Genomic DNA, 72,089 nt, shown 5'->3' with positions numbered 1-72,089 from the left:
AACGGCAGTCACTACCTCCATAATAGATAATACTCCAATGTTTGAAGATTTACCGAAGTATGTACATGTTAGTACGTTTATTTAATGAATATTTTATAAAATTGGTAGAATTGGCTTATTTTTCTATAAAAATGTTAGAATTTTTTTGTAAATATGATTTAACTAAAAAGAACGCACGCATTTATTTAAGCGTATATCCTCAGCTGTGTTTATAAGTAAATATTTTTGACAGTCCTTGCAACACAGTTACCTGTTGAATTTAGATTGGGCAAATGTTGGAATTACCGTACTTTGAAATGCTGTGGGTTTGAAGCCTGCGACACAGTCTTCATTATGATTCTTCAAACTAGATTAAACTTGTAAGTCGACATGTAAATATTGAAATTTTGTACTAAATGCATGCCACTATTTTCCTAATAGTTTCCATTCCCATTGATATATCAAGTCTGAAAGACTTTTCGGCTGTATTTGATAAAAACACGTGAATAATAAAAAAAACTATTAATATTCAACATAGCCACACTAATAATTTACATTCAATAAATTGCATAGTTTCAGTTGATCTTAAATTTAATGTGAAAGTTAGAAGATGATTATTAAACATCGAACTTCTAAAGTTTGCTTTCGAAATTATGTACGTCTTTGAAGTCAAAACCAGTTTTAAGAGAACATTGCTCTTCTGTTTCTGAACCTAAATGTATTTACCTTTTTGAATTTGATTTCGATAAAAACAATAAACCTTATGAAATTCTTGCACCAGATATGATCACAAGTTAAAATCTCCAATTGTTATTCATGTTTTTCCTTTTCAATAAAAGTTACTGAATATCAATAATTACGTCCATTTTTGCAGTAAGCTCTATCGTTAGCGTTATGTGCAACTACAAAATTGTTATTCTATTTTGTTTACATTATTAACAACATAAAAATATAACTTGTCTCTAATCGTTTTCTTAAATTTGCAACTGATAATTTATTTCCAATACAAAAGGAACATCTCGATTTGAATATTTTTCATTTATTTCCTTTGCATGGAAATATTTCTTGTGATATCCAAACCAAAGAAAGCTTTCTTCCCTTATTTTTAAATACAGTTCACTAATGGACAAAGGACACAGGAAAACACAGTTTAATGAACAACTAAACTCAAAACTTATTTAGCCAGCTCAAAACCGCTTCCAACAGCTACAAGAATTAGTCGGAGGGGCTTAGTTAGATCAATTCTTTTGACATCTTGCGTTCTGAGAAGTCAGGCCTTTTATCCACTACCTTACTGTTTGCTTTGTGTTCAGGATATCCCTTTGGCGCTTGGATGTCTATTTTCATTCTAATTACCTTATTTATTTCTCATTCGTTCCCGCCCTTGGTATCGGAGCTCCTTCGTGGCTAAGTGGTTAGCGTACGCGGCTTTGGCGTGGGAGACCCGGGTTCGATTCCCGGCGGGATCTCATGTGGTTTGGATCCCATGTTTATCGGTAGGTCCACTTCTCATAAAGCCTCGCTGCTGAACGGGACGTAAAACTCAAAGTCGAAGTTATAATGACTTACTAAGGGTAGTCGTTAACCTGGTTCGTTTGATGATATACAAATCTTGAGCGGTAGTAATTATTCTGCTTGTAAAATACCTTTAATAATTACATGCTATTATTCTCACCTTTTCTATCAGAATGATAACGTCTATGAACGGTGCTAAAAATGGTTTATTAGTTGATATACTTTATAATATCTTTTCCTTAAAACTGTCAAGCACACAAACTTGCTGACTAGGTATCCATAAACATTCCATAGCAACTACTATCCCATAATATATATCTTGCATATCTAAAAAAAACATTCTTCTTCTGTTATTATTAAATTAACATTCTATGAAGTATAGTGCACATGTATGAGCACTTTCTGCCCAAGGTACAGGTAATTATTACTCTATCCAAAGTATTTCGTTATATAAAAATGTCGCCCGACAAATGGACTGAATATAAAAGTCATAAGTGAGTTTGGCTTTTATCTTCAAGAACCACTGGTCCGTTTACAATAATGGTCTTAAATTACATATGTTCTTTATATTTTGATCACACCTCGTATATATCTTCATTACATTTCATATATATATATACATTTATAACAAATCTTACACTTCATCAATACTTATCTTTTATTACATTAATTATATTTATTTCATTATTATTCATTACATTATTATTATATTTTCTTATTAAAAATGTCGTCGCTCATTTATTTAATCGTTGAAGGGTGCGAATTCAAAAATCGTAAAGGACAAACATGAGTTACAAATAGCCAGGGCGCATTATATGATAATCATTTTAGGTGATATTTTAAAATAAACATTGGATTCCTAAGGTATCAAAACATAGAAGAATCTCATTCAAGATAGTCGTCGAATAATTAGTTTTATAGAATGGATCTTAATCTTAACATAATCTTTGACAATTAAGTTTTCAACACAAATCAATCTAATATAAATAATCTTTGCTTTTAATCATTTATGAATTAAATTATAATTCTTCATATTAACAAGAAAGAATAAAAATCATTTGAAAATTAACTTTCCAGTCTACCCAGTGTTGCCACAGTCCTATCTCTGGAGTGGGCTGAAAAATAGTACCAAATTGAAAGAAAAAGGGCTGAATTCATTATTTTATACCAGTGTAATACATGTCTCTATAACACGAAACTAAAAGAAGTGAAGTTCTAAAACACTTCCCCCCCCCGCTCTTCCAAGAGTCCAAATCAAGAAAGTGCTCTTTTTAAAACATCCAAATAGGAGGACCCCGAACAACCGTGGAAGTAGATGAAACTTTTATTGCACGTAGGAAGTTTAACAGAGGACGCAAATTAAAAGCGAAAACAGTTATAATTTTCGGTATGTATTGTAAGGAAATCAAACGCGCCTTTATTTCAAAGTGACCAATACATAGGGTGACCAACCGTCCCGTAAAAACGGGATTGTCCCGTTTTTTCACTACCATTCCCGGTGTCCCGAAAAATTCTCCCGGGACGCCAAAATGTCCCATATTTACATACATTGGGCACGAAAAATCTTTCGAGTCGCTAAAATTTCACAATTTATATTATTATTTTCTAAGCTATGTGATTATATTGGAATACATGTATGTCTAATTACTAAGCAACTTCACTACAATGTTTTCGATATTGGATGTGGTGGCTGCACTGTTTCCCCTCCTAGGCCTCCACCTCTAAGACTCCCACTTCGCAGACGACAGTGCAAGGAGCTGAAAGTCTCATAAAAACTAACTGTTTTTACTCTCTGTTTCGGGCGGTGGAAGGTTGAGGCGCTGTCATCAGTACAGTACAGTGTTTTCGTGATTTGACTAAGATGTAACACCACTGGCGCAAAACCCGGGGGATAAGGGGGACATGTCCCCTCCAATGTTGGAACTGGAGGGGACTGTCACCCCAATAATTAGATTAGATTTTTTTTTAGAGAAATGTGACGACTTGTCCGATTGCAACAAAGGAAAGTGAGGTGAAATTGATGTCCCCCAGAATAAGCCTCAAATTTGCCCGCCTCCCAATGTTGAAGACAACTGCTCTCCTGATTCTCCACAGCATTGTTGAACATCACTTAAAAAAAAAAGATTGTGGGAACGATCTTACCCGCCCCTCATGTTGAAGACAGATTTGCGCCGCTGTGTAACACATTACGAAAGGGGAACAAAGGTACAGAACTATAAACGTGAAAGTAAAAAGAAAACTAGTTGTAAGTGAAATAATGTTTAAAAGTAAGAAAATGCAAATATAAGGAGTTGGAATCAGATGCTGACAGTAATTAAAAATCCTGTGGGTGACAGATTTGAGCGCTCATATATTTTTAGTAATGTTTTCAAATATTTCATTTTTTGTTAGCTGCTGATAGTTACTTGTTATCTAATTAATTCCACAACCTTTTCAATAGGTTTAAAAAGAAAAAGTGTAAATTTGCTATTTTGTGAGAGATACAAAGAGAGAGAGAGAGAGAGAGAGAATGGAGAGGCTAAAAATATATATTTAGGAGAGCAACCTATACAGAAATAAAAGGTGTCCCGTTTTTTCTAGTTGACGATTTGGTCATCCTACCAATACATCAAAAAAGCATTATGGCTATATACACCGAGAAAGATCCATTCTCCGGACAGCGTTATATTCTACAAATATACGGAATCCTCTTGCTTACTACAGAAATCAGTATGGAGCATACGTTATCCATATGCTACATACGCACTGCCCTTAGATGTTACACCATGCCGTTGCAGGATGCCTGACATCTAACAATTATCCGTATATCACATGCATATACTTACTTTACATTCCTCAGCTATATGTTATATACGTCCACTTGTATGTGAGATCCTGACCGCCTATATTGTTTCATATGGAAAGTACGTATAGATGGAACACTTATACGGAAAGTATTATAAAACATACGTTTTCAGTTCCACGTTAAGTCCAGAAACTACAGGAACTACACATGTACCCTAGCTTTATAAGTACGCCACCTACAATTTTAAGTACGCCACCTCAGTGTATGAAAAATATAAAACTAGAAACAAATCAATCATCGAGTTTGTGTGTAAATAGTACGTTATAATAAAATATTAAAATATAAATTATTGCTCCTTATTCTTGCTCATTTTACGACCGAAAGAAGAATATAAGGTAAGTAAACTGACATTTCTAAAAAAAAAAAAAAAAAAACGGTCCAGGTACGACGGATGGGAATTCAAAGCTGGTTACCCACCGTCACCAACGGGTGGTGTCCGCGGTCCGTTGTAGAGGGTCCTAGAACCTTTCCTGAAAGACATAAAAAAGAAAGAGATGTAGGGAAAGTCTTACTCACACTTTTGAAAATGTGACAAGTATTTGTTAAATAGTGCTAAATTAGGTAGAATAGTACCAACTTTTTCACAAAAGGGGCTGAAAATGCCAGCGTGGTACCAACGGGCCGATCAATGACAAAAAGGGCTGAATTTGGTACAATTGTACCAAGTGTGGCAACAGTGAGTCTACCTAAAACTCTATTTAAGCACTTCAAGTATTTATAAGAATCGTTTTCATTATCAACATTGACTCATAAAATTAAAAATAAAAATTCACAAGAATCTATAACTGATATGAATTTAACCTAATTTCATTAACGGTAATCAGGTTACATTCGTACTTGCATACGATTCTAATAAAGTACATTGTACTGCGCAATCATGGTTAGGTTCCACAATATGTTGTACATGTATTTCATCGTGATTCTGATTTTGATATGATATGCCATCTCTTGACCTCCAATTACGTCTATCCATGTAGCTTGTTGTATTCCTGTAATTTCGCCATACATTCCGTCTATTTTTAAACCTATTTTGATTATATGGTCTAACATATGGATTGCCACGATTAATTAGGTTAGGCGGATTCCCTACATAACTTTGTCTATTTTGCTCATTTTGATTGCTAGAATTTACTCGGCTTAGGTTATGTTCCATATTATTCACACTCCGGATATTCAAATTCCGAACAGGCACAAAATGATCTGAATTATTCTTATTTTTACCCATTCCTGCTTGTTGATTCATAGCATGGTATTGAGTTTCATAGCATTGGACAAGCATTAATAAATGGTTGAAACTCATACACTGGGTGGAAAATAAGATCTGTTGTAACTTAAATGGAAGCAAATTTCGAATCGATGCTATTATTCTCGATTCCGATTGCAATGGATTAACAACCTTTAATTCGTTGTATGTATTTACAACAAACTCTACAACAGATTTATGCAATCGAGGATTGAAGTGTTGATTTCTAATGGTGGCATCTCTGTTCGCCAGCAAAAAGTCATTTTCATAATTTGCGATCAGTGCCGCTTTGAATTTCTCATATGTACTGATGTGATCACGTACTGCTTTAAACCATAATGAACAAGGTGGGAGTAATACATGAGGGATTAATTTCATATATTGTGATCTATCTATACACATTATATTGCATTCGTCCTGAAATTTCTCTAAGAAAGAAGTAGCATTCTCGTTACACTTACCACTGAATTTGCTCATAGCTCGTATTTCACTCATCTTAACACTTAACTTTACCTTCCTTTTATCATTCCGTGTACTTGTTGGGTGATAGTTCCTATCCATGACGTGATGTGTCGTTACGCCATCTATGTTTCGCCCATCTGTACCCTTCGGATAACTTTCTTCCAATATAATATCCTCATCAGACACCGGCGAAGGCGATTTCATCTCTGGTGAGTGGGGAAACTCTAAGCGATCACTACCCATGTTATTACGGTATGTGTTGTCCTTAACCTGTAGCGTTCTAATCTCTTCCTGTATAGTAGCTATCAATTGCGTATTTACACGTATGTTGTTAGAATTATTGATGATCTGGATCTTTTGCTGATGAACTGAAGATTCTACTACTTCTAGACTCTTTTTTACATCACTGATTTCTTGGATTTGGTGATTGTGCTTCTCCTGACAATCCTCGGATATTCTTTCTAACTTTTCCTCGAACTGTGAGGAGATGTCATTCACCGCCTGGACAATTGACTGTTTCGTTTCCTCTGACTTCTGTTCTATCCGTCTACTTAATTCTTCATATTGCTTGTTAGATTCGTCGAACTTCTGTTCTATCTTCTGTTCTATCGTCTGCTTCAATTCTTCGTATTGCTTGTTGGATTCTTCAGAGTTATGCTTCATTGTCTGCTTTAACTCGGTAGACATCTGAATCAATTGCTGTTGTAAGACTAGCAAGATTCGGTCTTCTGATGTCAATCCTAATGTGTTACACTAGGTCCACCGTTGTCACTATTATGGGATTCCTTCTCCATTGTTTCAGTGTCCATTTTTCTTATAATTATTCTACCACTTCTCAATATGGTGAAATTTGTATTCATTAACTATATGACAAAAGTAAATTCAACCTTACTCTGCTTCGGGATATGAATTTACAGCAAATCCCGGGTGAGGTAAACCAAAATTTTTATAACGACTTACCAAGGGTAGTCGTTAACCTGGTTCGTTTGATGATATACAAATCTTGAGCGGTAGTAATTATTCTGCTTGTAAAATACCTTTAATAATTACATACTATTATTCTCACCTTTTCTATCAGAATGATAACGTCTATGAACGGTGCTAAAAATGGTTTATTAGTTGATATACTTTATAATATCTTTTCCTTAAAACTGTCAAGCACACAAACTTGCTGACTAGGTATCCATAAACATTCCATAGCAACTACTATCCCATAATATATATCTTGCATATCTAAAAAAAACATTCTTCTTCTGTTATTATTAAATTAACATTCTATGAAGTATAGTGCACATGTATGAGCACTTTCTGCCCAAGGTACAGGTAATTATTACTCTATCCAAAGTATTTCGTTATAAAGTCCGCCCTTGGTATTGTGTCAGAAGTGGGAAATCACTACAAAAGTCTTGAGACATGCTTGAGTGTCGCAGACACCGACTAAACTGGAAAATACCCTTCTTACTAATAAGCAGGGGCGTCATTTCACACTTCGCTTGAGGGGGGCAAGAGCACCACCGACATAAGTCTTTTACGTTTTGTAGTAGTATATTAGTAGATAATCGATTAAAGCATATGCATTCCTCAAACTCTTGGGGGCCCCAACTCGAATTGCCCCTTCCTGCCCTTCAAGATTAAGGGTATCAGAAATTTAAAAATAACAATAGAATATTTATGATACATTTAGAGCTACGGCAATAAACCTTTAAACATTAGTACGCATGACTTTAGATAAAATTTGTTCTAGCCTAGAAAATCTAGAACTTGGTAAGTACAATTAATAATTATTTGTTGTAAAGAGTGAGGTCTGTTCAAAGAAATCCAAATTTACGTTCTTTATTCTGTATTTTGCTTTGTATCTACGAAACGGTTGTGTTAATTTTATATATAAACTAGCCTTTGGCTAGCTAGGGATCCGCCCCCATACCCCCGCGTTTGCTTGGCCTACGGCCTCGCATCTGTTAACCTTTGCATCAAAAGTGAATTTCAAGCATTTGATCTTCATATTTACTGAATTTACCCAGCTGGGGGCGTCGCCCCCACACCCCAACTTTTGCTCGGCCTATGGCCTTGCACCTCTTAAGCTCAAAATTCTACCGAATTTCAAGTTTGTTCTCCTATTTCAACTATCTAAAAGATAAGATCTTATATCGCAAGAAGACGCCTATTTAAATAACATGGATATTTTTCATCCTCCTTTAGACCCCTTAAAAATTGAAAATATTCACTTTTGGCAATTGTCCTTTGGGCTAGTTCCAGAAGGCTACAATCATGAAAAATTTCATCATTCTTATTCTGCTGGAAGTGCCTAAGCATTTTGGGGTGTAGAAGACGTCCAATATAAATAAAATGGGAGTTTTCAGTTCCCCATAAAACCAGTCCAAAGTTGGAAATTTTTATTTTTACTGACTTTTTTAGATACCGCTAATGAAAACGTACAAGCATACCGAATTTCAAGTTTGTATTCCAATTCCAAGTACCTAAAATATGAGATTATAGTTTAAAAAAGACCCATTTAAATAACATGTGGAATTTTTGTCATCTTCCCTTTAAACCCTCTAAAACTTTAAAATATTCAATTTTTGGCATTTTGTCGGTTAGTCTCACAACGCTACAATCATGTAAAATTTAATCATTGTAGATCTATAAGAAGTGCCTAATAATTAGGGAGTGTAAATGGTATCCCATATAAATAACATGGGGAAGATTTTTCAGATTCCATAAAACCACTCTAAAGTTGCAAATGTTCATTTTACTGATTTACTTGGGTAACACTAACGAAAATGTACAAGCATACCGGAGTTCAAGTTTATATTCCAATTCAAAGTACCTTAAACATGAAATTATTGATCATAAAAAAGATCCATTTAAATAACACGAGAAAATTTTTCATACCTCGTCCTTTAGACCCCTTAAAAATTAAAAAAAATATTTACTTTTGACAATTTTCCTGTTGGATAATCTCGGGAAGCTACAATCATGCTAAATTTTAACTTTGCACGTCAACTGGAAGTACTCATTTAATTTGTCAGCTCATGTAGTTTTATATATAGCTAAGATTTTTATGTATTTTCTAATTATTTAATTAAAAATATAGTTCATAGTAATGGTCTAATTAAAATGAATGTAATCATTTCAATGAATATTTTAACAAAATTTTAAAAAAGAATTTTACTTATAAAGAAAAATTATGAATAATTGTGTTAAGAATAATCATCATATTTGGTCTAAACTTTCATTCTTCAAAGGTCATTAAGAAATTATAATTCAGCAATAAAAATATCTTGAGTGAAAATAAAAGAAACCTTGAAAATTAAAAGTTTACTCCTTTCGAATAATTCTACAATATAAGTGTGACAATATACAGTAATATAAACAAAAAAATACATTTCTTGTTACAAAGTCACATAGTTTTCTAAAATTTATTGCAAAAAAAAAAAAAAAAACGAATATCAGAATGTAAATAAACGAATGAATTTAAAAATATTATACATATGTTTTAAAATATAATACGTAAGTAAAAACACATCTCAGAAGATTTCACAACAACTTTACAGTAATTTCATTTTATCTTCTGCCATCAAACGTAAAGTTCTAATTTTCCATTTCTTACTTCTTTACTGACTTATCAGTGTATTTTGATTTTGAAAGAGGACATTTTGCTGTGCACTTCAATAACAAAACAAAAGTCCAATATATTTTTTTGAGATACATTCTCATAGAAACACGATTGATAAAAACAATTTCATGATTATAATAATTACTTGAATGAAAATGTGTACTAGGATTTTAAAACGTACATTCAATATGATTCAAATTTAGCTCTAAAGTCATTCATTTACACTTTGGAGTTACAGAATATAATTATTTAACCTTCATTTTCACAGTTTTATTTCTTTGAATACAGATGCACCAGTACCTATTCTTTTGTTTACCATCATATTCTTTGTCATTTACATTTAGGGAACATTTCACAACAAACAAAATAGTTTCCACATTGAACAAACGTCACCTGAATAATTTAAAACAAACAACTTGTACTGCACGCTGCTCTACAACAAAATCAATTGAATACATTTCGTCTGATAGATTTGCATAATTAAACAATACTGTAATCTGCTGTGAATGTGTTGTGAAAAATATGATTTGAACAAAAGCATGGAGCCAAATATAAACAGAAAAAACACGTAAGTTCAAACAGATATTCTAAAACTAATTAAAGTTATTTTTTCTTATTAGAGCATACACTATTTTAACCATGTTAAATCTTAGAATACTGATTTTGAACATATACTTTAACTTTTAACCATTACTTGTTTTTGAAAATTTCTGAATATTTCATCATTACCTTTTCACATTCTGCTTTTCTTGGAGCCTTTTTTAAAGAAATATCATGTTTGAAGAACCTATTTACAACACTTTTCTGTTCTTCTGTCCATGAAACGAGATTTCTCTTCCTTTTCTTTATGTGCCCATTGATAATGTTATGAGGCTTCTCAGGGGTTGTTTGATATTCCTCATCACTGGAGAGAAAAGTAACCTCTTCTAGTACGTCTTCGTGATATTCAGACGCTAATAAATCTTCCTGCATATCAACTTCTACTTCATTCAAGCTCTTTCCTTTCCACTGAGCTGCACTGCCATTCTCCATAGCCAAAAGCAGTTTAGATATTTTAGCAATTTGATAAATATCATCAGCAAGTCTGTACTCTGCCCTATGCATTTTATCTGTATGCCCCATAAAAGTTGCTAATTGTTCTATGTCACCTTCAGACATGCTAAAAATTTGAGTAATGGTGGCCAGGTGCTTTCTTCGCCGAGTTGCCGTCAATGCTGTGGGATTTTTCACTCCATTTAATTGTGCGTTTCTCTGCAAAATCTTACATCCAGATATAGGTGTGGAATGTTGAGGCCGACCAAAGAGGAAAGGATTTCCCATTCCAATAAAGAAATTCGAACGAACTGATAGTAACAGATTTATTTGCTCTTGGACATCATTAGTAAATAGAACTGGAACAACACGACCTCTTTTCCCACGAATTACTACTCTCTTGAAAGTTTTCATGAGAATTTCTTCCGTTGGTGTGATAACTTCTTTGAATTCTTCATAACTCTGGTAAACTTCCGAATTAGTGTACGTTGACACATGCATTCTTTCTAATTCCCCCGGTCTCTTCCTATTGAGTAAAAGGACTGCAGAATACTGTTTCCAGAAGTTGCTTATAGGCATTCTCGTCTTTGGGGTTCTCTTTTATTTTAGCAGCTGCGGCTGATCCTTTTGAAATTAAATACTGCTTGAAACTACGCAAATCACTCGCAAGTGGTATGATGGTAACTTTGTTCCACTTTTTCGAATTAAGATTGTCTCAAGCTTGGCTTGACACGTCATATTGCCAGTTAGATTCAAGCAAATGAATCATAGTTTTCAGCTCTGCCTCTGCTTCAGCAACAGAAATTGTAGAACTTATCCCTTCGCCTTTCATAAGAATTGTAATGGCAATTGTGCAGCATTCCTTTAAACTTGTACATATGTTCAGGGCATAGGTTGGAGAAGAGAACGAATCGTCAATTTCGTTATATCCTGATAACTCTTTGTTGCGTTTACTAAAGTATCATAATATTGTGGCCTAAATGCGTGTTCGAATTTTGATACCTACGATTGCAGTTTTCTAATTTCAATTAATAATCTTGACAGTTCACGCATCTTTCTCGAAGTTACTGGTATATTATATTGCTCTCTATGTGTTTTAAGGTATCTTGCTCCAAATGCACAAATTAGAGTATCCTTCTTAGCCACTAGAGATATTTCGTCTGCTCGCATATGTGGGAATACTCTGTTCTTTAGTTGTTCATCAATCTGCAAATTATTTATTAATAAGCTTTGAGCCTATCCTTGAGAGAAACGGCTATTTCCTGGATTATGACGGCATCTTTGTCTGTGCATCCACAAGCTCCTTCTAGAATAAAATCCGTAACAATATATGCAAGGTAAAAATTTGTTTGCCCATTCAGGTGTACTAGATTTTCTAACAGGTTTTACACAGGTTTCACTCTTTTGTAAGAAGTTTCCTTTTTTCCTTATGAGACAAATAATATATTTTCTCTCCTTAGTGTTTGGAAGCTTGTTCAAAAAAGCTTGCACTTCTATTTCTGATGAATGGTTGCGTTCTAGATGTCTTGCGAAGTTTAATACAGGAGTTAGACAATACAAGCAGAAGTCTTTCTCACGTATTCTCTTCTTTGGACATTTACGTGGTGGGTCAGTTTCCTTAATGTTTCGATTAGAAAAATTACTTGATATTGACCTTTCTGTTTCTTGTTTTTGTATGGATTCTTGTTCTGAAAGGACATTATCAACATTTGATTGGCGTGAAGAAGAATGAAGAAAAGAATCAAAAGAAATATCTTTAGGTGCTACATTATTGGGAACATAATCAGGATCTTCATCTGTGTCATCTATGCTTGAAACTGAGGAAGAAAAAATCTCTTCAAATTCGTAGCAATTCATAGAGAATGGTTACTTGTTTTCAAATAGTCATCATTGTAGAGCAGGGTTTCAGTTTCTTCGTAATTTTCAGTGGGTACGCCCGAAGATGCTTTACAATTTACTTCTTTTTGTGACTCTTGTTGGGATTTATTTTGATAGTCTGTAAGAAAAAAAAGTACTGAAAGTTAAGTAAGACATTAAAAATATTGTATAACTTTAAAAAATTTCAATATCAATATTTTAAAATACTGTACGTTTTAAAAGCCATAACATTCATAAACGTTTTAAATAATTTTGTTTGAGAACCATGAACTCCATCAGTACCTTTTTTGAAATTAGTTTCTTTCAAATATTTATGATTAAAAAATCCAGTCTTTTTTACACATGTTTTCGATGGATCCTTCCCTTTCATGGCGTCTGTAATTGTGTATTTAATGACTTCTTTGTCAATACACTTATAATAACGATAGATAAAAAATGTTTGAAGCAACGAGCTGTAGTTCTGTATGTTACAGTCTATCGTTACGGTGTATGGCAGGATTTATTTAAATCGTTATAAAAACACTTTTAGAAATTTACAACTATTACTAAAGTCACAAGTTTAGTTAGCGAGTTCTCAAAACAGAGGTAGACCTATCATGCTTTGTTTGCTTTACTCTTTAAAAACAACAGCAGATCTGATCTCAAGCTTAATTCAAAATTGTTGTGACAATTTCTTAGAAACAAGTGAAAAACCATTATTTGCTATCAAATAAATAATAGATGAAATAGTTACAGGGTGCAGCCGTGAATCAGGTCAATTTAAAAACGTTTCTAACAGGAAACAATTAACAAAAGATATTTACTAATTTATAACTATCTTCTGTTTGATGACACACATTCATAGTTAACACATAAGGAAAATGCTTTGTATTCTAACTTGTTAAGCAAAAAAATATTTCATCATTTCCTCTTAAGAGGATTTTTAAAATGACCTAAGTCACTGACGCACCCTGTAAGTTTCTGATAGCAAATATGCTCACATTGAATTGCAAATATCAAATCTGGTCATGTACACAAGAAATGAAATGAAATCCTTGAGTTTTACGTCCCACGGTTATGCCGGTTAGGCTAAAGGAGACGGTGATGATGAGAGATGAGTGAAATGGTGGAATGAAGAAAGTGGGAGGAAACGGGAGAACCCCGAGAAAACCCACGAGCACGGTGTTTGTCCACCACAAAGTGCACTTGGCGGGGGCTGGGATCGAACCCGGGACCCCAAGCACCAGAGGTGAACGCTCTACCACTGAGCCACCGCGCCCCCCTTCATGTACACAAGAGTAACTCAAATATATTATTGAATCATAACAACCGAACAAAAATATCTTTAAAATATAAAATATTTTATTATAATAGGAAGACAAGTCTGCTTATTTAATTGATATAAGAACTACTACTAAAGTTTTAAAAAACTTTGTGAAATAAAGTTCTTTTAAAAATACTCATATTAACATGATATCTAAAATATTCGCGTCGAAATAAAACCAAAAACACATTATGTTACTTTCATTATTTTCATAATATTCCAGTATATTAATCAACTGTAGAGGATTTTAACATGGCTGTAACGAGTTTCCATCCAGGGTTTCTTGGAACCAGAGGTGAATGAGCTACTCATTGCCACTAATTACTCACTTTAATATATTACTATACATCTTTCAAACTGGTGTGTAGTGAACAACAATAATAGTAATTTAGAATAAAATCTTACTAAAATATTCAAACTTTTCTTACAGCTGAAAATAATAATATTAAAGCAAGAACTATTAATTTGGAAATAAGTAATAGTGAAATATTTCAACACGATTTCTCAGTAGCAATATTTTTCACTATCCCCAAATAAGACAAAAACGTAACAATGATTATTTTTTCTTTCCTTTTTGTCCGGAATATTTTAAGTTTAGTATATCGGTGTGTTTAGTCGATTTAAAAACTTCTCTGTTGAATTCTGTTAAAGTTAGAAAACAATTTGTTTAAAGCAAATTAATATGGACAAATCAGATTATTGCATAAATTCGTAGCATTTTTCCTCTTAGCGCTCCGTTTCCTACTAGATTATTTATTTATTGTTTATAATAATAATAATAATAATAATAATAATAATAATTATTATTATTATTATTATTTAAAGTGCTTAGTTACGTATTGAGTTTGGCATATTTGAAGATGGTGAATCTTGTTGTAGAGGATAGAAAATGGAGTGTCAATTGGGAAATGCCAGAACATATCCAACATATTATTCTCTTTGGGTTTAATGTAATACTCTATATACATTGGGGTTTAATATTTAAACGAAGGAAGCAGAGGCAGCTCGAAATATTTGCCGTGTATATAAAAATCCCAACGGAGAAAGCACGGTAAGAAAATTATTTTAGTGTTTTAAATTAGATCGTTTCAACATGAGTGATTCTCTACGTTCAAGAAGACCGAAGAATGCTTTAATCCGTTTAAATCCACGTCAGTGTATCAATATCAATTGGCAATTGTGGTAAACTATGGCACTTTAAGCATCGTACGGCATTTGTATCTCTTATGTTTAATGAACTTACGGAGAAATGCCATGAACTTTTGCAACCACCTCATAGTCACTTATTATTTTAATTCAAAATAGCTCTTAATAAGAAAATTTCGTTTAGACAAGATGAAGGATCTGGAAACAGGAATGAATATTTCAAAACATGAAAGTAACGTACTATTCTAATTACTTAGTAGAACTGAGAATAGAACTGAGAGTAGAACTTAGTAGAACTTACTTAGTAGAATATCTATCCGGTTAGGCCATCTGGATTCCGAGCTGATTCGAACTAACCTCAGTTTCGAAGGAGTAACCAGTAGTGGGACTTCAAAATCAGGCTCCTTTCCCCCTCCCATACCCCATCGAAAATTTTCTCTCTTTCTGTAGGTCTGAAGATGATGCGGAGTGCGAAACGCAAATAATTTTGTGTATTATCCCTGATATTACGCTAGTTTTCTTGAAAAGTAAAAGTTCTTGGGGGGGACCCGTGAAACACTCATATCTGTGCACTCCTGAACAAAAGTAATTAATAATCAAAACAATACTTAGCATTAGGGCTATGACTTTTTTTAAAAAAATATTGCTCCATCTGAATTTAATACATGCGAATGGACACGAGCATGTCTATACTGCTGTGATTCACTGTAAGAATTCTGGAAAAAATAAAAAAATAAAACTATTTTGTGTTACTTACTTTCATAATGACCTTTCGATTACAGACATCATTACGAGTTAAAAACTAACTCACTGACGTAACATGTTTTACGTTCCTAAGCCGACGCCAATGTCATCTGTTAATGACAGGTGAAATTACATCTACTTGAGTGACAAATAGATCGCCAGCCCATTGTTTCTCCCTTCCACCAACATGCTAATCAGGATTTTCTAGACCGAGTAGCGTCATGTCTTTTATTCACATGACTCCCCAATTTGCCTCACGACATTAGGTTGATAATGAAAATCTGGGGTAATTTAGCCAGGGATTGAACCTAGGACTACATGAACATGAGTCCAATGCTGGAACCACTAGACTATGCAGCCCTCGCCATGTTTACGAGTTATATTATGTACATACTGCGAGAAAACTAATTGTATTAAACAAATATTTAAATCATCAAATTTAACTCAGACTTGTAACTGAGGAGGCCATACCCATTTCAAAATTAGTTTCAAACTTAATCAGAAAAACAAACTTATATCTGTTCCCCCAGAAATTATAATACCAGGTGTTGTAACCGCTCAGAACTGACAAACTTATGGAAGAAGTAGTGCCTATTCTTCAACGGAAGTAACAAAAGAATATTTTGTTTGATTACAATTTCGTGCCTCATTAAAAGAAAACTTATAAAACACATCTGATGTGGACCCTCTTCAGATCCCCTTGTCCCCCACCCCCTCAACTCAGTGGGCTGCTAATTATACAGCGTGTTTCTTGAAGAGTTCAAGTCGGAACATTCTTTATATCTAGCAGCGAAATATAAACAGTGCATTTGGTCCGAGACAGGTGAATGAACGTCCCATACATCATTGGTTTGTAAACTTTCGTGCATATGAAAACATTGGAAAATAAACCCCTCGTCCACCGACCAACAGCATGTTCTAATGAGCTCCTTAGGATAACTTTGAAAGCAGACCTTCGGGAAAGTGTTCCTAAAATTATAGACGAAGTTTATGCAGATCATCACACTATTGTTTATGACTTCAGCAATCAACAAGCAGAAAAGGTTGGATTTATGGCTACGTGAGTTGACATTGGCTAATAAATATTGGGGATCTTATACCTTTTACCACTGGTTTCTCAGTCCTCATAAGATAACATGTAAATTTTACTTCATGAATAGCTGGTGAAGTATCGTACTCAACAATATAAAATGCTCCATATATACACAGGAAAGCAATAGAAGTTGGATGATTGTTTCAATTTCACGCTTAATTTTAGATCAAGAGTAACAAACATTTTTTGGTAACATTGTAATGGACTATATATTAAGGTTTTATGCCCCAATTTGATCTTCGCGAACAGATGTACTGCTCACAGGCAGTGATTTCCCTCCCGTCCTCTCAAGACCTTTTCCAATGGTTCATTCTCGTTCTGCTTAAAGACCCTCCAGCACTTGTAGAAAATATTTTCAGTGATCTTATCTGGACCCACTATGCCATTTCTAAAAGAATTGAAAATAATTTAAAATACTGCTGCTGCCACAACATTAGATTTAAAAAAAAAAAAAACAACTTAGATGAAACATAAAATAAATGTAATTCCGCCCTACTTTCACTAAACACCAACTAGTGCTTCTAGAAGTAATACAAATCTATATTGAGACTTTAAATTCTGGGGACCCAAATATTATTGCTTGCCCTTCCAGGAAAACTTTCCAGTTCCGGGGATGTCATCTTTATAGCTATATACTGTTGATAGCCATACACTCAGCACTTATATACAGCCTGCGGAAGAAAAATACACAAGAATGGAATGTACCTCATTAAAGCGAAGGAGACGAACTTTCTAATAAACACGAGTCGTAAAACACATTTCTTCAAAGCAAAGATGGCAACTGTACTGAGACAGAGAATACTGTCTCGAGATGCGACTGAGACAGAGATACATTTATAATTCGAGACGAGACCAACCCAGTCTGTTTAGTGTCGAATCGAATATTGGACCAAGTATTCTAAGTCTTTCTTACCACACATTTAACATGATCACTAGTCCAGGCCAGGAATACTATCGTAAGGAGTGAGTGTTCTGTATAAATCGATGGGTTTAGCAACCTTAGCAACTAATATAGAATTTCATTTTTCTAAAAACAACGGGCATAAAGTAAAATCTCGGAGATACCCAAGTATAATAATAGTGACCAGCGGCGGCCCGTGCGGGAAGGCTGCAGGACTGCAGCCCCCCCAACGTAGTTCCAAATTTCCGATTCGAGACAATAATTGATCTTTGTATTTATGCTCTTTTTACACCCATTTTTTGTTCAATTTTTCACCTCCTTGAAGCAAATTTGTCGTACCACTTCACCCCCTGGGACTGTCAGTACAATCTCGCCTGGCCTTTCTTACGATGCTGTGATTCCACTTCCTCCTCTTTTTAGCATGTCTTTACTGGTAACGTGTGGACTGCTTTACATGCAGTCGTTTCGGATGCTTGACAATTTGCGCAAGCGCGCTTGTCCCGTTTTGTGTTCGTCTGGTTTGATCAGCGATGAGTACGTATATTCAGGCTTGCCAACTCCAGAGAAATATCGCCTGGCCAATCCTATACAAAACTTTAGTTTCTTATTTTAGCTTCGAGTTGCATAATCCTTCTTTCTTTGATTAGCAACGCTGAGTATACTGATGCTGTTTGGGGTTTGTTTGTTTGTCTGCTGGCGGGGTGTTTCTAGTAGGTAACTGATTCATTCTGTGCAATATTCGATTATATTTAATTCTTTCAAAATGCGATTATATTTAAATCTTTAATTCTTTCAGTATTTGCGTAGTGTAGTGCGAGTGGTCTGGTGCTACTTGTGATTTTTATCTTCTGTATCAGTGCTCCCAGAAGACAAGTGAAAAAAATCTTTGAAATATGAAACTATACAATTAGATTTTTTTTACTGTTCTTTTAGAGTGGTCTGTTTCGTTCTTATGAGTGGCCTTCTTATTGGCCAAAGGATAATGGCGCACCTGTAGTGAGTGGGGCTATAAATGGAGTCGAGGACAAAGTGAGAGAGGTTTATCCTAATGATTATTTTGTGCACCGTTTTGCTCATCAATTAAATTTTGTAATGGAAAGAGCCATCAAACAAAACACTAAAGCCAGAATATTATTTTCTAATCTTTCTGCTATGCCGGTATTTTTCTCGCTCTCATAACAGAATAGCAGTTTTAGATTCCTGTTTTGCAAAGCGGATACCCAGTGGTGGTGGACCAACCAGATGAATTTTTAAATCTAGGACTTTTAATGTGGTGTACGAAAAGCAGGACGAACTAAGAGAATGCTTCCAAATTTTGTCAGAATCCGAGGCCTCAAGCACTACAACAATAAATGAAGCGTCTGCCTTGTGGTGAGAGAGATATACCCTAATGCTTATTGAATGAAGAATTTTGTTTCTGGCTAATTTGTTTGACTTAGTTACGCAACACCTAGATATTCTATATAACCAACTACATAGTCATCATGCAGATGCAGCAAAAGTTCAGTCATATTTATCTGCCTTCACTACTGAAATTAATAAAATCAGGGAATCAGTAGGACTAATTGAACCCGAAATGTAAAATCAAAACAAAAGGAGAATTGTTTCAAATACACAGTCAAATGCAGACGCAGCCAAAGAAGTGTGACGTTATTTTAAACCAAGTAAACCTGCGCTTCCATTTTACAGACCACTTATCTATATCTTCATTTCTGCAGAAATCTAATTTTGATTAATTTAGTGCTTCCTTTCCCGAAAAAATTTTCAATAAATGTACAGAGCTCTTTCCTGTTTTTGATATAGATTAACTTCATACTGAACTTAGTGTAGTTTGTGCAAGAGAAGAGATCAGGAAACTTGGTGGTCCTGTGCATTTCCTCTAGTATATTATAAGCAATAGTCTTGCTTCCACTTTTTCTGAAGTGCTAAAACTTTTGAAAATATTCATAATGCTGTCTTTAACTACAAGTGAACCTGAATGATGCTCTTCCAGCCTTGAAAGAATGCAAACTTTTCTAAGACATACAATGGAAGAAGTATGGTTAATGGTACATGCCATGGTATCAATAGAAAAGGAAATGGTTGAAAAGATCCTAACCAATGATAGTTATCGAAAAGTTTACAAGGTAGGACCGTCGTATGGAATTAATTTTTAAATAAGGTGTTTTATTTTATGCAGCCCTCCTAAGTAAAAGTAGCACGAGCCGCCACAGATAGTAACTACAAATTTTCTCTCTATTTGTTAAGATTCTACTATACTGTAAATAGAGGAACACAGAAATTTTACTTTTGACATTTTTGCTTCATTCCATGTAAAATACATAAAACTAAAACCTAGATAATATAAAATTGTTACATGATATTCCCAGGGGAATTCTGAACAACTGGGGTATTTTCCATCAGGCTAACCTCTGGATTCATTCCTGTTCAGCTGTTGTACGAAGTTACAAATTAATATAGAAGTACACATTGATATTACGAATTCGACAATCTCTGATAAATAATTCCAAGGGGATTTTACCACTTACGGAGTTAGCTACAAAATGTTTAGAGATGTGTTGTCCCTTTCCCGGGTTTCCGAAGAAAAGAGAAAAGCGTTCATATTTTATCGTTTATGTACGCATATACAAGTTCAAGTGAAATTGACGCGTTCTACCGTTTCTCGCACTGACGTTACAATATTTCGGAAGGGACGAAAGTATTTCCCTTAAACGGGCTTTTCTAATAAAAGATAAATATCATATTACCTTTTTTTATCGTTGTAATATACGCATAACCGAAGCTATAAGTGAATCAGTCATATTGTTCTATTTTCGGAGTTAACTGCAAAATGTTTCGGGAGGGGCCATTAACTCTTTATATGAGATTTCACAGAAAAGGAGAATAAACATTATCCTTTATTTATTGTTGCTAAGTTTAAAGTAAATTGGATGAGGTTTTTAATATTATTTAAAGCTAGCTCTAAAAACTTCCGGAAGGGCGTTTGCCCCCTTAATCTGATTTTTCAGAGAAAGGAGAAAAGCGCATTCCCTTATTTTGTGCATATTGTTTGCATGATACACATTTTCATTGGAATCATGCATGTATGTGTACAAGGATGAGTCAAAAAGTAAGGTGAATTGTTGATTTACAGAAAAGCGTACAGAGATACGTCGATGAAGCTTTACTATGTTTGAAGTATAGTATCACACTATTATTCGAAGGAACCGTAGTTGTCTAAACATTTATTCCAACGTGGCACCAAATCATCCATGGCCTGTTCAAAGAAATATGGTTCCAGATTTTCTAACCAGGTTCGTATAGCCTGTTGTGCTTCTGTCAGTGTCTGGAAACGCTGCCCACGGAGATGTTGCTTCAGGGGGTCGAACAAATGGTAATCCGACGGGGCTAAATCAGGGCTATACGGAGGGTGATCGAGAATTTCCCACTTGAACCCGCGGAGGTGTGTACGAATCCGTTCGGCTGTATGTGGGCGTGCGTTATCATGCAGTAACAACACGCCCTCTCGGAGTTCCCTCCGCCGTTTCTGCCGTATGGCTGCTTTCAGCCTATCCAGGATTTGGAAGTAGGTGTCTGCATTAATGGTCGTACCCTTTTCCAGAAATTCAACATTAATAACACCGAGACGGTCCCAAAAGACAGTAGCCATTGTTTTCTGGGCAGATGCCATTGTCTTGCATTTCTTGGCCTGTGGTGACGATGGATGTTTCCATGTCATGCTCAGACGTTTGGATTCAGGTGTCCAGAGGTATCGGAGTTTCATCGCCCGTTATGTTGCGATAAAGGAATGAATTTCCTTCGTCGGCATAACGTGTGAGGTGGCTCAGGGAAATGCTCATTCGCTGGTTTTAGTGTTCGTTACTCAGAAGCTTGGGTACCCAGCGCGCACACACTTTTGTGAAGCCCAGTTGGTCATGGACGATACCGCTTACGGAACCATAAGAGATATTCAATTCATTGGCAATGTCCTACAACCGCACTTTTCTGTCTTCACGAATCATGGCATCGACAACAGCCACATTCGTGTCGGTGATGGACGTTGATGGTCTGCCACTTCTGCCATCATCTGTGACAGTACTCCTACCACTTGCAAATGCGTTACACCACACGTACACTTGTTTCAACGACATAACACTATCTCCGTAGACCTGCACCAATTCTCGATGAATATCACATGGTTTTGTTCCCTTGGCCCAGAAAAAACGAATGACACCGCGCACTTCCTCCTTGGTGTAATGTTCCAGTCGTTGCGCCATCTTTGAGTTGCTCTAAGCACCAGACGGGTGGACATAGAATGTTGTACAAGCCGTCACACTTCTATTACCAGATTACCTGTAACATGGAAAATAATTAACTACATACAATACTATGGGTTTGAAGGCAATTTCACCTTACTTTTTGATTTATCCTTGTATATTTCTAATGTTCTCTTGTGCTCATGCGTTGCATTAATTAATGTTTTCTTTTGGCCCAATAACAAAATGATTGGAGGGGCTTTTCTCCTCTTAGACGAGAGTTACCACAGAACACACACACAATATGTGTGTGTGTCGGTGTGCGGCCTGGGGACCAGGGCGATTGGAAAGAGAGTTACCAAATTTTAGTCATGAGTACTTTGGTCCAGGTCCCAGACAAAACCGAAGAGTATTTTTTTTAAAAATCGAAACAGTAAGTCTCAGGGGGAAGGGGCAGGAGTCTACCGAGACATGTAAAAGTACCAATATTAGTGTGGAATGCATAGTTTTCGCGGTCGCTGATAACAATGGTGAAACTCCAATAGCATTAACTTCCAAATTCACTCCATTCGGCTGCGAAGCTGGGGGGATACCGAGAAACGTAAAAATAATCCAAAGTGATCGATATTAGTGTCAAATCCATAGTTTTCGCGGTTTCTGAGATGAATGGTGATACTTCCACAGGCAGACTTCCAAATACATCCCCATTGGCTGGAGGGCAGAGGCGTTCTTTTATATTCGAACCACGGGTCTCAGGGGGCATTTATCGGGATATGTAAAAGTAGTAGAAAGTGGCCGATATTTTTTCTTTCGTTGTTCAGTTTGTTTACATAGATATTTTATCTGACCCATGTGAAGAATGGGTATTTCAGCTCGTATTACATATATTTACCTGGTGGGAGGGAGATAAGTTCACTCAGTTTAAATCGAAGTGGTGGAAATGATTGTTAAGCCTTAAGGAAAATATACGACATATACATTAAAATAGAACAGTTGCAACGGAAATTATCGTAAAAAAATTTTTAAAGGAGGGGGAAGAAGGTAATCCACACATGAGACGGTTAAATTCACCGCTCGTTCTTGAGGATCTTAATCCCAAGCCATGGGGATAACGGAAAAGAGTCAAAGGAAATGTACATCATATTGTATCGAACCCGAATGAATTGTAGTAAAAATTTATCGTTGAGCATGTTATAAAGAAAATATACACCAACTTTTGTCATATAAATGTTTTACATAATGTATATTGAAATATTGTCTTCCGTGTACACTCATGTCCAAAATTATTGTCGCATGCCTATAAATATGTTGTTGTAGGAATATAATTTGATAACGAATTCGCCCGGTATTTCTTATAATGTTAGTATGTATATAATCAGCAAACACATGTATGTGGCAAATTTCATGTCAAAAGAGCAGTAAATAAGAACAATGAAACGAAAATAAACTTTCTTGCCCATTTACCAACCTTTTGTTTTCCTCATTCTAATTTTCGTATTTATAATTATTTTCCTGTGTAATTTACCACAAATATACATTTTCCGATTATACACATAGTATCAGTATTAAAAGTACCCTGCAAAATCATTATCAAATTATATTCTTACAAGAAGTTATAGATATGCGACAATGATTTTGGACATGAGTGTACATGTGTAAACTTTCAACATGAGATTGATTTTACCAACTCCCTTTCCCCCTTTTATACTTGACGAATTGCAACCTCAAACAACAGCATTATAACCTGTAAGTAAAAGGAAGGCACATAGCACATAACCGGACTCCGCTAACTCGCTTTTCCATTGTCTTAAGATACTGAGTCAACACCGGAAAAGTACTTTAGCTCCCACTGGGAATTGAAACCAGGACCTACGTTGGGATCCATAGGATTCAGATTCCTCCTCACAAAACTTCGTAACTCGACGAACGTTTGTGAACTTTTTTAACATATGTATACTTGTTTAACATCGAAATGATTGATATAGCCTAAAAATTTTATTTAATATCTCTAGGTCTATCATTTTTAATAGAAGGCACTAATAAACAATGACTTGTAGTCTTTTCCGGTGTTGAATAACACAGGTTCAATACTACATATACGTATATGGACCGCAAAAATCTTCGGATCCCTTCAAACAAAAAATTCTGGGCGCGTGCTGGAGTGCTCCAAACATTCATTTATTTATGTAACAATATTTCAAATGAAGCCTCTAAGCCCAATACATAACAGAATATTTTAACGTCAATAACGGAAAAAGGAAAGGAGAAAATCAGGCAGGATTTATTCTTAAAGATAACATCCCAACATTCACCTCGTAGAACAGCGAAAAAAGCTGGTAAAACCGGCCAGGGTAGCAGGCCAGAAGCTTTGCACCCAGGATATCCCTTTTGCGAAGAAAGAACGCTAACCACTAGGCTACGCTCGTTAGAAATAATAATAATAATAATATAGTTTCACTCAATATAGTGAACCAATTGGAGGTCTGCCTGGATTAAGAATCAGCAAACTCCTGTGAAATACCCGAAAAATAATGCATATTGATAGCCAATGACGTGGCCATGCATTACGCAATTTTCTAGCTATTTTGTAGGCTATATAATCGTAAAGTTTTGTTTTAATAATAATAATAATATGATTTTCACAGGCTTGCGCCTACCATTCATGGAACAGTTCTTACATCAATTAATCCTACTCTTGTTGTGGACAACGAAAAGCGCTATGAAAACAAAGCAAGATGAAGAATGAAAGACATTGTCTATCCTTCCGTTTGCTGGTTTTGTCTATGTGCTTTTCCCTGATCCTGCTGCCCCTTTTCCTTGTATGTGGCTGATATTCTCCTATGATATTCACAGAAATAGATAGTTTTTTCTCCGTCTCTACTTTAGATGTGCAATAACAACATATGAAAGTGAAATTTTGTTCTGCTTCACCACCTGAAGAATGAAATTCAATGTCACCCTTTGAAGAACAATACAAATTGATACCATGCCGGAGGAGCTCTCCAAAGATCTGATAAGAACTGTAACTAATGAACACAGTACCTTTACCAAATCGCAGTATCTGTCTGTTCATCAGTGTTACTGGTGTTGCAAATAGTATTTGTAACAAAATAGCTTCTGCTTTGCTCATATTCGTTCCATTAGATACCCGCAGAGGAAGGAATCTCATTGTGCTGGTACCAGTTCTCGATTTTCTTGCCGCAAGCGCGACAAGGAATATCCGAAACATATTTTTTCCTTCAATTAGTTACAATACAATAACGTTACATGCTCGAATAATGTTACGGCGTCATAACGAAAATTGGTGTTATATCTTGTACCTATCTACATTAAATAACCAATAATTTTGTTACAGAAATTTATTTTCGTTACGTTATCACTACAAGAAAATTTTTCGTCTCGTTTTGTAGTAGAACTCGTCTCAATGGGCAAGTCATGAAACCAGAATTCACGAAGTAGGACCGTTATCAGAATTTTAAATGGAATCCCAATGGATAAAGAGCATTAGGAAGGCCAATGCGCAGATCGGAGGATAATATTAAGTTGATCTAACAGAAATAATAACGAAAAGTTTAAACTGTGTTCAGTTGACTAAGAACAAAAGTAAATGGAAAGCCTTTGTAAATGCGGTATTGCACCTTCGTGTTCTATATGCTAGAGTTAATAGTTAATTAGCAACAAAAGTTGAATAAGGATCATTACTACACGCAAAGATGGAAATGACTATGAAAAGTACATAGAATGCACTGAACAAGATAAGAAAATAAAAGCATGGACATTCTACAAAGATAACATTCTATTAGTAGAAAGAGAGAATTAGAAAATTTCTAGAAGAGAAAGCTCGAAAAAGTCTTTATTAGCTCGAAAAAAGAGACAAATTAAGTCTTTCCAATAACTTGCCCCACTGTTCGCTAATTGGAAAGACTTAACTTTTAGCTTAGTATTCCATTGGACCAGGGAGGGAAATGGATATGCGGAGTTTAGTTGCATTTTTGTTAACTTTTGGTTTGATTGGCTGAATCCGTTTTGATCAGCCAATCAGCGTTCAGAACCATTTTCTGGGATTGCTATATTCAGATGCAACTTTCTCTTGTTTTTGCAGTGTCTGATGAAGCCAATATGTTCAGTTAGTTGGCAAAACTGTCACACATTTATTACTTTATAATAAACCTTGCTTTGCTCAGCGATTTGTATTCTTAGTGTATATCATTACTCGTATAACTTCCTTTTAACCTTCCGCTCACGCCCAAGAAACCGATTTCTCTAGAGGAAACGTGTTACCTGGCAGCCTCTTCGTACGTTGTGGGAAGAACTGGAGGCGTGAAGTGAGAGGAATGCGCTGATAACTACGATTCTTGCTGGGGGAACTAGAGAAGAGATTTCTGTCAGCTTATCATGTCAATCTCTGAAGAAGCGAATAGACTGCGTGCAAAGAAAGTAGTGGATGTTTTTAAATTCATGAAGTTCTAAAACTTGTATCCTTGCAAGGAGATAGTAACGTATAAAATTATCAATTTAAACTAGTTTATATTATAATAACTTTATTTTGTAATATCTTAGAGCTACCGCCGGTAGGCAGACTAACCCACAAAATACGCCATTGCCAGTGGGGAGAGCTGTTTCGAAAATTTCGTTAGCAACGATATAATAAAGATTATGAATGAAGTCATTTCAATGTGCATGGGGATGCGTCTGTAAGAGCGATTTTAGTACGAGAACGGCGTTTTCATGGCAATGTTCTTAGTGCCACACAGTTTGTAGTTGCCGTTAACAGTGCTCTATCTTACAATTAGTACCTTATGATCTCTTGTATATGAACGATTTGGTTACTTGTTGCCACTTCAGATACGACTGCAGTATTACTCAACAGGGTCTCGATTTTCTGGCCCAAGAGATGCACTTTTGCACCCAACCAACTTGCTATGTTACTTTTGACTTGTATCTCGATATTTGTCTTCTCATTTCCTGACACAAGTTTGATTTCTCGGTTTGGCGTTGGATGATCGCTTAACGTGGGCACACACATTTAGAATCTTGTGTAATCGTGCATCCGAAGTATGCATTTTCTTCGAGTAGTTTCCCAATGAATTTGGGGTGGTGATTTTATTTTTCTATTGCGAAATGAAATGAAATGAAATTTTGAGTTTTACGTCCCACGGTTATGCCGGTTAGGCTAAAGGAGACGGTGATAATGAGTAATGAATGAAATGGTGGATTGAAGAAAGTGGGAGGAAACGGGAGAACCCCGAGAAAACCCACGCACACGGTGTTTGTCCACCACAAAGTTAACTTGGCGGGAGCAGGGTTTGAACCCGAGACCCCTAGCACCAGAGGTGAACGCTCTACCGCTGAGCCACCGCGGCCCCTTTTTCTATTGCGATTATATCGTAGTGTACTTAGAAGTTAGACTACGATAGTATTGTTTATTTATCTACTCCCCCTTTTGGTTAAACTAATTGACACAATTGATTGCCGAGAATTCGGCTACATATGGCGCAGGTCGTACTAGTGCTACTGTTAGTCTTTATACGAGAGCAAACAAACCACAATCGCCATATAGACTGTATGTCTAACCATCCCCTTAATTTTCAGCTCCACTGTGGCAACACGTCTTCTCACAACAAGGTCGTGGCAAGTTCTTGCTTACCAGTATTTTCACCTACGTACTTGAATTACGGTCTTTTCGCTACATATTAGTGTTCTTCCCTCATGGCTGCTGAAGCTTTCAAGACTCAGGCTTAAGATGTTATTGTATACGAACATCACACAAGTATCCAAAAATACCAGCAGAAGTTTAAAGCATTGCTAGAATAGTACTCCGACTTTATTGTGTTTTATATGGGCTGTTTGGACAGAATAATATTGGTTATGTCTTCTTAACTGAAGAGGACTTCCGCAATTTAGTGTTTATCAGCTGTGTCTAGTATTAGCTGCTAACCAAATAGCAGTTAAGCTTGCCTTTGATCATGCGGTTCAACTTTGGCTAATCATGTGGTTATAGGTACTGACTCTCAAAATGTTATTAAATGTCTGCAAAATGTTTTCAGTGTGTACACCCAAGTCCAAACCATTCTTGTTGAGTGCCATGAGCTACAGGAGAGCTGTGTCGTTTTTGTCTGATGGATGCTAGGACTGTTATTGGGAGAAGCAAGCGGCCCGACATAGGAATCAGGAATGCTGAGTTAGCATTAGCTGCAGTGAATTCTTATTTCGTGCTCAAAATTTAGTAGCAATTTCCCTCAACAAATGCGATCTTACTGGCAAGCAGCTTGGAACGAAATATAATCAGACACACATTTAGTGCTTGTCGATATTCATCCATATGTGAAGACAGTTTGTTCCATTGATTATTCAGCACATTCTTAAGCCCAGAAAACTTAGATTTCAGAGAATGTTTACACCTTCCTAAAAATTTTCATCACGTTTTTATGATTAAAGTCGTTTTTAGTGACCGTATTCTCACTTTAATTCTTGAGATTTTAGTAGTTAACCTGTTTTGAAGTGTTCTTTTAAAATTATTTCACTATATGCTATTATTGCTATTTTCGACTTATTTTCTCCTTATGTATTTCACATTTATTGTGTTAGCGTTTTGACATCATGTACTTGATATTTATGGTTGAATATTTCTCAAATTGATATTCGAACGTCAGCTTTAAGGAATCCCATTTTGAAATTTAGCAAGTTACCTTATCGTGATGGGAACACGTAGTTTTACTAGCGATGGCGCCATTAAACTGTCAATAATAAATAGACGAACTTTCAAGTGAAGGCACGTGACTTACTCACTCACAAACAGGGCCGCAACTAGGGGGGGGGGCAGAGGGGGCACGTGCCCCGGGCGCCTGGTTGGAGGGGGCGCCGGAAAGAAGATATATCAATTGTTTTAAAAATCGCACCCTTTCCCTTGAGGAACTTATTCTAAAAGTTAAAAGAAATCAAAAGTTTACTTGGCCTTTTCCATGGGACCTCTTTTCGTTGATTATCTCTCTCTCTCTCTCTCTCTATATATATATATATATATATATATATATATATATATATATATTGCATGCATTTGTTCCCTTGGGCGACCACAGAGAATCCGCCCCCCCTTTCCTTTTCCTACCACAAGGAGCTGTTTGTTTGTATAATTCCACTGAGAACAGCTCTGAAGTTTAAAACGCTGTTATCAATAGGGGCGGGGGCGAAAAGTTCCCGATTTTTGTTGCTTGCTGGTGGTTGAAGAGTTTAGCTCAGACGCGCCCCCTGTAATGTTACGCAATTGCTGTAATGTTTTTAAACTAGAGGGCAGTTTTGTGGCGGAAAAGATAATTTACACGCCTCGGTGTATTTAATTGTTTCTTGTACGCCTACCAAGAGATTTTGCGAGTGAAGGCTGTATGAAGCTTTATCTATTAGTTTTGCTTGAGAGCTTTTCGAGGCATTTTGAATTGTTATCTATCAGTCCAACTTATGCTTTATTATGCTTTATTGTTAATTTCAATCATTTTTTTTACATTAATCGTGTATAATGTATAATATTTACTATATATTAAATAATCTAAATATCTTGATCTATTTATTAATATTTTATGAAGCAATTTCTTTCATATTTAATGAACTTTCTAGTTAATGCACTGTAAAGACAGATGCTTTGCTCAAATCAGTTTTTTCTATCACTTGTGTGCACCTTAGAGGTGCATATATACAGAAAGAGAAAGTATACAGAAAGGTGCCCAAAAGGTACAGAAAGTGCTCAAGTTCGAGAGGTACACATAACAATATAGTGTGGAGTTCTTGTGTGCTTCATTGTTGATGGAAAGTTTTCTTCTTTTCTCCACATCAAAGGATTACACCGAAAAATTTACAGAAATAAAAATAAGCTTTTCATTGTTGCATTGTTATGTTCTCAATGATTTTGGATCGTAAATATTGGTTTTAAAAACATTTCTCATCAGAATTGGCATTTTGCAAACTCATTGACCATCTGATCAACACTCAAACTATAATGAAAAAACTTTGACACTTTGGAACACCCGTGACATCAATAGTCGCGCGGGCTACAGATGTAGCCCATGAAACTTTCAAGCAGAATAACAATGAGATCCTTTCCATTTTACGTTTGACCACATCCTAAACACGCAGAATGATAGTTGATAGAAAGGTACACAGACACCCTTTGAGTTATCATCTCGAATTACTTTGCGGCAAGGAAAATAAAAACGCTGGGCTACAATGGTAGCCCGCGCGCGTATTGGAGGGTTAAAGTACTTAAAAATCGATATAACTGGTTTCATTAAGAATGTTATTTACAGTTGCAATCCATAAGTGATACTTTTCGACTAAACCTTGAAGGGGGGGGGGGGGGCGCCGAATTGTGTGTTTGCCCCGGGTGACAGAAACCCTAGTTGCGGGCCTGCTCACAAAATGAAAATGTGTTATATCTTGAGTGTAAGTTTTACACATGTTTGAAATTTTCACCAACAAACAGTCAGCATTTCTTTTCACAACAATAATGCGACCTAGTTCTAAAATTCTACATTCAATAAACATCTTTAGCTATAGTATATTAAGCATTTACTTTTGTAAGCATCAGTAAGACATCAATATGAATATCGTACCTTACATCATCGAAGAGTCTTATTAAAAAATTGGCTCATATAGAAATATTTAGCCATTACAGTTTTAATATGTACAGAGAGAGAGAGAACGATTTATAGTATTTATCACAGCATATCTACGAAAATTAAAACATTTGCTGAATTAAAAAAAACATTTATCTAAATTTATGTATTTGTAAAAATATTATCAGGAGACAAGGTGGCTCAGTGGTAGATCAAACACCTCCGGCGCTTGGGGACACTGATTCGATCCCAGCTCATGCCGTGTGGACTTTATGGTGTACAAACACCGTGCTCGTGGGTTTTCTCGGAGTTCTCCGTTGCCTCCCACTTTCTTGATTGAAGCATTTATTTCTCGATTATCGTCTCCTTTAACATAACCGGCATGATGTAAAACTTCAAGATTTCATTTAACTTTTTAAATATATTGTCTAGAATTATCCAACTTGTTTCAGTGAGATTGAATAAAAGAATAAATTTAAACATGTAAAAAGACATTTTTATCTAAATACAATATTGTTTTACGAATAAAAATTAGCTTTTTAAGAAATTATATGATTATATAGATATTAACATTGTTTTCATTAAGAACATTGAAAGTTTCTGGTACGAATCACATACTGGCAGCAGGCAGACCCTTAATCAAGAATTATGATATTTTTCACCAGTATGCAAACTTGCGTTCATGAAAAAAGAATGTCTTCACCACACTAGCTTTATGTGTTTTGAATATTTAATAATTTCAGCGAGGTAAATGTAATTTTTGAGCGCATTTTAATACATCCAAACGCTATACTTTTGTATAAATACTGTAAGAAATATTTTATTAGTATATTACATTTTGTATTATCCCTCATGTTGAAAAATTGGTTAATTTTCTGCACACTTAGAAGGGAAGCAAACCCTTACTAACGAAAATATCTAATTAATATTAACACCTTGCATTTGATCCAGAACGAATATACATAGTAATCAAACAATCATATAAGAATAGCTTACCCTACTTAACACTCTTTAAACCCTTATAATTTGAGATAACAGTTCGAAAGGAACCCAAAAAATTAGTACTTTACTTTTCGTATATGCGTCTTTTCATGCAATTTTAGATCTTTATAATTCTTCGCTGCATGTACACATAATTTACATTTAAATAATCTCTCGTTTGAATGACGTGAGACATGATCCTTTAAATCTCCAGGATCTTTGGCCGCATACTCACACAAATGACATTTAAACGGTCGCAAGTTCGAATGACGTCTGATATGCGAAAATAAAGATTCCTTCCAAGCAAATCTTTTACCACATAGGTCGCAGGTAAAAGGTTTTGTCCCATCATGGATCCTATGATGTGAGATCAGAGTGCGCTTTTCTGTGAAGGATTTACCACAAATATTACATGTAAAATTTTTAATTCCTAAGTGAGTCCTTAAGTGAATTCTGAAACAGGTTGGATTACTAAACTGCTTGCCACATATATTACAAATATAATGTTTCTCACCTGTATGTATTCTCATGTGAATCTTCAACGAACTACGCGATGTAAAGCTCTTGTCACAAACGGAGCAATTGAATAGATTTCCATTTGTATGTGTATTCATGTGACGTACTAAATGACTTTTCAATGCAAAATATGTGTTACAATAATTACAACAAAAGCTCCTGTCACCCGTATGAACTTTCTCATGATAATACAAATGACCTTGTTGCATGAACTTTTTTCCACAGGTATTGCAACTAAATGGTCGTTCGCCTGTATGTTTCCTCATATGACGAGCTAAATAGTCACGACGAGTAAAACATTGTCCACACTCGGAACATTCAAATCGTTTTTCACCTGTATGAGTTCTCATATGAATAATCACTGCACTTTTCAGAATAAACTTTTTTCCACAGAAATCGCACTCGTATGCCTTGAGCCCCGTGTGAATTCTTTGGTGTATTGTTAAACTAGTTTTACAACTAAATTTTTTGCCACATGTATTGCAAGAAAATGACAAAGGATTAATATGAATGTTAATATTATGTTGTTTAAGGTAGCATTTTTTAAGAAATCCTTTGTCACACACTTTGCAATAAAATTGTTTTAAATTCTGATGAACAGGCATATGGTTTATAAGTGCAGATCTATTCGAAAAGTACTTTTCACACTTTTCACATTTATAAGGTCTGTTGTATACATGTGTCGACATATGGATTTCCAATCCCTTCTTGTATTTAAATCCTTTTTCGCAGTAACTGCAACAGTATTTAGATTTGCAGACATGTTCCTTCTCGTGATCAAACAAATCGGATTTCTTACAAAAGGGTTTTTGGCAATAACTACTTGTATAAAGAGTTTCAGGCCTGTGTACCAGCAGATCTTTTGAATTAAGCTCACTACTACGCTCTTCAAGTACATCATTTTTTGCTCGTAATGATTTGTCGTGCAATTTTAAATGGATATTGAGACCGGCTTGCGTGTGAAACATTTTAGAACACATCTCACATCGATTTCCTTCATCTGTTAAAGTATGATACTTTAAGTGCAAAATTAATTTTTTCTTTTGAAAAAAAGCTTTTCTGCATATTGCGCAGAAATACAATAAAGTTATATCATAGGGTTTCTTGTGGTTACGAAATTCAGTTTTATTTTTGAATATTTTATCGCAATTAAGACATGCATGTTTGTGTCGAAGTTCTATTAATTCAGTACCATGACTTCTATTATTTTTATTAGTGTAATTACAAACTTTTCGTATATTTGGACCTTCATTCTCAACTGATGTTCTAATGTTGCCAGACTGTGCACTTTTGATTCGTTTTTTATATGCATTATTAGCACAGACTATTGAATTTACATGTAATTTCCTGTAAATAGAGTAAAAGAAGCAAACAATGAATTCTTTATATTTTGTAAAGCAAACATGAAAATGAAGACTACATGCCTATACGACACATTAAGCTATGTCGAACTACTACTAAGCAATCGAAATATATGTAGAAAAAGCAGTGACTACTGAAAAATTACAATACCTTCATAGATTCTTTAGTATTAAGAAGTTAGTATTTAAAGAGAATGTTACTAAATTCTTTTATAGGAAATATTTGATTAATTAATACATGATCATGAAATGTGATATATGATGAATATTGGTATATTTTGTGTAATATTAAAAAAGAAACCGAGCGAATACTGCAATTCTATATTGTATACGGTATAAGATTTTCCTGTTCCGAGAATGTAAACAACTTTTGCACAAAGAAAAAATGGTTATTAAAATTTTTTCATTAACTCATGTTTTGTTAACAATCTTTTATGAAACAGTAACTACATCACTGGGGACCATCTTTGCAAACATTTTGAAAAACAAAATTATCAAGGGAAATAAAATCATTATTGTACAAGAAGACACTATTCATGTACGGTTGTTCCAAAATTATGGTGTCTACAAATATTTATACTCTGACAGTGTTTGCAAAGTTTTTCTTAGATTTTCTAATACATGTAAATACAGCTGATCTTCTACGGATGCAACCACGAAGAAACGGCTAAAGCGTTTAAAATGATTTTTTGAAGGTAGTTGTAACCTATCTCGACAGAGGCTTTTATCGTGACACCTTGATTAAATGGTATCCTAAGAGACCGGGCTTAAAAATTTATACGGAGAATTGAGTATGTCACGAGTTTCCCCTGTAATCAAATTATTAAAACTTCCATCAAATATATGGGGGTTGTTATATATATATATATATATATATATATATATATATATATATATATATATATATTACATTAATAGGTAAATGGTTAATAGTTTGAAGTGACTCTTTCAATAAAGTTAGTACCTACTTCTAGCTAAGTTTTCATGTTACTTTATTTAATAGATGGAATTTCTTTTTAATAACCAAAAAGAAAATTTTGAAATTTGTTAGGTACATCTTTGAAGGGTAGTAAAGTTTATAAGTGAGGTAAAAATTTTAATCATTATTATTTGCACAGGGAAGAATACTTGACGGAATGAAAATAAAACAGAACAAAGCAGTCTATCTGACAATTTTCCTTTCAACTTAACCCTCAATTTCAAGCCTTCCAGCAATATGTAATCTTGATGCAAACCCTTCAAACAGATAACAAAATAACTTGTCGGATCATTTTACGAGTTTTTCAAATTCATAGAGTTTTTCCTAGACCATCCTGACCATCTGCACTTTAATCCTTTTACTCCTTATTGTCATTTGTCTGCATTTTCTTCACAAACGCCTAGTGCGTGGCGCAGAAACACGACTGTGATTTTCGTTGTTCTTTTTCCGCCATTGTAGAAAGTGTATATTTAGTCAAGCATCCAACAATGGGAAGAGTGGTTATATCTATTAATTAATGTCGGTGCTAACACACTCCCATCTTTGGGGGAAGTGATATTAATTATTAATCCTTTTAGGTAGCGGAGGCAAAGTGAGTAACCACATATTTATTCACTATGATATAGAGTTCAAGTGTTCCCCACTGATGCTCCAGTGCTCCGTTTAATACTAACTGTAGCATACACTATCCTCGATACTTTGTTCTGGTTTCCTCTTCCAGTCTGTTACGGCTTTCTAAGGGTATCTACTCACTGTAAACCAAAATCAAATTGTTAAAACTTCCATCAAATATATGGGGGTTGTTATATTCTCAAATGAAAACTGCTAGTCATATCAGGGTAGATAAATATTTATTTAGATAATAAGTAAATCTAAGTGATTCGACGAAAATTCTTTAAGGCAAAATAAAAAAAAAATACGGAACTCCTTCACTTCAGAGCCCTATCCGTTAAGTCGGAAGATCATCACTCAGACCAACAGACTCCTACAAATTTCTTAGTCAGACTCCACCGATCCGTCATTCCCTCACAGTTTTATCTGACGCCTGCCTCTATCAGGAAAGACTGACAACAACTTTCCGTCCATAAATATAAGAAATCATGTTGTCAATGGACATCACTTAACCCAATGACTGATTCTCTTTCTCTAAAGAGAAGACTTTTTAATAAAATATAGTGTAATACTAATATCCTATTGTTCATAACTGATTCATTCTTTGATTATTTCATTCAAATTTCGCTTCTCCTTGAAATGACTTGCACTCCTTTTCCTTATCGCGGGATCTGTAATTAATATGCTATTCATTTTTCTAAAATTTGTCGCCACTGAATTTTACACCTCTCCCTGCGCATTTCCGTCTCGATAATTTAGGTACTATCTTACCTTTCAGTTACTTCTGCACCCTCTCTACTCATTCAAGGTTTTCATTCCTCATACCTGAAGGTATCATTATACAAATATTAAAGGGAAATGAAATTCGCTAAAATTTGTCGGCATTCAAAAGGAAACATGCAAGTGCTTATTCGCGTGTTGTGCATAGCCTTCCCGAGACAAAATTCTAAATAAGCCACTACCATAACTAACTACAACTGTTCATAAATCAAATTCAACGTATTGCTATATGAGTGATTTAAGGTGGTTGCTATTGTCACAATGACGAAATCAAGATATTGTTTTTGTTACCGTTATATTAACATATCAAAGATGATTTAATTCTTACCTTAAGATGATTCTCGGGATACGTATGCCGCATTGCTTTTCAACTGGAGGTTGACATTTATAATTTACCTCTTTCTTGATATCTGGGGATTCTTGGGAATCGTGTACGTTCTTTAGACATCCAGCATCAATTTCTTGACTTAAGTTTAATGTGTCATCACTTAAATCACATAAATTTGCTGTAAATCCACTGATCGCTTCGGAGGTGTCATTCGAGATGATTCCACACCAGGCTTCTGAATTATCTTTCTTTGTGGAACATCTATGCTCTAGAGAAACATCAATGTTGCTAAATATATTATTCACGGCTAATGGGTCATTCGCATGTTCTATTATTTCTGATTTTATATCACTGATGGCTTCTCCGGAGGCAAGGGAATTACTGTCTTCTTTTAACGTAGGTACATAGTCTGGTGCTTGCATCTCTAAATAGCTATTCTGGAAGCATGAGAAAAGAATATAAATTTTAGTCATGAAAACAATACAAACGAATATACACACACGCATATATATATATATATATATATATATATATATATATATATATAGATGCAAGGGCTCGGAAAAAAAACCGGCTTTTTTGGAAAAAAACTCGGTTTTTTCTGCTTTGCTTTTTTGCTTCGGAAATTTTGGACTTTTTTCAAAATACTGCTTTAAATTGATAAAACAGACTTTGTATCGCTTCTCTATAACACAAAAAATCATTTAATTAGTGGTTGATGCTGATAATAATATAAAACATCGAAAATAAACTATGAATTTCGAAAAAGTATTTCAAACAATTTTTCTTCAACATATTTACATTATGAATTCCACAGGATTAACCAATGTATATAATAAGAATTTTTTAACCTCCTATATACAAAAGTAAGCAGAGTTGGCAAGAACCGTGGTTGTTTTTGAATATGCCAAAAACCCGTTTTTTGGGGGATGTTTAAACCAGGCTTTTTTGGTTTAAACCAGGCTTTTTTGACTTAGATTTTTTGCTTTATATATTTATATTACATATTCACAGAAATAGCCTAAGTTTGTTTCGCCTTGATGTTATTATGCAACAGCGGGGTTATGCCGGAAGAACTCCCATAAGCTTAAAGAAGTGCGGTCAGTAAATTTCTTAAGTTGAGAATCTTCCGCCCTAGCCATTGGGAAAATCCCGTCATTACTTGAAATGTAAGACAATAACGGGAAAATCCTGTTATTGCTTTGCATGTAAAATTTAAAGGTCAACGTACCATAATCAGTACGCTAAAACTGAGGTATTAAATTACAAATTTAGTACCGGTACGTAGATATCATTGAAAGTCCAATCCAAGCTAATGTTGGAAGCTACGTAGGCAATCGATAAATTTTGCCAATTTCTATCAATATATTTAAGCAATATTGGCTTCTTTATAAAACAACACGCATTTAGGCATGTAGAAATATACAATTTGGTTTGTTTCGTATATTTAGGCTTAACATCCTTACGATATACCGAGGTTATCAAGGAGAAGACTTTCGCTTAAACTGACATCCGAACCGCTACTTGGGTTACGCATAAAAGAAGGATTGTGGTTCGACCGAGAATTGAACATGGGACACCTTGATTAAAAGGTGAAAGGGAAATAAAACTATTGCAGGTGGTTTGATATCTGGAAACGTTACCATGAAGTTCACACGATTCGCATTTTTCATTCTTTTTATTTTTGTGGTTTAAACCAGTTATTAAAAAAAAAAAGTTGGTGTAAATCAGCCAACCCTAAAAGTAAACACTTCTTTTTAAAGAATACACAAATAACTAGCAAAATAGCATGTAGTATTTTTACTTCAAAATATTCCATACCCTCTTTTTGAAACAAAATAAAATTAAAATAAAACATAAGAGAAATACTTAGATTTATATGATACACTTAAAGGCTCCACATCTAGAGCTTTTGGTTCTGTATATTCTTGAAATTCTACAGTTAAGTTTTATAGAACCACCATCACAGTTTACCCAATCCTCAAGTTTTCTGAATTTTTAACAAGAGGGATTGAACATATCATTACGGAACTGCCCCCCCCCAAAAAAAAAGACCAGGGAATATTTAAGTTAAGCTAAATACAACTGCACAACAAACATGACTGAGTGATTAGCTTTTGCGCTTCTATCGGAAAGTCCGGGATTCAACCAGCATTCGACCATTCTGACAAAGCTTTTCTTCATTCCATCTGTGAATGTAGAAATAGTGCGTGTACTGTGAGTTGGGCGACTTCCTTTTTTATTGTTTTTAAATCGTTATTATTACTAATTACCAGCAGTGACGGTTTTGCGAAGGTTAGGGGGGCGGTCTTACGGACTGAAGCCCGTTCCCCAAAGTTACGGAATGTCTGTAACAAACGAAATATCTATTATTTATGCCTTTACTCATAAACTTTAAGCTCCCGTCAAATAAAAATTACGAATGTTTAAAAAAACTAAACATTAGTAAGAAACCCTTCCCAAAATACTTTTCTAAATCCGCCACTGATTCTCAGTATAAAATGATTTTTAAAGTTGTATCCGGAAGATTATTGCTAAACATATAAACGAAACGAAATATTAGTTATGCCTGTACTCATAAACTTCAAGCACTTCCCAAATAAAATTAGGACTTTTTAGGAAACGAAACAATCAGAAAAAAACCCTCCTAAAGTACTTTTCTAAATCCGCTACTGATTATTTGTATAAATTGGTATTCAAGGTTGTGTCCGGAAAATTATTGCTAAATCACTTCACAGCTACAGTATAACAGAAATGTGGAAGTACGGTTTGACGGATATATTGAAAAACGTACACTTTGACGGATAAATAGAAAAACGGGCAAGTTTAACTTTTGCGCTAGAAGCTAGAGTACTAAAAGCTCTTAGAAATGAAACACGGATGACAAACTAGAGAAGAAAAAAGATGTCGATAACTCAAAAGTTAAAATAAAGTTAAATAGCCTCTAAAATTACCCTCAAATACTACATTCTTCATGTTAGCTTTAATTCGTAAAACATGTGCTCCATCCATCTTGATGGTGAATTTCAGAGCGAAATATCACATTCAGGTCATGGAATTTATATCTAAGTATAGAATATACTATAAGAAAGCTATTTAGATAGAAAAATCATGAAGTTGAAAAAAGCCAAAATTTCCAAAATTCTCGTTTTTTTCCCAAAAAAGCCGGCTTTTTATGTGAAAAAAACCATCGATTCAAAAAAGCCGGCTTTTTTGCATCTATATATATATATATATATATATATATATATATATATATATATATATATATTACTCAAATATCAGCTATTTGCTTACATTCATTATTTGAAGATGGCTCCTAAAAAAGTTAATTTTTGTAGTAATTTTGGCAAATACTGACAAGAACTCTCCTAGAATTCAAATATCATACTGTCATAAGTAGGTGTTCCTACAGCTACTAAGTATCTATTTCTATAATCTGGATAAATTAAAGGTTTTGATAGCAATTTGAACTAAAACTCACTCTGTTGCTATAGAAATCTGAAGGTTCAGAAACGGAAGGCCACCACTTCTTTCTATTCTGTTTGAAGCCAATTACATGAGAATTTATTTTCAAGTGATGACATTTAAAAGTAATCATTGATTGAAAGGTATACGCAAAACTGCACAACCTAATCATTTTTAAATTAAGATCTCAATTTCTAATTTCAATTTAAGAATGTAAGGATTACAAATAAATTCAAACTTGAATAGTAAACAATTATTTCCAAGTTAAATGATTTTTTCTACAAAACGTTTACATCTTAAGGCGCAGTTAAACAGGAAACGAATATTAAGATAGATATAGTCATACATGTGGCATTACAACGTATAAAACTTATAAATATCAATGATCAAATTTAGTATAACCCTTAGCAAAATAACACATTATCCATTGGTATTTCCTTTAAGCGAACGGTTAATCGTAAAACATCTAAAACCAAAAAATTAAGAATCAAGTATCTGTTTGCTATTGAAACTGGCAAAGTCGTCGTGACGTCAAGACACAAAAGTGTTATCTCAGCTAACTGTTCACAGCGGAACATAGTCAGAGCTGAATAGACAAGAAAAAAAGACATAGTTTTACATCGAATCAACTCTTCATACTATTATTCACGTGATTTAATTATTTTACGTTTATAATATAGCAAAGTTCAAAACAAAGACTATACTAAGTATTATTTTAAATTTGTTGACTCTTTTGCGATTTTGTCCTGCAAAGTTTAGTACGGGGTTAGGCGAAAGTTCAACGGGATATTTTTTTTTGGAACGGCGTGAGGAAAAATGACGAAACTTTGGAGCGTGTAAATAGGTGGGCGCACCAGATGGTGTTATTTGGCATCATGGTAGCCATATTGAAATCCGCCATTTTTAATTCAGGTCCAATATTTCGAATGGGAAAGGGGACACGAGAAACCTGAATTTAGGCTAGAATTTCACCAGAAATACGAATCTGAAATTATTTTTTACGTAACGTTAATCAGTAATGAAATTTTGTGAAATAAATTTTGTATGTTGGATATTAAAAGATGTGTTCTATGTGTTCCCTGTTGTGTGCTACACATAATAGAAGACGTTTCTCCGGTCCTGGTGGGACACGTAATATCATCTTCGGCGTCACAGTCACACGTGTGACTGATTCGTTATTTGTGACGGAGATCAGCGATTTTCTTGATAAACAATTGTTTTGAGATGGTCCCGCACATAAAAGTCTGAGAGAGTGTAGATCAGGCGAACGGGGTGACCACTCAATTCGTACTGGATGACCAATCCAGTGGCCCGTGAGCTGTGCATTTAACCACTCTCTGACACATAATGTATATAGCGAAAATGCACCATCTTGTTGGGTTCAGCAGAGATAGCTATATCTGTTCCTACAGCATGTCAATATTTCTGTCCTTACTTAGGTTCTCATGGATGAAGAATTCCCCTATGATACGGGTAATCCATATCCCACACCATACCACCACCTCTTCCGCAACAAATATCCTCGAGGCATATATCATTGATAAAGAAGTTACCTAATTTTTGTCTATTGCCTTTTCACTTGGAAACTCCTAAAACTAGACTTTCTTTTGTGAGTAGTTCTTGAATCTTACCGTACGAACGTCCAATAATAATCCGCCAGCATTTTTGAACTCCAACGGACCTGATAGCGGAATTCAACTGCCTTGACGTCCTGGTGAAATCTTGCACTATGTTCTTCACTTAAATCACCCAATTTAGAAGGAAATCTGTCTAAATGTGGATACAGAAAATGAATCTTAAGACTCAATTTGCACCCTAATGTTTTAAACTTCTGGAGCATATTAGACACAATGTACTTGTAATTTTCCTGTTTGTTGTTCCCCATGAAATTACGATACCCGTCCCTGGATGCACTCCATGCTTACTTTTTAACACTTGTCTACAATGTTCAAAGTCCTTAAACAACTTACTGATCTGAGGACCAATAAATATTCCTTCTTTCAATTTAGCACTTGAAAGTTGTGGGAATTTTGTCACTAGATACTGGAAGCATTGACCATCTTCATTCAGAGCTTTGACAAATTGTTTCATTAGGCCCAGTTTAACATGGAAATGTGGTAATATGACTTATGAAGGGTCCACGAGGCAGACATTTTTACTTCCTTCATTGCGACTTTCCCTGACAGGCCAATCAATTTGAGTCTAGAGTTTATCGCGTTCTCTGCTGTTCCATTCGTAAATGTGGCATAGATATTTGATGTATCCCTGCTGCTGTCCAAAAAGCGTATAACCACTAATGACCCTCGTAATTGATTTTTTTCAAAGATTTCTATACCTTCGTAAGTCCCCTTTAATTGTTTAGAATAAGCAATGGGTACAGAGGGTTGTTGGTTGCTGCTGTGAAGATGCGCACCCTTTAAACTTCACCTGTTGGAATCATTAAAAAGCCTCCATTCCTCTGCATTATATTCATCCCCTGTCAGTTTTATCATGAGATTCCTGACGTTGCAAAAGTTTCCGTTAGTAGAAAAGTATTGTACAAATTCTTTCTCACGATGTCTAAAGTATGAATATGATGTCCCTGAAGCAAATACATTGTTTTCACTAAGCATTCAGGCTAAGAGTTCCGCTGCTTGCTTGGACAGATCCAGGTCTCGCACCAAATCGTTAAACTCGGGCTGTGTAAATAAGTTCGGCTCAGGAACTTCCTTTTCTCTACCATACATCTCATCATTACATTCAGTGCTACTAGAAGCAGAATCTGTATACAGTAGTTCTTGCGGTGTGTTAGGTACTGGAATTCCAGGACCATGTGTTACAGGTTGTAATGCAGATGATAGGTTAGGATATGTAAATTTCATCACTGATTAAAGTTAAGTGAAAATTAACTTCAGATTCGTATTGCATTTTATTCCTTGTCATCCTTGCAAGTATTAATTTTTCGTGCAGATTAAAGGTATGGGAACATGGTTTCCAAGATTTACGGATAACATTCATAGATTCACAAAGAAAGAGTAACGTCTAAGGAACGGAATTATTAACGTTATACGATAGAAATAAGCTTGTAACTGAAGCAATACAGTACAGCTATCACAACTACATTATTATTATGTGTAATCTAATATACAGGAAGCAATTATACACAATTTGAACTCTCTTTAATAGTAGAGATGCAAGGGCTCGGAAAAAAACCGGCTTTTTTGGAAAAAAACTCGGTTTTTTCTGCTTTGCTTTTTTGCTTGGGAAATTTTGGGCTTTTTTCAAAATACTGCTTTAAATTGATAAAACAGACTTTGTATCGCTTCTCTATAACATAAAAAATCATTTAATTAGTGGTTGATGCTGATAATAATATAAAACATCGAAAATAAACTATGAATTTCGAAAAAATATTTCAAACAATTTTTCTTCAACATATTTACATTATGAATTCCACAGGATTAACCAATGTATATAATAAGAATTTTTTAACCTCCTATATACAGAAGTAAGCAGAGTTGGCAAGAACCGTGGTTGTTTTTGAAAATGCCAAAAACCCGTTTTTTGGGGGATGTTTAAACCAGGCTTTTTTGGTTTAACCAGGCTTTTTTGACTTAGATTTTTTGCTTTATGTATTTATATTACATATTCACAGAAATAAGTTTGTTTCGCCTTGATGTTATTATGCAACAGCGGGGTTATGCCGGAAGAACCCCCATAAGCTTAAAGAAGTGCGGTCAGTAAATTTCTTAAGTTGAGAATCTCCCGCCCTAGCCATTGGGAAAATCCCGTCATTACTTGAAATGTAAGACAATAACGGGAAAATCCTGTTATTGCTTTGCATATAAAATTTAAAGGTCAACGTACCATAATCAGTACGCTAAAACTGAGGTATTAAATTACAAATTTAGTACCGGTACGTAGATATCATTGAAAGTCCAATCCAAGCTAATGTTGGAAGCTACGTAGGCAATCGATAAATTTTGCCAATTTCTATCAATATATTTAAGCAATATTGGCTTCTTTATAAAACAACACGCATTTAGGCATGCAGAAATATACAATTTGGTTTGTTTCGTATATTTAGGCTTAACATCCTTACGAAATACCGAGGTTATCAAGGAGAAGACTTTCGTTTAAACTGACATCCGAACCGCTACTTGGGTTACGCATGAAAGAAGGTTTGTGGTTCGACCGAGAATTGAACATGGGACACCTTGATTAAAAGGTGAAAGGGAAATAAAACTATTGCAGGTGGTTTGATATCCGGAAACGTTACCATGAAGTTCACACGATTCGCTTTTTTTATTCTTTTTATTTTTGTGGTTTAAACCAGTTATTAAAAAAAAAAGTTGGTGTAAACCAGCCAACCCTAAAAGTAAACACTTCTTTTTAAAGAATACACAAATAACTAGCAAAATAGTATGTAGTATTTTTACTTCAAAATATTCCATACCCTCTTTTTGAAACAAAATAAAATTAAAATAAAACATAAGAGAAATACTTAGATTTATATGATACACTTAAAGGCTGCACATCTAGAGCTTTTGGTTCTGTATATTCTTGAAATTCTACAGTTAAGTTTTATATAACCACCATCACAGTTTACCCAATCCTCAAGTTTTCTGAATTTTTAACAAGAGGGATTCAACATTTCATTACGGAACTCCCCTCCCCCCCCCCAAAAAAACTACGGAATATATTTAAGGTAAGCTAAATACAACTCCACAACAAACATGACTGAGTGATTAGCTTTTGCGCTTCTATCGGGAAGTCCGGGATTTAACCAGCATTCGACCATTCTGACAAAGCTTTTCTTCATTCCATCTGTGAATGTAGAAATAGTGCGTGTACTGTGAGTTGGGCGACTTCCTTTTTTATTGTTTTTAAATCGTTATTATTACTAATTACCAGGAGTGACGGTTTTGCGAAGGTTAGGGGGGCGGTCTTTCGGACTGAAGCCCGTTCCCCAAAGTTACGGAATGTCTGCAGCAAACGAAATATCTATTATTTATGCCTTTACTCATAAACTTTAAGCTCCCGTCAAATAAAAATTACGAATGTTTAAAAAACTAAACATTAGTAAGAAACCCTTCCCAAAATACTTTTCTAAATCCGCCACTGATTCTCAGTATAAAATGATTTTTAAAGTTGTATCCGGAAGATTATTGCTAAACATATAAACGAAACGAAATATTATGCCTGTACTCATAAACTTCAAGCACTTCCCAAATAAAATTAGGACTTTTTAGGAAACGAAACAATCAGAAAAAAACCTCCTAAAGTACTTTTCTAAATCCGCTACTGATTATTTGTATAAATTGGTATTCAAGATTGTGTCCGGAAAATTATTGCTAAATCACTTCACAGCTACAGTATAACAGAAATATGGAAGTACGGCTTGACGGATATATTGAAAAACGTACGCTTTGACGGATAAATAGAAAAACGGGCAAGTTTAACTTTTGCGCTAGAAGCTAGAGTACTAAAAGCTCTTAGAAATGAAACACGGATGACAAACTAGAGAAGAAAAGAGATGTCGATAACTCAAAAGTTAAAATAAAGTTAAATAGCCTCTAAAATTACCCTCAAATACTACATTCTTCATGTTAGCTTTAATTCGTAAAACACGTGCTCCATCCATCTTGATGGTGAATTTCAGAGCGAAATATCACATTCAGGTCATGGAATTCTTATCTAACTATAGAATATACTATAAGAAAGCTATTTAGATAGAAAAATCATGAAGTTGAAAAAAGCCAAAATTTCCAAAATTCTCGTTTTTTTTTCCCAAAAAAGCCGGCTTTTTATGTGAAAAAAACCATCGATTCAAAAAAGCCGGCTTTTTTGCATCTCTATTTAATAGTAGTTTTGAGCCACACTATTGTAAATAGCGTTCCATGCAGTATTTTCTGGGCCCTAACGCTCTTGAAAGTTGCCTGCTTTCACTTGGAATGAAATTCCTAAGTTACTTCCTAAGTGTCATCAGCGCCCTAATCACCAGTGCAACTTTCCTTCTGGTGGATTAATAAATATTCCCTCGCGCAAGCATGCCTAATAAAATAGAACACCTCCAACAGTTTAGAGATTTTCATGCTGTTACTAGCTTATTGTGCATATAATTTAATATGTAGACTATACAGTTATTGCCTTCACGCTCCGCTCCTGTTAATGTGCGCTTATGAGATCCGAAATGACAAATATTTGCTTGTCATTGTATGGTAAAGCTGAAGCTTTTGGGATACGAGAGAGAAACTCGAAATGATAAATATTTGCTGAGATGGTAAAGCTGAAGTTGTCGTACGTGAAAGGAACTTTTAAGTCTTTTTATGGTTGCCCCATATTTTCAATCTGTAACATATATTTAATGTAACTGGAAAGTCATTTATCTAAAAAAGTGAGCTTTTTTTTCTAGCAGGCGAAATTCTTTCTTCTTTGTTATCAATACTCCGTGTTTCATCACGATGAGTTGCTGGAACCAAGTGCGGATCACAAAGCTAATTTGATGAAGTGTACACAATTAATGTGTACTCCATCTGTAGCTCTCAATCGTGTATGTTCAATGTGTGAACTTTTCAATTTTGGACACGGCCTAAATTCAGTCTGCCGTTCACAGTGGCTCATGACGAAAGCAGCATGCATTCTACAGATACAGATTGTGGGGATGGAATTTCGTTCAAATTGGACATTGTACTTTACAGCAAATGGTCCAAAGTGGTTTTGGACCAGTGACAGTTTCACAACGCACGCAGTAACAATTCAACTTCGATGATAAAATTATTATATGAACAAAGAAGTAAAGTAGTTCAAAGAGTTTTGATGCTGAAGGGGAGATAGCACAACACAAAGATGCAATTAGCTTCCATTGAATAAAGAGGGTGAAAGCATATCAGACCAACAAAATTGAGTATGTAGTATTTGTTAATTAAATAAAGCTTAAGGGGGGGAAAAGGACAATTTCCACTCTATGGAAATTTCTGGTTTTATCTTCCCGTACTCAGAACGGACACTTCTACAAGTATCGATGAAACTTCATGGTCAATGTAACTTTGATGTAACTTCTTCTACAACGATTTTCCTAGCGTATAATAGTCAAGAATTAGTTTCTAAGACTTGCACCTTTCCACATTGTTTTCTGTTTTAAAGTATACATAAAAAAGAAGGAAAGAAATTAAGGTTTTATTTAATATGTATATTCTAATGTACATTATTACATATGAATGGTATTTCTTTTATTCATACAAGGATGGCTCCTCGTCAATATAGATACATTTTTATAGATAGGATTCGAAGCTCCACTATAGTGAACAGTGGTACACATCTCTATGTGGTTATTCGCATTACCTAAAGCACATCACTGATTTGCTTTTGTTTATTTCGTTAGTATTCCTTTGACTGTGCACAATCTAAAGTTTTATGTGTGACTTAATGCAGTATGTCAGTTCTTGATTTTATCTACATTTATGATTGTTTTCTATATGCCACTTGTATATTTCCAAATCTATTTTTATTACCCTCCTGACGCCCAGACGGAATCGCAACATGAAGCAGGCGGAATGTTCAACTGCTGTCGGATAACATAAGGCGCTTCTGCTATTGTTAGTCTGACGAAAGCAAAATCTGAACTGTAGAAATTACCCTACAAAAGGTTTCAACTCAGGAAAGCTCGAGATATCTGCAGGAACGAACGGGCAAATGTCGTTTTTTGTAGAGACGGCTCTACGCGAGGTGTCAGGGGGATATAGAATATGGATGTTGCTCGATAGAAAAATGAAGGGAGTATATGCTTTTTTTGTAAGCAGATCCACGGAACATAAGGATTAAGGTTCAACTTTCTGAACTTGGACTCTGGAAGGGAGTCTAAGTTTTATGAAAAGAAGTGTAAAGCCATTACACTTTTCTATAAAATATAACTTTCTTCTGTTACATAAATGAAAACACCCGCTCCTAACTAATTTGGAGATGCTGAATCCGAAAATGAAATTAGAAAAGTCCGATTGGCTCGCTTTTGGGCGTAACAGGGGGGAAGGATATCTAAGCGTTTACATACTTTTTATATGTGGCAACACTGTTCAAGGTCTGGCAACATCACAATCCAATATATTATGTCAAGATTGGTGGCAAAATATACTCGCAACATAGGTCGATAACCAGACGGGTCAATGGGTCATTCCCACAAATTAATAATTTAGAGGTACTAGGACCCCCGGTTCTACGTAAAACTGCTATTATTTGACGAAAAATCTTTGCAATTTCGCTGGGTCTCTTACTTCCTAAGGCCCTAGCGCGGGCCAATCGGAGTTTTTAATTTCATTTTCGTATTCAGCATTTCAAGTTAGTTACGAGCGGGTGTTTTCATTTATGTAACAAAATGTGTGTAGAACAGTGTTATCTACTGCTTTGGCATGCAGTACATTTTAGTTCTTTGTTGACCAATTTCAGGATGTTATATCTTCCTTAATACATTATCTCTAGGATTCGGTGAAATATACTTTTTAACAACATAAATAGTCAATCGTATAGAATTGGTGCTGATGGATCATTTGTCTGAAACTTTCTTAGAAAGGAAGCGTTTCTTCAGCCAGGAAAAGAAAAAAGCCGACTCCGATTTCAACAATTTGTTTCTTTAACTTATTTTCCAAAATAAGTAAACTGAAACATGATGCTCATTGAATGTTCATTTTACTTCGTTCAAGTATTCCTTGAGTTGCTAATTGTGTAACTTTCCCGATCTGAAGCCACTAAATAGAACTAGCCTTTAATGAAAGTAGGTATAATCTAGTTATGGCAATAAGTACTAGTCTTCTACAAAGGACATCTTTGAAGAAGTATTGATCGTAGAAAACTAATTAGATCCCACTCCATTATCTTCACTGTACTTTCGAACGCATAATGTATAGTATGAAGTCAACAAGAATCAATAGTAACAAGTTGTAACTGGCCAGTTTATTCATAGGATAAATCTTGCCAAACCCTCAACACTTCAAAGCTGACGTTGAGTCCATGCATGGGCACGTACGAATTTTTCTTATATCTAATCTGTGACGCACTCTTTAATCCATTCAAACAGTGTTCGGGAGTTCAATGACCCAAATATACCGAAGTCTAATAACATAAAATTGCTTTCGTGCACTGATTATTCGAAGAACACAAGGGAAGGTTTATTTGTTCCTTTGACCATATGTTATTAAAATTTTCACTGTATCACACTAAATATCAAGAAATCTCTTGTTTTTTCTATTACATCCTCTTGACATAGACCCCTGTACGTAATTTCTGGTTTTAAAAACTCTTTTATTATTGCTTACAGTTGTATGTTTGTGTGAGCCTCATACATTATACAACATTAAATAAAAGGAAGAATTTCAAACACCTTTCCAAAACTCGACGAAATTTATCAGTTTACACAGCACAGTTATTGCGAATTAGTGCTTGGCATTTGTAGCTCCCTCATCATCTTCAAGAACAAAAGATTAGCATTCATTTTTAATCGTAGTTCCACTTGCAGAAGTTCTTGTTAGTATTGTCTGCCGTATTTGAAATTAAGGATGAAAATACAGACATGGCTATCAAAAAATTCAAAATGGTTTTTAAAACATATTTTCCGCTACTAGACCTTAATTACATTTATCTTTATTTACTTCCGTTCCCGACTCTCTGAAAGGTATTAATCGAAGATTGAAACACACTGGACTACCAAATATGTAAATTATCCATTTTATTCTTAAAGTTACTTTCCAAATATGACCCAAGACCGTACATTATAGCGTAGATTGTCTTGCCTTCTTGCAGCTGCATACTAGATGGAATTTCACTATCAAAAAAGCATTAATATTAAAAGTATTCACTACTCAGCTATCTGTTGCACCTCGCAATTATCGATGATTAACAACCACTAGCAACATGGTTATTTCCGCCCTGCGTACACAGTTCTTATGGAAGAACTTTTGAATATTCCATTTTTTGATTCAGGTTTCGTGGTGTATGAGAAATGCAAAATACACTGAATTGGACATAAGTGTGTTAGACATTGCTATACAAGCAATTCTTATTAAATCTGCGTGTATGTCGTAGTTCAATGTTACAATGGCTAGAGTACAATTTGCGTCTCATAACGAAACTCCCCATTTTACCGAAGTTTAATTCCAGTACAATTCTCTCCTTTTCTTCACACTTGATGGCCTGAATCGCATAAAATATATTGCTACAGAAAGTAGTTATTTTAGTGTCAGCGATTATTTATGTACTGTTTTTATTGTTTTTAAGATATTGATGTTGAATATTGTACGAAAGATTTCAGTGTATTCAAGCGAATAAAAAATACTTACAGGTACCTTGATTATATAAGATACTGGCTTCAGAACGAACTGACAATGCTGAATACATATCTAAAGTAAAATCTTGTCTTCTAGTCAAATATAGTGTGCTCTAATATTGAATATATTACGTTTAAGCAAGTAAACCAACACGAAATGACGTGAAAGGAACGTTACTCGATGACATTAGAAATTGAAAGCTTCTAAAGGGCTTGGCATAAACCGTATTGAAAAATAATATTCATATAAAACATAACAGGAGGCAATATATGAGCTAGAATTGCTACACAATGATGAAGTAGTAATACAACTTACTATAATCCATAGCCAGAAGACTAAAATAGGGGACCAATGTTATCTTTGGGGAGGCTAAGTTTCATATACATTTATATATATAGAGGAAACGACTGTAAGTTACAGGGAAGTATAGACTCCCCTGGGCAGTTCCAGGTAAGAGTCTGCCATAGATGCCGGATTCTAGGGGACCAGACTTCAATATTATGGTTGTGGGAGATGAGTTCCCAGTATTTTAGTGTCATTTTCAAGCTATTCTTAAACATAATTTACGACGAAAAAAAGCTACATATATTTATTTGGAGGTTACTTAAAAGCTATGAGTACACCATAAGGTTATTTTCACTCTTCTGCGTCAGAATTGTTGGCAGTAGGAAGACAGATTGCATGGCGTGTCCCCCTTTGTTTTGTTTCCTGATCCAACTGTTTATGGGCAACAAGCAGGCCCATAGCTCGAAGTCTGAGCTCCCTGCGACGACCTCGAACTCTATCTGAAAGTTTCAGTTATTTGCTTACAAAAATATATTAAAAAATATGGAGCAAAAATGTAAGGTGAACTGAAGTTAGCCCACCTCTTTTTGTTCCACTGTCTTAGTGTTAGGCTACAGACCTGGTGAATATTCTTGTCTATTTTTTAGTACTACTGTCTTGTCTTAAAAAATTAAATTAAATTTTGTTATTGTTCTGGAGGTAGCTTTAATAGAATATTACAATGATTTGTCTCTACTTGAATTGTTGAAAAAGGAATTATGAATTTTAGTTAACTATTTTATTTCTAACAAATTTTAGTGAATAGTGTTACTTGATTAAATCTAAATTCATTTTGTGGTAAGAATAATTTGTTCTGAATACAGTAGCGTACACAGAACTTTATTCAAGGGGGATTATTCTAGTACCAAAGCCCATATGACTTTACGATAAACACAAACCTTTGTATACATTTCGAACTTCGCTAATCAGTACAGGTCACATCTACATCTTGCAATCTGAGCCTCTATAGGTCGCCGCAACTAATAAAACGAACATTGATATGTTCCTTGAGAGTTTACAACAGATGGGCGCTAAATGCTGAACAACATTTACGAAAAAAGTCACCACTAACCGTATCCCCCAAATATACAACATTGGTGTTATTTCAGGCGATAGTGCAGGCCAGGGAATGGGACCCGAAGAACGTTAGTAGATTCCAGGATACACTATATTATTGAAATATATCGTCCGGAGTTGTCTAAAAAGCATGACAAAGACTACTATAAATTTCCCGATTTTTAGCGTTCATTGCGGGATTCAGTAGATAGACAACAGCAGGAAGTTTATGAAATGGAACCGTTCGGCATCATACACCTCCCGTATGAAGCTCGGCCTTGTACACTGCGCCTAACAGGGTAGTCTTATATATGTGTTATCAGCGTAGAAGTAGTCGAATCGAGGCTTGCCCGAAAACGTGACCCACTGGCAATTGGCACACTAGTATAAACTGAGTTGTAATTTTAAGTCAATGGAAGCCAACAAAGATATGTGCTGCCAATTGTGTTCTGTACACGCTGTCAAACCGTCGAGTCGACTTCCCTTGCCGCAGACAAAACAACTCTTGTTATCGTGCCCAATGTCCTAATGCCAGTCTACCACTGGACGACGACTTACTGTTTTCACGGTCACGCGGGCAGTTGTCAGGCATTTGAAAAGTGCTCACTTTACTTGGGACCCTTCCTTATTGCTGTTGCGTACGATTTTCATTCGTTGATTCCTTAAAAATGTGTATCACTATCATGGCAATTCTCAATTTCGCGATATGGAAATTCACCTTCTCAGACGCTGACATACTTTGAGTCTGGTCTCATTGAAATGCAAACGCCTATTCCAATTTTTGACAACCACAACATATAATGACCTTTCCCTATATATTTTCACTTCACTTGTCCACTTTCCACTAAATGAATGTTCTAAAAATTCCACTGTACATTTTGACTTCTGGCGGTACTATCCTGAACATCGAACCTTGGACGCTGCTGAGCCAACAAATGCAGCATTGCGCTGGAATTCCAATCAGTCGTGTGTCATATGCTACTGTACAAATCGTCTGAGTTTGGTTGCATTATTGTCATTTCTTTTTGGAGGTGAAATTCTAACAAATAGCAGCATGGTAGTAGTCTTGATGTCTCCTAATACTTATAATTTCCCCAAGTTTTCAACCGAATATAAATCACGATTAAAATAAAAATCCCAACCACTATACTTTCCCAACAACGAAAACATTCTTCACGGATGCATATGTCCTATTGAACGTACTATATCCGTATTTTTCCTAGAACATTTTCAAAACATTAATTTGCTTAAAGGGTTCACTTTCTTTCTTTATTAAGTAACTGAAAAAAGTCCCTTCGTGGCTAAGCGGTTAGCGTATGCGCCTTTCGCGCGGGAGCTCATGTGGTTTGAATTTCACGTTAATCAGAAGGTTGTCTCATATAGCTTCGCTGATGAACGGGACACTAAACTCAACTACAAGTAATTGAGAAGACTTTGTCACGGTGCCTTCTCCTCATCTATATAACTTGTGAAAAATGATTATGGATTAGCTGCGAAATGAAGTGATCCATAACACTCCCATAGCCATTCCTTTTCGTGTATAACGCAGGCAAGTTTTGACAAGAACGTCAACAATTGAAAGGAGCGCATCTTAGAGAAGAAGAAAATTAATCCTAGGCAGTCATACATTTTAATAAATTGTATATTATTATTGTAATGGAAAACGCGAAACTCTACTTACATTGCTGGAGAGTCTTGTCCCTTTCAGCAAAATCTGAAATGCCTTTGCTTTAACACTGAACACAAGCCTTTTGCAATTAAAGTAACCTTTCTCATTTAATATGCAATATGTTCTTTAAAGATAATGAAAACACGTCTGTTAAAGTTTCTACCACCTTCATAGTTGAGGACTTTTCCCTTATCACTTTCATAGCTCACACAGAAAATATCGATGTTATGATGCCTTGCGCTGCTCTCAGTGATCATGAAAAGTATTCAAGTTCCTTTTTCGGGCTACATGTAAGTAAGTATAAAGTAGATTAGAAATGCGAACTTTTTCACATTTGGATGGATAACATAAACGATCATTCTTTCGATATTACGTCTTCAGCGACATGTCCAGCAAGAGTAACATACAATCGCAACTAAACATATCTCAGCCCTAGGGCGGTTAAAAAACATTGGTGGACGGAAAGGTCATCCCAAAATATACCTGAGAGAGACACTGTTCTTAATTGAAGGGCGTATATTTGTACTAGAAAAAACTCTCTTTAGTCTCGTGTCGTGGGCAAGCTTGAGCTTTCCCCCATTTCCCAGTGTCTTATCTCTGTCGGTGCTTATGCAATCTGCTACAATGTAACCTCATATTTTACATAAAGCTGATCTTTTCAAGCAATAACGAGTAAATACACACAATCAGGGAGATAAATAAATTTATTTTACTAATTTTTGAAACTGGCGGGCCGGAATATTTTCCTTAAAGTTCATCCTTTCTTGCTTATTTTCTATTTTTTATGGTTTACGTAGGTTAGATTAGTTTAGGTTAGGATATTTGTATTTGGGGGTCTAGAATTCTTTGCTTGAAATTCGTACTTTCTTCCTATATTTTCTGTTTTTGAAGTTTAGGCTAGGTTAGGTCAGTTTATGTTATGTCAGTACTCTGTAATTACACATACGTAACATCAACCGATTTCTTTTAGAGATATGGTGATTTTACCTGATTTTGGCAACCCAGTTCCAAAATTATCCTTTATTTTATTTATAAATTTATTTTTGGGTATGAAATCTAAAAGAGAAAGTAAACTTAATTACAATTATTGTTTTGTTTCCATCATGTAGAAGTGTCCCGGTATAAAGTTACATTTCTATTTGCTGTTACTTTTCTATGACCTTTACTTGTTTGCTATGAATAAAACCTAGACTTAGAAAACTGACCCAAGTAGATATTAATTACATATACCCTTCCTTCTTAAAAAATCGATATTTACTACGTTCAACCATCGCATTTATAAAAGCGGAGCAATGTATTTCTTGGCACAGTTTAAATATACGGGTGTAAAACATTATAAGCTAATAATATTATGACTATTAGTATAGCTGATTCTTCCGTGTTATATTACGAATGTAAGTGACTTTAAATCTTCACTAAATTATAGAGCATGATAACTAGCGAAGTATATGTTATTTGTAATTGTATTCTTGTTATTTGTATTTGTTTAACGATCTAAAATTGTAACGTGACTAGTAATGGGCAGTGGGAATATTTCCGGTGGGAAGGAAAATAAAAACTGGGCATATTCCCGGGTTTTTTCCCTTGGCATATAAATTCCCGGAAACGAATTTATTTTCATTTCTTTATCTTCCAAATTATGAGAATCATATCACTAATTACTTTGTTTTCTTTATTATGATTTACTTCTAGGTTTTAAATAATTTGGAGATTAAACAAGTTAAAATTCGTTGACTACTTTTTATAACTAATAACATGACTTCTTTAGTGACATTTCTATTTGCACTAAAAAGTAGCGAAGTACTAATTTACAAATGATGAAAAGGAACCAGTTTGTAAAGTAATGTAGAATTTCTGTAAAAATAGAGGTGAAGTAATATCAATACTCCCCGAACCACCGTTAATAATAGACGTCGGTCTGTCTCTTGTCTTTGACACGAATTTCTGAATAGGTACTCGAACTTCTCTTATATGTGAATTAAGGCATGAAATTTCGAGAAATAGCTAGGAAGAAAGGTCGTAAGGTCATGTGGCAATGTTACATGCAAAATATAAAGGTAAGTTGGTATCTTGCAAATATTGTGAACATAAATTTATATTCGCTTATTTTGATAAAATGTTGAGACATGTGTCTTCTGGTAGTTACACAAACCAATTTGTTTGTAACATTTAAAAATTTAATATGTTTATATCAGTAGTAGAATCTAGTTTAGAAAATCCACTTTCATGCAAATTTAAACTGCTTAGCGGTGTAAAAGTATGTGGACTTACTATAACACTTTCCCCCACATATTTACTTGCATAGATCATATTGTAAGTAAGTATACATTTATGGCCTTCCATCTATATTCAGGCAGAGCATATACCATCACCATCTCAGATATTGTTGAAACTCCTTTTTTATAGCAACTAGACATGCTTTTAAGGGACCTATATTTTTTTCTTTTATCGAAAAAAAATTTCCAGCCATGTAATGGGCCATCAAAGACAGGGAGTACAATTTATGATATGTAAAAAACATGGAAAATGGTCAACTTCGGAGCCCCACCATTCAGCTTCGGAAACAGGTAGAGTTATAATTCTTGTTATGGTATGTACATAGGGATATAAATAAACTATATTTTATTATAGTTTGGTTTGCGCATGCGTATCGTTTTATACATAAATTAACAAATGAACGTCAGTTTATCTGAAAAGTCGAAGTTTGCGAATTTTTTTCGAGCACTTCAGGTTCGAATTTTAAAATTCTGCTTTCACGCTTGGTGACACCTAGTTATCCGCTTTCCAAAAAAAGAAAAAAAATGTACCGCTTCTGTGTGCAACCGTTTTGTCGCAAACAAATTCGAGAAATTGTAAAATTTTCAAAAATCGCCATTTTCTCCGAAACACCATCTTTAAAAATTCTGAAATTTTGTCAGTTGGTTTAACTTTAAATGAATAATAAACACAGCAAATACGATTCTCGACCAATGCTTCATGAATTAAGTACAGCCTTTCGAAATTAGCGGTTTCGTTAACTTTGATGTCACAGTTAGCAACACTGGAAACAATAAAAGTGCAATGACTTGATGATGTTTGTGGTTCACATTAATTAAATAAAGAATAAAAGGTTTTCGCGACTGGTTTTTTATTATTTTGATCAAAAAAGCTCTCAGGAATAGTAAAATGAGCCTCCCCCTTCTCGTCCGTTTTGTTAAACCGAAGTAATCTGAAATGGAAATTACGATTACGAAACACACAAATTTTAAGTTTACTTAAAATGGCCATCCAATAAATTCTGATGATCTATAAAAAGCCTGAACTTTTACCTCAGTGGGATTTGGAATGATCCACACAAAGTCTCAATTAAGTGCGAGGTCATTACAGTGATCGAAAAAGGACAAAAAGTTCAAAAAAATCGAAACATTTTCTTACACATTCCATCAAAGAAATTTACGTACTTTTTAAACAGAACAATCTCAGCATAAGAATGGGTCACTCTTAATTTTATAGTACTCGACTAAAGTGGGTCAGTCCGCAACCTGCGAAGGGAGTGTGTGTGTGTGTATGTATGTATTGTGGAAATTTTAAGTTAGCTGCTACTGCGTTGCAACAAATCAAAGGTGCAACCTGTATTGAGGCTGTCATGAGTGACCTATTTCCTTTAGTAGTATGATCCGTTGAAAATGACAGCTGTAAACAATGATCTCGTTAAAAAAAAAAAAAAAAAAAAAAAAAAAAACTGTGCCACTTTCTGTTTTTGTATCGTACATTGTTGGTTTAACTGTAAGAATTGTAACTCATGACTACATCAAGAAAATCCAAAGAGAATTAGTTGCTACCGAAAAGCATCGTATAAAATTTCAAGATATAAATTCTATTTTACTTCATGTGGACTTCGTTGAAAACTGGACTGTTATTCTGCAAAGTGAAATTTCGAGTTATTATCGGAATATGGAACAACTGACAGTTGTGTTGTAATAAGCGACGACAAAACACACGATTCGGCTCATATACTCATAGCTACAGACAAGATTCTAAAAAATACTCGAAGAAAAGCGAAAATATCTGTTATAGAAAAAGATTTGAATACGTGGAAATAAGTGTCTACAATTTCCCAAACCGTGTCAGTGATTTCTGATGGTGCTACATCCCACTTTAAAAATCGCTTTAGATGTTCGAGATGCAGACAGGTCCGACAAAGCAGTGGTCTTGCAGTGAAACCGGCCATGCTAGGGCCTCTGCGACGTATTGGGGGCGGGGAGGTGAGTTGTAAAGAATGTGGCAATGCGGCATAGCCTTAGGCAAAAACAGATACAAAGTATTAAAACCGCAGAAGAATTCGTGAGTATAGTGTAAGTACAAACTCCGCGTATTACTCTCGTTTGTTGCCTGGAACTGAATTCGACAACTTCTGGAAGAAAAAAAAGCAAGAATTGGAAAGTGTGCGCCCAGTAACTGGCAATCAACGAAGTCACCTTTGGCTTTCGGAAAATGGTGAAGTTTATGTCAGTAACGGGTCACCATAAACTAACTTCATGCTTCCCCCAAAATCGAGCTTCTGCAATTCAAAGTGTAGATTTAAGAAGTCTGCAAAAAGAAACTTGTGTTACATACATATGCGCGAAAGCGCAGATATCTCTGTAAATTGGGGGGGGGGGGGCATTCAGAGGGGCGCGGACAAAATCCAAGAGGACAAAATCCAAGCTAAATTCTGACAAGGCGGACAAAATCCAAGGAACACTATCATGTTCACAGCTGTGATATGTAACTGTAAACACCCTAATTAAATTGTATGTTTGTTTCTTTCTTCAATTGTCATGCGTTCTAAAGTTTTATCTGTCAATTCTTCAATTTATTGAAATAACATTTCATTTACTTTTAAAGAACTGAAATTCCAATAAAACATGTAAGATTGTCACAGTAAGAGTGCAGATGAGCTTTAATTACTTATCACATCCATATGAAAGTATGTAAAAATATTATGTGTGTACAAATACATTGTAAAAGTATGTATTTTCTTCTCAATTTTATTATATACAGTATAATACATTTAAGACACTCAGCATATTATTGTGAGACCAATCATTGGAGTATTTTAATTCCATTCTTATGAGGTGGCATACAGAAGTCTTGATTTGTATGTTGGTAATGTTTTATGTATATTTTGAAACAAATAATTATGATATACTAGTCATATTTTCGTCAGAAATGATCAAAATGTGAAATATGTAGTGTGTATTTTTAATAATGTAATAATGTAAAAGCGTTATCTAGAAAATCGAAATGTGTCTAGACAAACTAAATGAAAATGTATATATTATTGGTTATTTTGACAAGTGTAACTGAAGTAAATACTTTGAGGGTAGAGAAGTATTTCTTTTATCTAAATCATATCATTTTAATTTTATTTTTACTTTAATTCTCAATAAATAAAATAGAATTAAGTAGTGTACTTTTTTTAAGACTGGGCTGCTTTGCTGTTATTTGTTATCTCTGATATAGCAAGCCAGTGCTTTCATTTTCTGGTTAATTTATGTGAGTATACTCTTTTTAGTCAAAATATTTCTGATCACCCTAAATTGGATTCACCTGGGCATGTCCTAGCAGTGACCAGACTATTTTATGAGTAATTAAAGCTCATCTGCACTCTTACTGTGTCAATCTTACATATTTTATTGGATTTTCAGTTTTTTAAACGTAAATGAAATATTATTTCAATAAATTGAAGAATTACAGATAAAACTTTAGAATGCATGACAATTAAAGAAAGAAACAAACATAAAATTTAATTAGGGTGTTCACAGGCACATACCACAGCTACGCACATGATACTGCTCCTCTGAATTTTATCCGCTTGGATTTTGTCCGCCTTACCAGAATTTGGCTTGGATTTTGTCCTACACTCGCATTCAGATGCAGAAAGCATATATATGAGGATTTTAAGACAAATTGTATTCAAACTATGCCAAATATTGTATATTCATAAATACAATAAGGGCCACATCAGCTTTGGGGAGCGCGGGTCCCCCCCAGGATCGGCGTCCTTGCATATACGTATGATAACCAGTGGTGTGTAGCAGAATTATGAATAAATCATGACTTACGTAAAGTTGAAGTGCTGTTTATGCTTCCACATGGACCTTCAGCAGGGTACAGGTTTCCAGAAAAGCATAAGAGAACTGAAAATAAGTGTTTTGTGATTATCGACAATTTGCTACACAAGGGCGGATCCAGGACGGACTTCTGAAGGGAGGTGTAATACTGCTACTTAGAGCTACTTTTAAGAGCTCTAAACTCTGGAATGAGTTTTATTTATTGTGGCAGAACGCATATATTTGGTTATTTATTTTATTTAAATTTCTATTTTGACTTAATCTTTTCATGTACAAGTAAAATTCAAATATTAATCATTAAATTACGTTGAGCAAAACAGAGTTAAGAAAGAAACGAATAACAAAACAGATTACATAAAAGCTTGGCATTGCATTTAGTTTATAAAATGATTATATTTCATTGGTATTAAGGAAACTACATTTCGGCAGATTATTCTAATTGTTAAAAATGAGAACAAAATCTAAATTACGTATTACTGGAGAGAATTACAGAAATCTAATGTCATGAAGTTTATAGAATGTTTGTGAACACAGACAATTTCGTGTATGCCAGAATTGCCAAGTATCGCGGACACAGACATTCTAGGGATTGTAATGATTAAATCGCTGTACAACAATGACGAAAATGAGAAGTTTCCTGGAGCAGAAAGAGAACACACTTCTGACGTCATGGTGAGAATGCAGATTCCAGATTTGAGGAAGTCAACAAAAACCAGAGGATGGAAGGTCTCGGGGGTAGAGTTCAGAAGTAGTGAAGAAGTAGAGTTCAGTAGTAAGAGAAGTAGAGAAAGTTCAGAGGCGGAGAGAACTCGGAGAGCGAAATCGAATAGTAGTATCCGAAGATAACGAACGTATACGTTTACAGTCGAATTATAAAAACAAATAATTTATGTTGAATTCAGTTAAATTATATTTTATCGTCGTTACCATGAGAAAGTAAAAGATTACGCCTCGCTGTTTGTGAAATTCACCCGCGACATCCAGAAGACCTAAGGACCATCGATCACGCCAACTATCTGGGATCGCCTTTGCAGAGCTGGTCATCATTTCCAACGACTACTAGGGACATGGGAGGTATGAGTTACTTTCTAAATCTGTTGTCAGCGATTCAATGTTTAGAGATGCCGTATTTGATCTGGCACAATGAAATACCCGAATTTGACACACAACACATTACACATTAATTGAAAATAAATGAACCAATTATTAATCGAATTTGAGTTATCATTCATGCAGATTATTACCTCTAGCTTAGTGTGTTTACTTTCGTATTCGCGTTCATTTTAGAAGGTGAACGTAAGGTAATTTACCTGTGTTCAACTCCATGTCATCCCCAAAATTTAGACACTGAACCAGGGAGGTTCTCATTATATACAAAATAAGAGTTTCTTCTGGGAGGGCGATCGACTCCCTGGATCCACCTCCGAGTGTACTAACACCTATTTGAGCATCTGCACAGTTACATGCTATAAGCGAAGAAGACACCAAGCAAGCAAATGATTGGTCCATGTGAAAATAATCAGTGAAATTTTGTTTCCGAAGACCATTTTAAGTAAGTGAACTTAAAATATGTATGTTTCGTAATCATAATTTCCATCTCAGATTACTTCGTTAAAAAAAAAAAAAACGGAGAAGGGGGAGGCTCATTTTACGATTTCAGAGAGCCTTTCTGATCAAAATAATAATAAAAAACAGTCAGGAAAACCTTTTATTCATCATTTAATTAAGGTAAACCACAGACATCATCAAATCATTGTATTTTTTATTGTTTCCAGTGTTGCTAACTGTGACATCAAAATTAACGAAACTTCGCAAACTTCAAAAGGTTGTAGATAGTTCATGAAGCAATGGTCGAAATGGTATTTGGTATGTTTATTAATTATGTAAAGTTAAACCAACTGACAAAATTTCAGAATTTTAAATTATGACGTTTTCGAGAAAACGGTTGCACACAGAAGCGATACAATTTTTTTTTCGGAAAGCGGGTAACTAGGTCTTACCAACCGTGAAAATAGAATTTTAAAATTCGAACCGGAAGTGCCCGAAAAAAATTCGCGTGACTGCAAATAAATTCGCGGAATATTTTCATTTTCTTTTTTGGATATTTTCCGGGGAATATTCCCGAAAGAATTCTTCCCGGGATTTTACCCATCACTAAACGTGACACGATAATGTACCCAACTACTTTTGTTTCCACCAAAAGCATGCCAAATAAGGAGGTAGACATGGCAACTAAGAAAGTAAAATACAATACTTACGCAATGGCGCTGGTCAAGCATAGGCACACCACATTTTACGAAATTTACAGGAAAAATTCAATAATATACAGAGAAAGACGTTTTTATAAGAAAAAGAAATTCTGCAGGCGTCAGTATTTAAAACCCCGTTATGTAGTTTTATATTTAAAGGTATACGGATACTAATGTAAAATAATTACAAATGATATAGGAACTTAAACTTACACCATTTCACTTGCGTTGGTGACGCTCGTGTCCTCTTCGGACACCTCTTGCACAGATCGCAGTACGTATGTATACTAACTCGCTTAGGCAGTAGTTGTGCTTCTTCGTGTGCACCTACCACACGTCGGTGTTTTTCGTACTGTTGTTCTTTAGCGCATGTCTGGATGGTCATTGTATTTCTATGCAAATCGGAGACAATTTTAAGTTTTCAGCCACTACTTCTTTTAACTCGCGGTAATAGTATACAAGAAGACCTCATTATGTCCAGTGCACGTGCATACTTCCTACTGTTGCACTACGTATGAAAATGATTTTATTACATGTAGAAGTGGTAATAGAACACGCAAGAGACCCAGATCATGTTGTATTCACACTCCAATATGAAGTGTGAATACAACATGATCTGGGTCTCTTGCGTGTTCTATTACTACTTCTACATGTAATAAAATCATTTTTATACATAGTGCAACAGTAAGAATGATCCACGTGCACGTGACACGCGATATGTGTTTCAAATGCCCCACATATACTCATACAAAATGTACAAGGGCACATTCTTATTCTTCGCATACCATATAAAAAAACAAATTCTTAGAAGAACATTTGTAAGTACAAGGGCCATTTTAAGAATGCAATAAAAATTAGGGAGGGAGTACCAAGCGAAAAAGCGCACATATAGCCCGAAGTACAAGGGCTATATTATTGTTAATCACGAAATATAGTCTGGAAAAGTTAATGCCTACAATGACCTACTGAGCAACATAGAAGTGCTTACCGCCAACGTGCTGAAATTTTAATACATTAAACTATCAATCAACACAAAAAATCACTTATTATCTCCAATACAAGATCTGCAATACAAGATTTTAAAGCACAAATATAAAAAAAGATTAAGATCGCACATTTACTTCACGATCCACGCACTTTACTTACTTACACGTACAAATATCACCATTTTCATCTTCTTCCTACCGTACTGCCACCTGCAGAACACAAAGCACAAGCTCCGTCAATATAGGCAGAACCAAAACAAAAAACAAAAAAAAAAAAAAAAAAAAAAAAAATGGCACCCCCATGTAGGCGGAACCTCTGTCTAGAACTGCAGGACGTTATACGGCCCGCAAGAAAATCCCGAAAATGCAAATTAACAATAAGCGAAAGTAAAAAAAAAAAAAAAAAAAAAAAAAAGACCGCGAGCTCACAAAAACGTCTACGGAATGAGCCCAAACCTTCACGAAACAACCCTTCAAAAACCGGTAATCAATCACGGTAGACCTGCTACTACTGCATACAACTCTCAAACAGTTGAAGAGAGTTCACCGTGCATCAAAATAAACAAGTTGTACGATCCCAAAAGGGTTATAGTTAAGGAGACGTACTTTCCATTTAGGGAAGCAGGAGAAACGCCATACTTTCAGGAATTATTCATTGACTATCTAGGATGTTAAAAAGTAGGTAATAGACTGAGTTCTTGCCCTTGTACTTAGGGTGTTTAGGTAGTGCAACAGTAAGATGTATCCTCGTGCACGGGAGATGAGAAGTAGCTGTTCTTAACTATTACCCCCAAAAGTAAAATACATACGTTGTTCTTTATATTCGTACCACCACAAAAGTGAACGACACTCGCTTTTTTACCCCATTTTTAAGTTCCTAGATGTTCAGTGAATAATCTGTAAAAGACTGCACTTCGTGCGTCCTCGGGAAGTAACGAGGCACTGTCGTATACTATATCCAAAGAAATTTAAAAGATTTTGATTGATATGCGTACACTTAACCTGTACGTATGCGAAATTCTTTTGTAGGCTAAACTGCCGGAGATGGCAGCCCTGGAAAATACAGTAACCTTCTTTCAATATTCTATTAGTTCTTTTCTCTTCTTATTTTAATATGCCTTACCTACAATAATCCGTGTTTCCTTTCAAGCCTTTACTATTCACTGTTTATCACAAATACTTATCATTTGCATACTCCCTCCGCTCTTTCCTACATGCGTATGCTCTATGTGTTGTATTGTATTGTCGTGTGACCATTATTGGTCACATAGGGAGGTGCACCACCATTAAAATCGTGTCTGCTACATTTTCAAAATTGTCTTATATGCCTTATATGTATGATCTGTCAGGAAAGCAAATGTACACCTATTTTTCGAGTCTGGCATTCCTGCGCTCCATCCGTGGAGAGTATGAGAATTAAATCAATCAAATGTTTACTGAGGGGCAAAAAGAAAAGCTTAATCTGAATAAGACATTGCAGAGGGGCACAAGCTTTGAATACGAATAGTGCATTGTGTAAATAAAGGACGACACCGAAAGAGAAAGCCAGAAACAGCTGTTAAACTTACAAAAAAAGAGTAAAAATTGTCGAAGTGGGAACATAAAACACTAATACAACAAATACGCCGACAACTAAAATCACCATGCCATGATCTTGGTGTAGTGGTTAAGGTGCTGGCTTACAAATGCAAAGGACGCAAGTTCGAATCCTAGGCAAGGACATTTTTAAAAATTTTTGTTAATAATACATACAACTCATGAGAGATGGTAAAAGAGGTCGTATTTAGTTTTTCTTTTTCATAGCAATTATTATTGGTAATGTTTAGTACTGATAATACTTTTTGGCTTTGCGTATTGCTTTCGTTCTTGTCTTCATTTCGAAAGAGAAGAATATCCGAACAAATGCCACCAAAATTCCTCTTATTTTGAATGTAAACGCCATTTGCAATTAGTGAAGAATAAAAATTGAACATTCCGATGTAGCTGCAAAAAGTAAAAGGAAAAACATGGAAGTCGACCATACTCATGGTTACTAAAAATACAAATTCTACATGCCTTACACCTTCCGACCACGTTTCTACGTTAGCAAGTAAGAGGTTTGTGTTTAGGTTAGGCTGGTCAATACATTTTGCAAAGGGGCCCGGTTTAGCTCTGACGCACCATAGGTGAGAGAAGGGAGAAAAACATTTTTTCTCTCTCCCTCTGTGTGATTATTTATCTATCTATCTGTATATATATATATATATATATATATATATATATATATATATATATATATATATATATATATATAACGCTATTTGTGATGCCATAACCACCCTAATTTTCAGCGGATTGAGACAAAACTTGGCACAAACATTAATTGTTGAAATATCTTGATGAGTTCGTTAACAAGAATAATCAGATGAAAATGTTCAAAATGGTGGCCCTTCAAACTCTTAAAAAGTTCCAAGGGAACCAAATTTCGCCCATAAATAGGTATTCAAAAAGTTTGAATAAATTTTCCTCTTTTACTGAAATATTTGTGTGCAGGGACTTATTGAAATATTGGGCCCGAAGTAGTAGGGGTCCCCGTATGGCTCGCCGAGTCAGCAAAAATTTTTGTGACGTCATAGGTCAAAGGTCAATGACCTTGGCCCGGGGTCAATGACCTAGGGGTACTTAGGACCACCCCCTCTAAATTTTGGCAGGGGTACCTTGGCCCACCCCTTAAATTTTGGCAGGGGTACATAGGACCACCCCCTTAAATTTTGGAAATTGCCAAATCTAAAAATTGGGTGTGGTAGCCTAGGACCAGGGTATGTACCTCTATCAATATTGGGTGTCTATGTCGTTCCCTTTCATGGGTAAAAAATTGCCAAAAATTGAAATTTCGGGGGTTTTTGACCTAATTTATCCCCTTTGATGAGGTGTTATTACCCTATATAGTTATATGGGCGTATACAGGGGTTCATTACCTTTCATAAGACATGGGTATATTAATGCACCCATTGAGAAATTTGGGAGGGGTACCTTGGCCCACCCCTTAAATTTTGGAAATTGCCCAATTTAAACATTTGGTATTATAGTACAGGACCCTAATATGTATTATGATAAATTTGGATGGTCCACCTCGTTTCCTTTTAGGGGTACCAAATTGCCAAAATATAAACGTAAGCAATACGTTATACCACGTGTTTGGTTTTTGGCTCTATTTATCCCCTTTGATGAGGTGTTATTACCTTATATGGTTATATGGTCATGTATAGGGGTCCATTACCTTTCATAAGACATGGGTATATTAATGCACCCCTTGAAAAATTTGGGAAGGGTACCATGGCCCACCCCTTAAATTTTGGAAATTGACCAATTTCAACATTGGGTATTATAGTATTGGACCCTAACATGTATTATGATAAATTTGGGTGGTCCACCTCATTCCCTTTTAGGGGTACAAAATTGCCAAAATATAAACGTAAGCAATACGTTGTACCACGTGTTTGGTTTTCGACCTAATTTATCTCCTTGGATGTGGTCCTATTACCTTATATGATTATATGGTCATGTATAGGGGTCCATTCCTTTCATAAGACATAGGTACATTTGTGCACCCCTTTAAATTTTTGGATGGTCCACCCCCTAAATTTTGGCAGGGTACATAGGACCACCCCCCTTAAATTTTGGAAATTGCCAAATCTAAAAATTTGGTATGGTAGCCTAGGACCATAGTATGTACGTCTATCAGTATTGGGTGTCTATGTCGTTCCCTTTCATGGGTAAAAAATTGCCAAAAATTCAAATTTCGGGGTTTTTTGACCTAATTTATCCCCTTGGATGAGGTGTTATTACCTTATATAGTTATATGGGCGTATACAGGGGTCCATTACCTTTCATAAGATATGGGTATATTTGTGCACTCCTTTAAAAATTTGGGAGGGGTACCTTGGCCCACCCTTAAATTTTGGAAATTGACCAATTTAAACATTGGGTATTATAGCACAGGACCCTAATATGTATCTTGATAAATTTGGGTGGTCCACCTCATTCCCTTCTAGGGGTACAAAATTGCCAAAACTATAAACGTAAGCAATACGTTATACCACGTGTTTGGTTTTTGGTCGATTTTATTCCCTTTGATGATGTGTTATTATCCTATATAGTTATATGGTCATGTATAGGGGTCCATTACCTTTCATAAGATATGGGTATATTCGTGCACTCCTTTAAAAATTTGGGAGGGGTACTTTGGCCCACCCCTTAAATTTTAGAAATTGCTCATTTTATATATTTGGTATTATAGTACTGGACCCTAACATGTATTATGATAAATTTGGGTGGTCCACCTCGTTCCCTTTTAGGGGTACAAATTGCCAAATTTTAGTACAACCACGTGTTTGGTTTGACCTAAGTTATCCCCTTGGATGAGGTTCTATTACCTTATATGGTTATATGGTTATGTATAGGGGTCTATTCCCTATCATAAGACATAGGTACATTTGTGCACTCCTTTTAAATTTTTGGTAGGGGTACATTGGACCACCCCTTAAATTTTGGAAATTGCTCAATTTAAGCATTCGGTATCATAGTACATGACCTCAACATGTATCATGATAAATTTGGGTGGTCCATCTTGTTCCCTTTCATGGGTAAAAATTACTAAAATATAAACATAAGCAATATGTTGTACCATGCGTTTGGTTTTTGGCCCAATTTCTTCCCTTTGATGGGGTTCTATTACCTTATATGGTTATATGGTCATGTATATGGGTTCATTTTCTATCATAAGACATGGGTACATTGACGCACCCCGGGAGGGGTATCTTGGCTCATCCACTCGGTTTTAGAAATTGTTTTAATATAAGCATTTGGTATCATAGTACAGGACTTCAATATGTACCACTATAAATTTGGATGGTCCACATCGTTCCCTTTCATGGGTAAAGAACTACCAAAAATCGAATTTCGGAGGTTATTGACACCTATTTAGCACGTTATATGGTTTATTACCTTTATATGTTTATGTTCCCTTTTAAATTTGGGAATTATCAAATAACAAAATTCGGTAAACGTTTTCTAGGACCCATTGGTGTTCCTCTTATGGCCAAATATTCAAAATTTAAATGTTATTGACCGGCTTTATTATTGAATAAGTACAGGATTTATTACTTTTTTTCATAAGACACAGGTGTATTTGTGTACCAATCTTAAATTTTGGGAGGGGGTACATTTCTTATTGTCATATCAATAATTGGTAAATGTTCTTTGGGTAAATCATTGTGATCACGTGATCAGTTATTGACCTATGATGGGATTAGGAGTCCAGGACATTGGTACATTGAAACTTTGTAGGATAATTTGAGAATGCGTCATTGGTATTGATTATTACAGCCAAATATAAACGTAAGCAAGACGTTGTACCACGTGATTGACCTTGAGTTTTAGAAATCTGATAGCTAACCTTATTGAATCTTATGACTCATAGTCTTAAGGGAATACATGCTACAACACTGGCAAAGTTATTGTTGATGCAATTTGATTGGTTGATCACTATCTTTCGTGCAATCTGATTGGCTGATCACTATCTTTCGTGCAATCTGATTGGTTGATGAGTTTTAAATCTTTGCTGCATTCAGTTTTTAAGTTTTGTTTTACATTTAAAAATCTTGTTTTCGTTCAACATTTTGCACTCAATGATAAATATGATCAAAACCGTTTATTTGTTAATCGAATAGTTAAAAACCGGATAAAGTTTGACGGTTAACCGTGAAACGTAAAATTTTTTTAGTTTGAAATTTTTTGTTTTAATTTTTTTGTTTCAGAATTTTGTTTGAAATTTGTTTCAAAATTTTTTGTTTGAAAATTTTTTGTTTGAAATTTTTTGTTGCAAAATTTTGTTTGAAATTTTTTTGTTTAAAATTTTTTGTTCGAAATTTTTGTTTTGAAATTTTTCGTTTCAGAATTTTGTTTGAAATTTTTTTTTTGTAAATTTTTTGTTTAAAATTTTTTTGTTTGAAATTTTTTTTCGTTTCAAATTTTTGTTTGAAATTTTTCGTTTCCAAATTTTGTTTGAAATTTTTTGTTTCAAAATTTTGTTTGAAATTTTTTTGTTTCAAAATTTTGTTTGAATTTCTTTCGTTTGAAATTTTTTTGTTTGAATGTTTTTCGTTTCAAAATTTTGTTTCAAAGATTTTTGTTTGAAATTTTTTGTTTCAAAGTTTGGTTTGACATTTTTAAAGTTTGTGCACTCATTAGTAAAGAACCGGAACTGTTTAGAACTAAAACCTCTGGCAACATTGTGGTGCAATAGTACACGTCAGAACATGTTGCAATAGTACACGTCAGAACATGATAATGCAACGTCATCACTTTTGCATCATATATAAGTATCGTTCGCGTTAGTATTCATGATAACATCATCATGGCTACTTGTCTGCAGTTTCTAAACACACGTGATGTGATGAAATCATTTACCAAGATTACTGATTTACAACAGAATGTACCTTATAGAATCTTAGCTAGCCAAATGATCCCTACAGAGTTTGGATTAAGAATCGTAGTGAAGCTTGAAAATGATAAGAATATAATTTTACCAGCAAGATATTTACCCACGGAGGCATCAAAACAAGAAGAACTGCTGCGTTTCTTAAATACTGGATCTGTATCTTTATGCTATAAAAGACTCTTGGGTCGAAGTTATCAGTTTGAATTTAGTACACAGCCAGATTCGTCAGCAAAATCATGAATTCAAACGTCAGCACATCAGCCGAAGTTGTATGAATGTGGTTGGTCAGCATGACGTCAGCAACTGTGATGAAATCATGAATTCAAACGTCAGCACATGACGTCAGCCGTAGTTCTATAAATCAACCAATACCGTGAAATCATTTGAGCAAGTGCTTTTCGGGAGGAAAGATGTGTACTTCTAACGATAAAGAATTCATCTTCGCAAGCTATTATCCAATAAACAAAACATGTGATGATTGGTATCAGTGCTAGAACATTTGACCCAGTGATTCGATTGGGCAAAGCAGAACAATTTGGTGTACAACTGACCTGTGAAGAATGGCACGAATCGACCAAATGAACGATTAGCTAAATGTGACCATAGTCAAATCATTAGGCTCAAATCATGAAGTGGTGCTCGAAGAGAAGATGGTGCTGTTACGTAAAAAGAGTACATTTCATATCCCTCGCAACATGGTTTATCTAACGGAAACAGAATGGAACAAATTTATCAGCGTATTTCAGTGCGCGAAACATGCAGTGGAAGTGTGCAACAAAACAAGTATATTCCTGAAAAGTACTATTTTGAAAAATGTGTTATGCATATTGTACAACATGTATCTAGATATTGTGATGGTTGTCAACATCGTTCGTGGGTGCATACCTGTATTGATAAACAGTTTATTTGTGATCAAATGAACATTGAGTTTCCACCAATTGATATTGCATTAGACCTTAAAAGACTTCAATTGGAATTAAAATTATATGCTAAAGACAAACTAGTGCAAGAAGTTCAAAATACATTGTATCGACAATATCCAGAACCACTATCTGGTATGGATGTATGTGGAGTGTAATAAAATGATCCATTTCAATGAATTGTGTTTTTTATTTCAAGTACAACCCCATATTCTGACGTGTACTATTGCATCATGTTCTAACGTGTACTATTGCACCACAATGTTGCCAGAGGTTTTAGTTCTAAACAGTTCCGGTTCTTTACTAATGAGTGCACAAACTTTAAAAATGTCAAACCAAACTTTGAAACAAAAAATTTCAAACAAAAATCTTTAAAACAAAATTTTGAAACGAAAAACATTCAAACAAAAAAATTTCAAACGAAAGAAATTCAAACAAAATTTTGAAACAAAAAAATTTCAAACAAAATTTTGAAACAAAAAATTTCAAACAAAATTTGGAAACGAAAAATTTTAAACAAAAATTTGAAACGAAAAAAAATTTCAAACAAAAAAAAATTTTAAACAAAAGATTTACAAAAAAAATTTTCAAACAAAATTCTGAAACGAAAAATTTCAAACAAAAATTTTAAACAAAAATTTGAAACGAAAAAAATTTCAAACAAAAAAAAATTTTAAACAAAAGATTTACAAAAAAAATTTTCAAACAAAATTCTGAAACGAAAAATTTCAAAACAAAAATTTCGAACAAAAAATTTTAAACAAAAAAATTTCAAACAAAATTTTGCAACAAAAAATTTCAAACAAAAAATTTTCAAACAAAAAATTTTGAAACAAATTTCAAACAAAATTCTGAAACAAAAAAATTAAAACAAAAAATTTCAAACTAAAAAAATTTTACGTTTCACGGTTAACCGTCAAACTTTATCCGGTTTTTAACTATTCGATTAACAAATAAACGGTTTTGATCATATTTATCATTGAGTGCAAAATGTTGAACGAAAACAAGATTTTTAAATGTAAAACAAAACTTAAAAACTGAATGCAGCAAAGATTTAAAACTCATCAACCAATCAGATTGCACGAAAGATAGTGATCAGCCAATCAGATTGCACGAAAGATAGTGATCAACCAATCAAATTGCATCAACAATAACTTTGCCAGTGTTGTAGCATGTATTCCCTTAAGACTATGAGTCATAAGATTCAATAAGGTTAGCTATCAGATTTCTAAAACTCAAGGTCAATCACGTGGTACAACGTCTTGCTTACGTTTATATTTGGCTGTAATAATCAATACCAATGACGCATTCTCAAATTATCCTACAAAGTTTCAATGTACCAATGTCCTGGACTCCTAATCCCATCATAGGTCAATAACTGATCACGTGATCACAATGATTTACCCAAAGAACATTTACCAATTATTGATATGACAATAAGAAATGTACCCCCTCCCAAAATTTAAGATTGGTACACAAATACACCTGTGTCTTATGAAAAAAAGTAATAAATCCTGTACTTATTCAATAATAAAGCCGGTCAATAACATTTAAATTTTGAATATTTGGCCATAAGAGGAACACCAATGGGTCCTAGAAAACGTTTACCGAATTTTGTTATTTGATAATTCCCAAATTTAAAAGGGAACATAAACATATAAAGGTAATAAACCATATAACGTGCTAAATAGGTGTCAATAACCTCCGAAATTCGATTTTTGGTAGTTCTTTACCCATGAAAGGGAACGATGTGGACCATCCAAATTTATAGTGGTACATATTGAAGTCCTGTACTATGATACCAAATGCTTATATTAAAACAATTTCTAAAACCGAGTGGATGAGCCAAGATACCCCTCCCGGGGTGCGTCAATGTACCCATGTCTTATGATAGAAAATGAACCCATATACATGACCATATAACCATATAAGGTAATAGAACCCCATCAAAGGGAAGAAATTGGGCCAAAAACCAAACGCATGGTACAACATATTGCTTATGTTTATATTTTAGTAATTTTTACCCATGAAAGGGAACAAGATGGACCACCCAAATTTATCATGATACATGTTGAGGTCATGTACTATGATACCGAATGCTTAAATTGAGCAATTTCCAAAATTTAAGGGGTGGTCCAATGTACCCCTACCAAAAATTTAAAAGGAGTGCACAAATGTACCTATGTCTTATGATAGGGAATAGACCCCTATACATAACCATATAACCATATAAGGTAATAGAACCTCATCCAAGGGGATAACTTAGGTCAAACCAAACACGTGGTTGTACTAAAATTTGGCAATTTGTACCCCTAAAAGGGAACGAGGTGGACCACCCAAATTTATCATAATACATGTTAGGGTCCAGTACTATAATACCAAATATATAAA

The 72,089-nt window shown here is 34.9% G+C and overlaps 1 protein-coding gene across 2 annotated transcripts; it reads right to left on the bottom strand.

Moving 5' to 3' along the window:
- Positions 1-12,465: 12,465 nt before the first annotated feature.
- Positions 12,466-63,619, bottom strand: LOC145689990 (uncharacterized). Of its 2 annotated transcripts, XM_081764450.1 has the most exons (4): positions 63,421-63,619; positions 36,156-36,592; positions 32,094-33,442; positions 12,466-12,688 (listed from the first exon to the last, which is right to left on the bottom strand). In XM_081764450.1, the coding sequence occupies exons 2-4, from the start codon at positions 36,575-36,577 to the stop codon at positions 12,546-12,548; spliced, it is 1,914 nt and encodes a 637-aa protein (XP_081620576.1). In that variant the 5' UTR covers positions 36,578-36,592; positions 63,421-63,619; the 3' UTR covers positions 12,466-12,545. The 2 variants fall into 2 exon arrangements, with proteins under 2 accessions (XP_081620576.1, XP_081620575.1); XM_081764449.1 differs by lacking the exon at positions 12,466-12,688 and having other exon boundaries at positions 30,372-33,442; positions 63,421-63,615.
- Between the last annotated feature and the right edge of the window lie 8,470 nt (positions 63,620-72,089).

Source organism: Thermobia domestica, chromosome 7, assembly GCF_964235325.1.
Source record: "Thermobia domestica chromosome 7, izTheDome1.hap1.1, whole genome shotgun sequence".
In the NCBI taxonomy this organism is placed as follows: Eukaryota; Metazoa; Arthropoda; class Insecta; order Zygentoma; family Lepismatidae; genus Thermobia; species Thermobia domestica.
Note: the sequence above shows the minus strand (reverse complement) of the source record. Positions and strands in the feature narration are given on the sequence as shown.

Coding starts and splice junctions, on each gene's coding strand:
- LOC145689990 (XM_081764449.1), bottom strand. CDS start 36,577: ATGCAAGCACCAGACTATGTACCTACGTTAAAAGAAGACAGTAATTCC. Junction 33,443..36,155: donor ATCCCGAGAATCATCTTAAG/GTAAGAATTAAA, acceptor CTCTATTTACAG/GAAATTACATGTAAATTCAA.